The 72,089-nt window shown below is 41.1% G+C and overlaps 2 protein-coding genes across 2 annotated transcripts; one reads left to right on the top strand and one right to left on the bottom strand.

The window, feature by feature from the left end:
• Positions 1-32,802: 32,802 nt before the first annotated feature.
• On the bottom strand, positions 32,803-58,889 carry PDILT (protein disulfide isomerase like, testis expressed; the record flags this gene model as incomplete). The annotated part of the gene is made up of 11 exons (XM_082006937.1): positions 32,803-32,874; positions 34,634-34,723; positions 38,603-38,784; positions 40,170-40,290; positions 41,622-41,819; positions 42,769-42,894; positions 43,890-44,000; positions 44,741-44,878; positions 47,131-47,264; positions 50,207-50,413; positions 58,691-58,889. 11 exons carry the CDS (start codon positions 58,887-58,889, stop codon positions 32,803-32,805), a joined length of 1,578 nt encoding a protein of 525 aa, XP_081863063.1.
• Positions 58,890-63,424: 4,535 nt separating this feature from the next.
• LOC309410388 (acyl-coenzyme A synthetase ACSM3, mitochondrial-like) lies at positions 63,425-71,114 on the top strand (the record flags this gene model as incomplete). Its single annotated transcript, XM_082006770.1, is given in 10 exon segments — positions 63,425-63,482; positions 64,191-64,324; positions 64,327-64,394; positions 65,256-65,395; positions 65,820-65,892; positions 67,295-67,418; positions 68,165-68,245; positions 69,206-69,321; positions 70,222-70,291; positions 70,915-71,114. Coding segments are annotated over 10 exon segments (951 nt in total). The 3' UTR covers positions 71,002-71,114.
• Between the last annotated feature and the right edge of the window lie 975 nt (positions 71,115-72,089).

The raw sequence follows: 72,089 nt of genomic DNA, 5'->3' as shown, positions 1-72,089 counted from the left end.
GTTGCATTACAAATGCTCAGTCCTGAATGGTTCTGAGAGCCTGTAATACAAATTGATTTAATTTAGGGTTTGATTTTTATTTATTTCACAGTGGAGACTGTATCAGTGTGCTCAGCAGATGCTCAGCTTCTGTCAGGAACTGAACCCTAATTAATTCATATTCCCTTTTTTGTATGTATGTATTCTCTGAAAGTTTTTCCAGTGTGGATGAAGGTCTTGAATTTAAAAACACTTGTAAGATTGAAACATCTGAAAAATGTGCTTTTTAAAATTCAGTTACTATGTGAATCAGCACTAATCTCTGAAAATAAAACTAGGTTTTTCAAGAAAAATGGATCTATGATCATTCACCAGATTTATGTTCCTTCACAAATCCAGACAAAGGCAGACATTGGTAGACTGGGTATAACACTACCTAAATCTAGTAAGGAGTTAGATATGCAGTAAACACACATAAACTGATGGCAGAAAACAGATTCATCTTCTGTTTTGACCTCAGATTAAAAAAAATGGCTCAATTGCTTCAAACTATCAGGCAAACTTATTGGAGAAAACAAATGCAGGAAACTTTCTAGAATATCTCACTGTATTCTTGGGGCCAAATTCTATCATCCAGCATAGCTGTGTCCTAGCTGTTACTCCTCTGAGGTCAGCTTAGTATAAATGACTGTAAAGAGCGTTGTTCAAGGGCCCAGATGCCCTTACTTAATTTGAAGTCCAAACAGAACAAAAAGGCTCTCGAAGCCCACAAAGCACTCTGCAGAGTGCTTGGTGCTACATTAGTGTACTTTTGAGGTCTTCTGTTTCTGTTTTGTTAACAGAGATGATTCAAAAGAGTGAGGCTCTATTTTGGATTGATAAGTGTGGCCTGGCTAGGTGAAATACAGACTTTAATAAAATATTTAGCCATGGAAAATGTAACACTTGGCACTTCTTCCTAACTAAATGACACATGAAGTCAGATAAAAGGCAGAGGCAGAAGGGGCTTGTGCTATACATGTGAATAAAAGCAAAAGAGTAGTGGAAATGAGCTGAACTTGTGAAAGTAGACCCTCTTAAAGTCATCTAACTGTCAGAAAAAAAATCCAAGGTCTGCTGTTTTTCTGATGGACTTGATTTGCTGTCCTTTACTGGGGGGGCAGAATACAAATAAGGACAAGCTGTGGGGAAAATAGGCTGGCAAAGAGAGTAATGAATCTGCTCACTGTGATCTAATAACATTGTTTCTGTCTTATTAAAGGTAATAAGCTTCTATGAGAAATGAGCAACTGCCAGAGAAGATTTTTGTCAGGGAATGGAGTGAAGAGTCCCCAGCCTACCCTCCTGCTGCAGAGCAGGGTGAAATACTGAATGCTGCCTGCAGACTGAATTCAGAAGTCAACACATGCCTCATCTTTTTATTGAAGTGCTAAACAGATCTCCACCATTTCTTATTTGACAAAGCACATTAATACGCTGCTTCATTTCAGATGATGCAAATGGAATAATAAATGGTGGATTCAGTCAACTGGCATGCTGGTATGAGAGAGGAGAGTGGCTGTATTATTCTCCAGTGTTGTGCAGTGATTTTTCTGTGTTCCTCTAAAACAGGTCCCCTATATAATCCCCCACTAGTAATTAGTTTGTCTTCTTTCTTCCTTTTAAAAGCTGATTGAAATAGCAAGGAAAGTGTGTATTCTGGACCATATAAAAAGTCAGGCAAGAGCTTTTAAAGCCACAGTATTGGCAGTCATATTTTGAAGAGATGCTACTGTTAGCTTTGGAGCTGTTCTTTTTTACAGGACTTTTATCAGTCAACAAATGAAGCCATCTTTCTGTGACTGGTAGTAGTGAGGTCTCTAGAAATGAGTCTGACAGGTAGCTACCTACAGCTGTTACTGTTTAGGAAAGTGGAAGGGGAAATGCTATGAGGAAGATGGCAACAAAGAGGGAGCAAAGTTCCCACCTAACTTCACTCTGTATTCCAATCTTTGCTAAATATATTAGGTATCAGCCCCTATACCTGTGGAGGGGTTTGACTTTGCAACAATGAGCAGATAAGTTCCTTTGACTCTGTTGTGGTTTAGCCCCAGCTGGCAACTAAGCCCCATGCAGCTGCTCACTCACTCCCCCTCCTGCAGTGGGATGGGGGAGAGAATTAGAAAAAAAACCTTGTGGGTTGAGATAAACACAGTTTAATAGGACAGAAAGAGAAAGAAACAACAATAATAATACCAACAAAAGAATGTACAAGAACAAGTGATGCCCAATACAGCAATTGCTCACCACTCAGCAATTGACAGCCTGTTCCCGAGCAGTGATTTCTGCCCCCTGGCCAACTCCAGTTTATGGAGTAACTCCAGTACTGGGCATGACATCATATGGTAGGGAATATCTCTTTGGCCAGCCTGGGTCAGCTGTCCTGGTTGTGTCCCCTCCCAGCTTCCTGTGCACCTCCAACCTCCTTGCTAGGAGCCCAGCACAAGAAGCTGGACTGTCCTTGACTGCTCAGCAACAACCCAAAACATCAGCACATTATCAACAGTTTCTCATCCCAAATCCAAAACATAGTCTCACACTAGCTTCTGTGAAGAAAACCAGGACAGTATCCACCCCTTATTCCATACTGTTTACATCATGCTTGGGTCCTACACTTTTCAGTACATTCCAATTATTCATTATTACTCTTCCTGTCTCTTAATATATACACATGGATGTCACTTTCTTAGTCCATGGGTCATCACTTTAAAATGTCTGTGGAGTTCATTTGGTCCATGACTCTGGGCTTCATCCATCATAGCAGTCTCTCGGGGCAGGGGAGATGGTATGTGGTGTTGGATTGTCATCTGGCATGGTCCATGTTCATGATCTGCAGGTTGAAGATGTCAGTCTCGAGGGAGTTGTTGGGTGCAAGCTGCTGAAGCCAGTTCTGGTTCCATCACTGCTGCATGTTGCTTGGTTTCAGTGAAGCTCATTCTTCATCAGTCTGGTTGATTCTTACTGTAATACCATTGATATGTATATGGTAGGTAGCAACCATAGTAGTAATGTCATACTGTATTATGTAACAATTAACATAATACAATTCAAATCATTGACTATTTTCACCCAAAATCAAGTCTCCTTGAGATACACATCGGACTTCCCCATCCTTCCGCATTACCCACCAAGTGCACCCAGGTCCCTAGGCAAAGGCAATCCCATGAACGGGTTTGCCTTTGCCTGAGGCAGGAGTAACCCAGACTGTCTTCCCCATAATATTTCTCACATGCACCCTAGGGACTTTATCCTCTTCTACAGTACGTAGAAGTTTTGATTGGGCAGGGCCGGTTCTATTAGTAGATCCCTTAGATTAACTAACCAGGTGGCTTTTGCTAAATGTTTATCCCAATGTTTGAATGTTCTGTCACCCGTTGCTCTCAATGTAGTCTTTAACAGTCCGTTGTATTGGTCAATTTTTCCAGAAGCTGGTGCATGATAGAGAATGTGATATACCCACTCAATGCCGTGTTCTTTGGCCCAGGTGTCTATGAGGTTGTTTCGGAAATGAGTCCCATTGTCTGACTCAATTCTTTTGGAGGTGCCATGTTGCCATAAGACTTGCTTTTCAAGGCCCAGGATAGTGTTCCAGGCGGTGGCATGGGGCACAGGATATGTTTCCAGCCATCCGCTGGTTGCTTCCACCATGGTAAGCACATAACGCTTGCCTTGGCGAATTTGTGGAAGTGTGACATAGTCAATCTGCCAGGCCTCCCCATATTTATATTTCAACCATCGTCCTTCATACCTGAGGGGCTTTAACCGCTTGGCTTGTTTGATCGCAGCGCATGTTTCACATTCATGGATAACCTGTGCAATAGCGTCCATGGTCAAGTCCACCCCTCGATCCTGAGCCCATCTATATGTTGCATCTCTTCCCTGATGGCCTGAGGTGTCATGGGCCCACCAAGCTATAAATAATTCACCCTTGTGTTGCCAGACCAAATCCACCTCAGCCACTTCAATCTTAGCAGCCTGATCCACCTGATGGTTATTTTAATGTTCTTCAGTGGCCCGACTCTTGGGTACGTGAGCATCTTGTCCTGGTTTCAGCCAGGATAGAGCTGGTTTTCTTCACAGAAGCTAGTGTGAGACTGTGTTTTGGATTTGGGATGAGAAACTGTTGGTAATGTGCTGATGTTTTGGGTTGTTGCTGAGCAGTCAAGGACAGTCCAGCTTCTTGTGCTGGCCTGCCAGCGAGCAGGCTGGGGGTGCACGAGGAGCTGGGAGGGGACACAGCCAGGACAGCTGACCCAGACTGGCCAAAGAGATATTCCCTACCATATGATGTCATGCCCAGTACATAAACTGGAGTTGGCCGGGGGGCAGAAATCGCTGCTCGGGAACAGGCTGTCGATCACCAGGTGGTGAGCAATTGCTGTATTGGGCCTCACTTGTTCTTGTACATTCCTTTGTTGGTATTATCATTGTTGTTTCCTTCTTTCTTTCTGTCCTATTAAACTGTGTTTATCTCAACCCACGAGGTTTTTTTTCTAATTCTCTCCCCTGTCCTACTGCGGGAGGGGGAGTGAGCGAGCAGCTGTGTGGGGCTTAGTTGCCGGCTGGGGCTAAACCATGACACATCGACACGACTTACTTTTATGACTAGATTCTGTAGTCGGGCAGCAATATCTTGCTACAGTTCAGCAGCCCAGATGGACTTGCCTCTGCGTTGCCAGTTGCTCTGCTTCCATTGCTGTAGCCACCCCCATAGAGCATTTGCTACCATCCATGAGTCAGTATAAAGATAGTGTATTGGCCATTTTTCTCATTCAGCAATATCTAAAGCCAGCTGGATGGCTTTCACCTCTGCAAACTGACTTGATTCAACTTGTCTTTCAGCAGCTTCTGCGACTCGTCATATAGGGCTCTATACAGCAGCTTTCCACCTTCAACGTTTGCCTACAATACAACAGGACCCATCAGTAAACAGGGCATATTGCCTTTTGTTCTCTGGCAGTTTATTATGTGGTGGAGCCTCTTCAGCACACACCACCTCCTCTTCTGGTGATATTCCAAAATCTTTGCCTTCTGGCCAGTCCATGATCACTTCCAAGATTCCTGGGCGATTAAGGTTTCCTATTCGAGCCCGCTGTGTAATAAGCACGACCCACTTACTTCAGGTAGCATCAGTCGCATGATGTGTAGAGGGGACCCTCCCTTTGAACATCCAGCCCAGCACCGGCAGTCAGGGTGCCAGGAGGATCTGTGCTTCAGTACCAACCACTTCTGAGGCAGCTCGAACTCCTTCATATGCTGCCAATATCTCCTTTTCAGTTGGAGTATAGTGGGACTCAGATCCCCTATATCCTCGACTCCAAAACCCTAGAGGTTGACCTCGAGTCTCTCCTGGTGCCTTCTGCCAGAGACTCCAGGTAGGGCCATTTTCCCCGGCTGCCATGTAGAGCATCTTGTCCTGCCCGCACTGGCCTGAGGGCTACAGTGTGAACTATCTCCTGTTTAATTTGTTCGGAGGCTTGTCGTTGCTCAGGGCCTCATTTAAAATCATGCTTCTTCCGGGTCACTTGATAACGAGGGCTTACAATCAGACTGTAATTTGGAATATGCATTCTCCAGAAACCCACAATGCCCAAAAATGCTTGTGTTTCTTTTTTGCTAGTTGGTGAAGACATAGCTGTTATTTTGTTGATCACATCTGTTGGGATCTGATGACATCCATCTTGCCATTTTATTCCTAAAAACTCTATCTCTTGTGCAGGTCCTTTGACCTTACTTTGTTTTATAGCAAAACCAGCTTTCAGAAGGATTTGAATTATTTTCTTCCCTTTCTCAAAAACTTCTTTTGCTATGTTGCCCCATACGATCATGTCATCAATGTATTGCAGATGCTCTGGAGCTTCACCCTGTTCCAGTGCAGTCTGTATCAGCCCATGGCAAATGGTAGGGCTGTGTTTCCACCCCTGGGGAAGTCGATTCCAGGTGTATTGGACGCTCCTCCAAGTGAAAGCAAACTGTGGCCTGCACTCTGCCACCAAAGGGATTGAGAAAAACGCGTTAGCAATATCAATGATGGCGTACCACCTGGCTGCCTTCGACTCCAGTTCATATTGATGTTCTAACGTGTCCGGCATGGCAGCACTCAGTGGCGGTGTGACTTTATTCAGGCCACGATAGCCTACTGTCAGTCTCCGCTCTCCATTAGACTTTCGCACTGGCCATATGGGGCTGTTAAAGGGCGAGCGAGTCTTGCTGATCACTCCTTGGCTCTCCAGCCGACAAATCAGCTCATGGATGGGGATCAGGGAGTCTCTGTTGGTGCAATATTGCCGCCGGTGCACTGTTGTGGTAGCGATCGGCACCTGTTGTTCTTCAACCCTCAGCAACCCCACCACAGAAGGGTCCTCTGAGAGACCAGGCAAGGTGGACAGCTGTTTAATTTCTTCTGTCTCCAAGGCAGCTATACCAAAAGCCCACTGGTACCCTTTTGGGTCCTTGAAATACCCTTTCCTGAGGTAGTCTATGCCCAGGATGCACAGAGCCTCTGGGCCAGTCACAATGGGGTGCTTCTGCCACTCATTCCCAGTTAGGCTCACTTTGGCCTCCAGTACAGTCAGCTGTTGGGATCCCCCTGTCACTCCAGAAATACAGATGGGTTCTGCCCCTATATGCCTTGATGGCATCAGGGTACATTGTGCACCAGTGTCCACTAAAGCCTTATATTCCTGTGGGTCTGATGTGCCAGGCCATCTAATCCACACAGTCCAACAAACTCGGTTGTCCCTCTCCTCCGCCTGGCTGGAGGCAGGGCCCCTCTAGTCCTGGTCATAGTACTCGTTACCCACTTCTTGTAAATAGGAATCAGAAGTCCCTTCAAGAGGATCAGAGGTGAGATCAGCTCTTCTATTCTTTCTGGGAAACTGCCCACTGGAAAGTGGAGCGACGATTTTTCTGGAGGAACCTGAACCCGCCCTTTGTAATTGTTTTTCCTTGCAGCTCGCGTACTCGTGCCTCTAGGGTCAAGGTAGGTTTTCCATCCCACCTCCTCATGTCCTCTCCGTAGTCACGCAATTGAAACCACAGGGTGGCTCATGGTGTGTATCCTCTATATCTTCTCTCTTGAACAGAAGAGCGCTTACTCCTAATGGCTGAGACACCGGTTTATACGGGTGGAGGGTGGGGAATATCCTCTTTGAATTGCCAGAACTCCCGGAACAGTTTCTCTACAGCAGAGACGCAGGCCCATAGGGAGGAAGAGAGACTTTCTTCGTATTGCCGGAGTTGGCCAGCCAATTCATCCACCGTTGGTCTCTCTCCGTCTTTCCAGGCCATTACTGCTAATGAGTTGGCATATGATGATGGTGCAGTCCGTACAAATTTCCGCCACATAGGTCACGTGCAATTGACTTCATCTGGATCTTTGGATGATTGTCCATTGTTCAAGTCACCATAAATCACTTCCAGCACAGCTAGCTCCCTCAGGTACTGGATACCTTTCTCCATGGTGGTCCACTTGCCTGGGTGACATAGAACATCTTCCTTGAAGGGATACCTTTCCTTCACACCTAACAGGAGTCGTCTCCAGAGGCTGAGGACTTGTGCATCTTTTCCAATTGCTTTGTCAATGCTCCCTTCCCTAGAAAGGGATCCCAGCTGCTTGGCTTCCCTACCCTCTAATTCCAGGCTACTGGCCCCATTATCCCAGCATCGGAGCAGCCAGGTGACAATGTGCTCACCTGGACGATGACTGAAATCCTTTTGCATATCTCGCAATTCACTCAGGGATGGAGATTGAGTAGTTACTGTCTCTTTTATGAGTTCTTCCTCTTCCTCCTCTTCAAGCAATGACTCTCTCTTCCCTCTTCCGTACTTGTGATGGCCCTGCTTCAGAGCACTCTGCCTCCTCACTCTCTTCCTCTGCCTCCTTCTTAGAAGAATCTTCCTCATCCCTTACTAAACAAGCTGACTTCCGCTTCCAAGATTTCTTCTTTTTTATAGGGGCAACTGATACCGGGATGGGCTGATTCTCTGGTTCAGCTGCAACAGTCTGAGTAGCTACAGTGCCTGTTGCAGGGTTTGGAGTAGTTGCAGTGCCTGCCACGGGGGTTGGAGTAGTCACAGTCCCTGCCACATTGTCATCAGATCCAGAGAGCCTCTCCCCGCTTTGCATAGTGTTAAATAGAGCTCGCTAGGCATGGCCCAGGCCCCAGCACACTGCAATGATTTATGTCTTCTTGGAACTGCCAGGCCGACAGCATACTTCTTCCAAATATTCTGCTAGTTTGTCAGGATTCTGCACTTGTTTGGGAGTGAAGTTCCAAAACACTGGAGGTGCCCACCACCCCAGGCATTTGCCCATGCTGTTCCACACGCCCTGCCATTCATAACTATCCAGCCTTGGGGTAGATCTCTGGGTGATATTATTAAATTGCTTGCTAGCCTTAGACAAAACCGAAACAATGTTCCCCAGAAGTAGCAATAGAGGTATTTTAACTACCCAAGGCTGTTCAAAATACTGAAAAATTATTGTGATGAAGGAGGAAACATTATGATAGAGGGTAGCAAAGGTACCATTCTGCATTTCCTCCATAAAAAACCTTTCGGAGGCAGAAGTATAATTGCTAATTGTCTCCCCAAGATAGTAGCCAAAATACAGTAACGGCTTTAGTACAGAGCTCAGATGATACCACATTAAGCTCAAGGTCAGTGCTCTAAAAACAAATCTCGCAGGCAAGACATTACTAATCATCGCAGAGTGCAGCAGCCTGCAGAAACCAACACCGATCCTTAACATGTACAGCAAAGACGAGAGCATGATGCAAATCAAACGGATATTGTGACCTGCAACCGTTACTATCTCAAGCCTCTTGCCCCACGTTGGGCGCCAAAAAGGACTGTCGTGGTTTAGCCCCAGCCGGCAACTAAGCCCCATGCAGCCGCTCACTCACTTCCCCTCCCGCAGTGGGATGAGGGAGAGAATTGAAAAAAAACCTCGTGGGTTGAGATAAACACAGTTTAATAGGACAGAAAGAGAGAAAGAAGCAACAATAATAATACCAACAAAAGAATGTACAAGAACAAGTGATGCCCAATACAGCAATTGCTCACCACCTGGTGATCGACAGCCTGTTCCCGAGCAGTGATTTCTGCCCCCCGGCCAACTCCAGTTTATGTACTGGGCATGACGTCGTATGGTAGGGAATATCTCTTTGGCCAGCCTGGGTCAGCTGTCCCGGCTGTGTCCCCTCCCAGCTTCCTGTGCACCCCCAGCCTCCTTGCTAGCAGGCCAGCACAAGAAGCTGGACTGTCCTTGACTGCTCAGCAACAACCCAAAACATCAGCACATTATCAACAGTTTCTCATCCCAAATCCAAAACACAGTCTCACACTAGCTTCTGTGAAGAAAACCAGCTCTATCCTGGCTGAAACCAGGACAGACTCACAAATTCAAAGCAAAAAAATAACCTGTGAACAGCATTTGCAGTAGTGGTAAATACTAAATTGGATATGGGAGAATTACAACATCTGAGCTTCGTGTAGATCATCAAACTGACCTGTTAGCTTAGAAAGCTTACTTAACACCACAGTTTTTATACTGAAGTAATGAAAGCAGGAAATGTTTAGTATTTCATAGGAAGTCTACCTGTTTACTTACAGAGAAAGTGATTTACTCTGACTTCCTAGAGGAGAGCTTCTTACAACGTTTCAGTAAACTTAGTTTATTCACAACAGGCTAAGGACTTAAGCTGTTTCTGATACAAAATTAAAAGCCTGAGCTCACCCAGCAAAGAAAGATTTGATCAGTCAGTTGGAGAGATATTCTTAAAGTTCATAATTCAATACAGTATAAGCTGGGTTGGGGACAGGGAAGCCACTTACCATAATGACATTTACTGCACTAAGGATGAGAAGAGAGGCTTTAAAGCAGTGCAGACATTAGTGGATCATTGAAGACCAGCTGTGATCCAGAGCACATCCCAATTTATTGGTGTGGTCTGATCAGTACCAGATACTGCAGTAGTGCACGCAATGTCTTTCTTTCCCACTTAGTTTGATGTTGGCTGATGACCTGCAGGATGGCAGTTAGTATCCAATGCTGAGAAAGAAATGTAGGTTTCAATTTAGAAAAACAAGCAGTTTTTAAACTGGGCCAAATTTCCCTGAAATCAGCAGAAGTGTAGCCTTAAACTCAAGGCCTAGGTGAACTCCATAAAGGTACAAACAAGACAAAAATAATGCCCTCCCCCTTCTTCCCCGTTTCAATTTCTCCCAGTGGTGTCTGGAAGAAAGAGTGTGCGTTCTGCACCCAGAAAGCATGGAGGTGCTGGCACATGAGGAAGGTGGTGCCATGGAGCTTGCAGTGCTGGAGGTGAGGTGAGCCTCCCCTGTGCCCTGGCAGGACTGTGTGATCTTTTATGTGTTGACAGAGTCTCGACTTCACTACAGTGACTGGTGGCTTGTGTGTTGTTTCCTGGAGCCGTTCTGGGTGTGATACAAAGCTTGTTGTGGACTTGGCAGTGTGGCAAAACAGCTGTCACCTGCAGGAATCTGTCAGTCCTAAATACTAGAGGTATCTTTTGAAGTGGCGTTTGTAATTGCCCTGTTGTTGCATTGAACAGATGTGCAGATTAGAACTACTGAAAAGTCTCTTAAATAAGGTCAATAAATGCACAACCAGAGAAATGGGTTTAAAACCACTGGGACAATCTTTAAAAACATGACAAAATCAGTTTTGAGCCTAACTCTTCACTGGTGTAGAGAGGCAGCATTCTACTGATTTCAATGGAGCTGTCCCAGTTTTCACTCATACAAAACCAGAACTTAGTGTTTTAATGTAGCTTTGCTCTGAACCTTCCAGGAGCTCATCTGTGTGCGTGTTTACAATGAGTGATGCAATGGAACCATGCTGGGGAACCGTAGTTACGCTCGCAGTCCAGGCTCTGTGCATTCAAGCAGGATCAGGTCTGTGTACATTCATGGGAGAGTTGCTTATTTGAGGATTTGGGGTGGAACTTCCATTGCTCTGAATAGAGGTCTCTTATTTTTGAAGTAGGGAAGGAGGTGGTTAGTGAAGCACTTTTCTAGAAGTGAGTAAGGTTAGTTATTAGGATGATGTTCTGCCTCTACCCTGTGTGGAAATACAGTTCAGGGTAGTGGTGATGAGAATGAGTCAGCCGTGTTGCATCAGATCATCCAGTTGCTTGGAGAGAGAGAAAACATGTGAAAAGGTTTTTATGTATTGAGTTTCAGTATATGCATGCTTGCAGCGTTGTGTGTTTTATGTTTGAAGGTAGCAGAACACTATATGTAGAAGAGAAATATCTTTAGAGGATGGGAAAATTACTACACAATCTGTTATAAGACTACACATCTTTAAAGTGTCATAGTGCAATTGCTTGGCGTATAATGTGTTTTTTTGTGGTCTTTTTAACACCCTTTGCTTTCCAAAATAGACAAGTTAGCAGCTTGACAAAGAGAAGCTTTGGGGTTTTGGCTTTACAAACTCTGCTTGACACCTCATATGAAGATGTTAATTTCTTTGGTCATAAAGGAAGAACTGAGGTGCAAAAGGGCTTCTAGACAGATGTTATATATAATGAAACATTAGCTGTGTCAGGGGAGGTTTAGATTGGATATTAGGAAAAATTTCTTTACTGAAATAGTCGTCAAACACTGGAACAGGCTGCCCAGGGAAGTGGTGGAGTCACCATCACCGGAGGTGTTCAAAAAACATGTAGACGTGGCACTTCGGGACATGGTTTAGTGGGCATGGTGGTGTCGGGTTGACAGTTGGACTTGATGATCTTAAAGGTCTTTTCCAACCTTCATGATTCTATGAAATCTTAATTTTCTGAATAGTTGTTCGTTCAGTAATCAAGGCTTGAGTCTGATTCTACAGATGTGGAAATTTTCAGTGTTCCTCGTAAGACCAGTGAAAGGGAAGTTTCACATGACAGAGGGTGTGTTGGCTGTCTGCTTGCCCCATTCACAGTTTTGTTATTTTGCAAACACATTCTTTTTTCTAATTCCTGTTCCTCTGAAATCTATAGCATGAAAATACATGACCTATTGTTTTTGATGCCTGCTGTGCTCTGTAAACAATTGTGGGAGGCAGAGTGGATGTGACCTTTTCAGTCTGCTAAATAACTCTGTATGTTGCAGTATCCTGGAAACTTAAAAATTCTACTTAATGTGAAGATCACAGCTCATTCACATCTCTAGTGAGAGTAGGAGGTTTTCTGTCTTATTGTAATAGTTTTGGTCCTCAGCCTGCAAGCTGGGTTACAGAATGTAGCTGAAACAAAGGAAACAGCCTGTGAAAAAAAGCAGTGATCAGTGGTTCTCCTAATAGATCTTGGCCCGTTACGAAACCACTGCACCAAAGCTCCTTCAAGTCTCACCATGCTGTATTTGTGTTTTCTTGGGCTTCCCTTACTTTGAGTGGGCTACAGCACTGCCTTTCCTTGGAGCCTCCAGCATGTTTCTGAGCCCCATGTCAGTCTTATCTCTTCCAGGTGGAACTGGATCCTAGGATGAATGTCTCTTAGCCTGACTTTGTAGATGCTCCTTCTCTCAGCAGCTATTTTCCAATCCCATTGGGTTTACAGTTCACCTTTCAAAGAGCAGAAGATGCTCAAATTGTGCAGAGTTTTTAAGGCATTATCCTAAACCACTCTATTCTGAGCAAACTAGTGGCACCCTTCACTATCAGTGGATCAGCTGCAATCTTGTCTTCTCATGAGACTTTTATCTTGATGTGGAGACCAAAGGGGACAGCAGACAACCGAACTCCATATTGTGTCGAAGTACAAATTCTGTATTCAGAGAGTCCCCACATGTTCATAGGCTGCATGGGCAGATCCGCAGTTGGAAATCTGCCAGAAATGTACACTGAAGGCACCCTTGGATCTTTCAGTGGTCTGGTATTTGCTGTGTATCCAGCACCATAAACAGAAGACTGTAGGAGGAAAAGGGCTCAAATGAAAGTGCTTTCAGAGACCCATTGCTAGCATCTGCTGTGGGGCTGGCTCAGGCGTCAAACACTACTTTTGCTTCTACTGACCAGAAGACTTTTGACCACAGAAATTGGTCCTGTCTTGAGTTCAGAATCAGTTTCCCTTCCCTGCTCAGTCCTCCTCGCCACTTTAAATCTCACAGAAGTGCAGTGTGCTATCAGTGTCCAGACCAAGCAAAACCTGTGTGAGGAACTTTGGATTAGCAAGAGTAGTAGTCCCACGTCCATGGAGACATCTACATTTCTGGTTACCTTCCAGTGCATTTCTGCAAATGGCTGATAGTCAGCTTGAGAGCACATAAAAAATTTAAAGAATCACTAAACGCTAAGTAAAAAAATACAACGGAGTTCTCTGCACTCAGTGAAATTATTGAAGCAATAAAGAATAATGCTTTTGCAGATGAGGCTCCAGACCAAGCAGTGCAGAGCAAATCAATAATGTCATACTTCTTGCCAGAATCAAAATACTTGTGGAAATAGCTGTGGAGTGAAAGGGGAAAAGGTTTGTTTCAATCAGTCATTCTTGTTGTATAATGGAATATCACAGACCAAACGAACTCTCTTGCTAGGGACTTTAAGAGCTTGAAAAGCATTTAATATAAATGTTGAGGTATTGTTTATCCTGAAGGCTCATTATAAAGGGAGTATGTGGTGGATACAGGGGAGGTAGGCTGAACCAGCAAGTTGCATCAGGTCTGGGATACTTTCCTTGCACATCCTCATGCAAAAAGCAGGTTCCTACAGCTGTGAGCCTGGCTTCGTGTTAAGAGCATCTCACTGCATGGGCAGCCTGTGTCTGCCGGTGAAACAGTGGGTGAAATGCCCAGTCAGGGTGCACTGGCTGAGAGGAGCTTGCTTGGTATCTTAATGTTTGTAATGCAGTATTGCACTGGAGTCCAGCTGTTACAGGTACACAGTGTTAGGTGGTCCTGCTCTTGGGTAATTTACAGTTTAAACAGTTAGTGTATGCTTAGAGTAGGTGGAAGCTCTAATGAAATTAAATGACCTGCTCAGGAAACTTGTAGTGGAACTGAGAGTTGAAAACAGATCTCATGAATCCTAGTCCCCTACCTTTGTAACCAAACTGTTCTTTCTAGACAGCACCAAGCTAATGCAGGCAAACAAAGTCTGGATTAGAATTGCTCCCTGAACCTTGCTATGATTGAGAGCAGCTCAGGTGAATGTGTCTAGGGTCAGAAGACTGTTACACAGTGGTAATTCATGATACAATAAACAGAGGGAAATAACCACAGCCATCCCAATAGTATTGCCCAGGGTATGGTTCAGGAGAGACCTTGCAGCTGCACAGGAGCTCTTCAGATGTAGAGCATCAGACAGTGCTCTGAACTTAGGTCTGGCTTGCTTAAATGATACCTATTTTGAATGTGTCTATGGAACCTCAATCTACCAGGTGTGAGATAAAACTATCTTCTGTAGTTTTCCTGTTTGTTTAAAAAAATTATTCTTTTTTTTTTGAAAAAAGGAACATGATCTTTGGCTTCTACTGTACAGAGTGATGCAACAAAAATGATTGTTTCTGTAGTACACATGTTTCTGAAGGAACCTGTACTGATCAAGAGGATGTGACCATTCCCCTCTTTTGATGTCATTTCATTGATGAAAGGGCAGCAATTCCAATTTCAGCAGCTTTTCAGATTTTGAAATACATGTTAATTCTGCTGTGGAGCAATATGAACCCTTTTTATGTAAATGTGGAATTGCCATAACTTTTTTTCAGGATGAAAGTTCAGTTCTGTGTGCTCTCTTGCTCACTCTCTAACTTGCACATAGAAGTTCATGGGCTTAGCTCATTTTTCATCGCAGATACCCCTGAGTTGGTCAGAACAGGGAGTTGAACCGATGTCTCCCTTCATCCTATGATATAGGCATCTCATGCTATTTATTTTTTTAAAAAGTTCAAATTAATTCATCACCACAAAATATTTGATAAAACAGCACATTTCTACAAGATCCAATTGAACCGGAAAAGTTTTGATGACTATAGTCAGACTATCTTGCAGTTCTCTTGAAGGTCATATAAAGGCTTGAAGTACTTTGGGTTTTGGAACGAAAGCTGTCATCTTCATTCATTTTGAGTAATAGTGGAAGGAAGTAGAATTATAAATTGAGATTCAGTTCTTTGTCCTTCAGCTACTGAATCAAAAAAAAAGTTGTATAAAATGAGATCTATCTTCTGATTACTCAGAACGGGATTTTCAGCCTCTCATAAGGCAGGTCAAACAATGCCCAGAAAGTTTCCCCTCCTTTCCTTAGGCCATTAGAGAATTAAATTGATTGCATCATTTTCAGCATCATTTCACAACAGTCAATAGTCCATCTTCCAAATTGTATCAGTGCCTCGTACCATAATACCCATCTGGAAAAAAGAAGCAGCTGCCCCTTCCTGATACACAAGGCGTTTAAATTCTCCTACAGAAAATTATTCAAACAAAACAATAAAATGGCAGCAATTTACCAGCTCTCTTCTCCTGCAGATAGATTCTTCTGTAAGAATAAAATTATTTGCTGTTGTTCCTTTTTATTCCCCCATCAAGTAGCCTAAATTTGCCATTATGTAGCGAAGTTTAGATTAAAAGAGAATACACATAGTAACTGTGCTGTAATAGTCATAGGGACTAACTGAATAAAGCAAAGTCAAGAAGTCAGCTTGCAGGCTGGGAGGAATCAATACTGACAGCGTACTGCTCTGTTGCACTGTTGTCTTCTTACCTGGAGGCTTATTTAATGGTGGAAGGGGGAAGGACTGCCAGCCTGCCTGGTGTGTGCCTTGGGAATGAACAGGAAAGGTGGTAGTAACTGGAACATAGTTTCATGCTTCTGGAAGGGTTTTTACCTCCCAAGTTGTAGTGCATTTTTCATAACTGCTTCATGAAAAATACTCTGTCCCTGTCTGACTGCTTTACAGATGGTCCTCCTCCTTAACTTAATGGTGTAAAAAAGAACTACTTTCTGCCTCCTCAAGATTACCCTGTAAATGTATTCTCCATCAGTAATAGGGTGCAGCGGTGGTCCAGAGCAAATATTAACTTTAACCTTCCTGCCCTTGATTCCCAAATATGAACCAAAACAATTAATGTGTATGTTTTTGTTGTTGGATCAGCCCCTTAGGAGTAGACATGTTAATAGGCTTGCACCAAACATAGCCCCAGTCTTCCTTTCCGCTCCTACCTGAGTATTTTCCCAGTCTCCTGTTATCAGCCACTGCCTGTGGCCATAGGAAGCTGCTGATGACGCCAGTTAAAAGGGAGACATAGCATGTTGTTATGGGCAGCAACAGTTCATCCGTTACTGGCTTAGTACTACTGCCCATGGGCCAGCAAAGGTTGAACATCACCGTCTTAAATTGAATAATTTCTGCGTTTTTCCTGAGGCCTAGAGTTTCCATAATATTAGAGTGGGTTGAAAGCCATGAGATGGCACATCTCTCTGCTGGCCTGACCTTTGTGTTAACTGCACAAGCTGGAATCTGACCATAAGGGCATTTCAGTTGCTCAGCCCAAGCTTCTGTTCTGCAGCCCTGAAAGTGTTGCTGCAGCACTTGGTGCGAACAGCTCAGAGTGAGCCCCTTCTGCTGAGGCTTTTCTGCTTGCTTATGGCTTGAGAGACCCTTGAGCTGGGAATTTTCCTTTCCCAGTCAATCTACAGGATTTTCCAAAGCACTGCAAAAGCAAAACATTTGCTCACTTCTGGCTTAAGATGGAGATGATGCCTATGGTGAGGTGAAGCTGCTAGTGGTGTGTTTGTCTGCCAAGGTGTGATTGATGGTATTTTAAGACAAACTGAAAGAAAATTGCAGAAATTCACTATTTGTGGTTCTGCTTTCAGTAAAGTATTTGTTCCATGTTAAGCCCCGGAAGTCTTGAAGAGTGTATGGCAGAGTTTGGTTCTGTTTGGTTCCTTTCACTTTTCTGTTTGGGGGAAAAAAATATAACAATGCTGGTGTTTGTTTCTTTTCCTGTAGCAAGACAGGGGGTGATAGTTACATGAAAGAGCTCAGCAACTGTAGTTTATATTTTACTTTGCTGTCATGGTATCATTTGGAACAGCTAATGAGGCATTTCAGAAATCTATTCAACATCACTAATTTTGCTTGGAAATGTGACTCAGTGGTAGCCTGGAAAAGTGAGAAACAGCTCTCCTTTCTTTTTATCCCAGCTGAAGAGGTATTGAAGCACCTGGGAACTATGTTTGTTCAGGTCTGAGGTGTTCAGACCTCCAACACACCTTAGGTAATGGGTTGATCAGGTTGCTGCCTGGAGGATAGATTCTCCTGCTGCCTTGTGGTCAGTGTTCATAATTGCCATGTGGATAAAAGTTAGGAATGGAGTTCAGGTTCAAAGAGCTGGTGAACTTTTCCCCATCTCCATCCATCTGTTCCTCCTCTTTGTCCTGCAAACCAGTCTCCAGAAAGTGCTTTCTGGACCTCTTTGCTGCTCCCCTGCCCTTACCATAATTCCTCATCTAAAACTTCTGCATTCTGCTTGCATTTTGCCACTGTAACACCTGGTAGTCCCCAAGGGCTCCCTAGGAGTTTGCTGCTTGGACATTTTCCAAATTGTAAAGGTACTGCTTCCCTTTTTTTCTGTGCTGAGGACAGTTGTTTCAGGGCTTCTGTAGCACAGACATTACAATAACATCTTTGGTCCAGTGATTCTAAATGGGAAGAAAGCCATACCAGCAGTAATACTCAGTGCTGTGTCCTGGAGACATCAACTCTAAGCTGTAGGGATAAAGTCTAGCAAGTTTTAGTCCTCAGCATGATTGTGCTGCAAGGAAGCCTTTGGCAGGAACAATTCTCACATCCTGGGAAGCCTGGTGACCACTGCGGTGCTGCCAAGCAGTCTAGCTTGGAGAAGTGAGGAACTGACCCATCAGTGCTCCCCACCTTGCAAACCAGACTAACTCACAGTGGCTTGAAACATGGGGGAGTCAGAGTGGATTGTGGTGCCATGTCCGCTTGCACTGGTTTAGTTAAAATCGGCTGCAATCAGCAGGGCTGAATGATTTCGGGCCCAGCACCATGCTAATGCTGTTATTTGGCTTCTGGTTTTGATCCTTGGGTGGTGGCTACCTCTTCAGACATCTCTGCAGTGTACTTGGTTTGGGCTGTGGATGTGCCCTAAGTGTAACAGAGCTGGAGGTAAACCGATACTAATACTGCTGCTGGCCAATGCATCCTACCCAAAATGCATACATTTCGACAGCACAGTAGCATTCCTCCCGTGATTGCAATGTGTAAGTGAGGTCCTCACTCCGCAGAAACTGCTGGGCATGCTGACTGAAATCCTCCTGCCAGAGCATCTGCCTTGCAGTCACCACATTATTTTGATCCAGACCACTGTTAACATGCTGGTAACAGAAAATCCCCTTTGGGACTGAGATTTCAATAACGAAAAGTGAAATCGTGATTTAGAAAGGTCTGATAGCATATTAACATGCCAGTTTAGAAGGTACCCACCCTGCTGTGAATATAAACATGCTCTTGATGAGAGTGCAGGAACTGTCAAGGACCATTTTATAAGTGAAAACAGCTGCTTCTGCAAGTGCTATCGACTGTTAAATTGTAGGAATACCATTTAAGGTGGTACAGAAAGGGGAGAGGAGTCCCCTGCTTGTCTAAAAGTCATCATTTTGGGTATGATGGAAGTTATTTCTGATAAGCTTCCTTCTAACAGTTAAATCCATGTAATTTCAGTCTTCCTGGGAGTTAATACAGAGCCAATAAACAGCTCTCTGGGGTTTAAGTGCGAGATACAAAGCTAGTGATCATATCTGTTTGCCTACAGCTGCTCCACTTGTGCCCTCTCATTTTCCCAGAGGCACATCTAGGCTCACATAAAAGAAGTGTCTCCATATCCTCTGACTGAGACAAATCTGTCATTCCAGATTTTCCTCCACCTTAGATCAGTGAATGATGTTGTGTGCTCTCAAGAAACATCAGACTCTTCCCCCCCCCAGCCCCACACCAGCATATTTGACTGAAGCTGACAGTGGCCATTCCCCTGGCTGTATTATACATTTACCAGAAAGTGGAATATATTGAAGGCCAGGTATGAGAAATGAGGGGTTAAATGTAAATCTCTTCTTCCAGAGCCTGTAGTAGTCTGATGTGTAAGGTGCCTGGGAAAGTACCGTGTGCCTCTGATAGCAGAGCTTCTCTGAGTACCCGATGTTAATAGGGCACTTGCACCTATAGAATTTCCTCCAAAAACCTGCAGAGACTCCATCACAGGCTTTGCAGAGTTGAGAGCAGCTGGGGCAGGTGGGACAGAGGACAGGCAGGAGGGCATTTGCTGTACTTGTTTAAAGGACAGCCTGGAGGGAGCATCCTTTGCTCCTAGAAAACCTGGCGATTGCAGCTGTGATCACTGTCGATGGGTAAAGGGATCAATTCAGTCCCTTAATGCTCCTCATCCCATAAGTGCAAAGTACTACATGGCTATAGGTTTGAAGGGATTTGGTTTTTCCTGCCCTAGGTGAGTTGTGGGCCAGAGGCAGGTTGTGTTTGGATTAGAATAGCATAGCTGTATCTGTAGGCTTCTGTCTGATGTGACCAGCAGCCTGTATACCTCACTGGGCACTACTGATAGTGAGTTAATACTGTGAGCCTCCTGCTCCTAGCCTGATGTTTTAGATTTTAAAAGTGTTCTGGACTGTATTCTGTGGCCTTCTGAGGTCTGATTGTGGAGGGAGTCAGAAACAAACTGGAAAGTGCAAATGACTGCAGCTGTGACTTGATGTTCAGCAAAAACTGCTGTGACCTCAACGTAGGTCTTCATGGCTCACCTGGTGAATTTATTGCCTCCTCCAAAAAACAGTGTGAGATTATCTGTCATGCTCAGCTTCCCTAAGAAGCAGGGGGAGGGATTATATCATTTATCACTGTCAGCTGTATCATGCCCCTCGGAAGGTGAAAGATTTGCATCTTCTTGCTGTTATTATCAGCCTTTACTTTGACATTAGAACTACCATTATTTCCTCCAAAATGTATTTGTATTGACCAGCAGAGACATCTACCATCAGCAGACCTACATATTCAAATATAATCTTGCATTTTGTTCCTTTACTCCAAATGACACTTCCCTCTAATAGCACTCCCACAGACTTTTTCAGAAATTATAACTGCTGTAGACTGCATGCCCCAGGAGGTGATCTCTGTAAATTGTCAGCTTTGCCTCTCTGTAAATCTTCTGCCAACTTGCAGAGTTCATGTGGTTCATCCTTTAGGCTAACAGCTTCTTTATATATAAGCACATGCATACACTTACTCTTGCAGTGAGTTTTTCATCTTAACTCAGAAAAACATTGCAGACTTCTTGCCATTTCATTATATATGTAAATGAAAATTGGTGCTCCCTTTTATAGTATAGCCACATTAGCTGGTCAGCCACTATGTTTGATCTTTTGGTACCTTTGGTGGGGAAAATGGAGTTCTAATTTTGTCCTTCTCTGTGCTTATGCTGGGTTCTTTAGGAACAACAGTTAATGTAAATGATAGCTGTTTTGGGTAACATAATCATTGTTGTGTCTGTTACAGATAGAGAATAAGTTGTACTCAAACTATACTGTGCCATAATAGCATGTGTGTAGCTTGTCTGCACATGCCACACCCTATATTGTTCTTCTGAAAAACCTATACCAGCCAAAAGGGGCAAAGCTATTACTGTTGAAGGACCATCAATAGATGCTCTTATTAGCCACAGACCTGGTGTATTCCTTGCTTTTAATGCGATTCTTCCATGTTTATAGTCATGTATTGCTCTTACTTGGCATCAGTTTTGGCAAGAAAACGCTTACCATACAGTGCCTACATGACATATATGGCAAATGTAGCCAGTGCTTGGGAATGTGGTGTTAGACATTTTGTTTCAGAAAAGAACAGGAGTAAGGTTTTTTTCTAAGTTCTCTTGAAACATAATGGTTTTATGGATCCACTGCAAAATCCAGTAGCATGAATTTATGCTGAAGACATTGACCTGAATGCCAGTTTGAATTTCTTTGTTATTTGCCCAGCTGCTCTTTATCCTTTGCCATAATGTAATTGCACCCTGGGGCCAAATGCTGTTTTAACTCTCACACCCCACCCCAAAGTCACAAGGGCTGCTCAGAGCCCAGGGTAGGACCAAAGCTGGATGTTTTGAGTGTAATGAAAAATTTGCTTGCTTTCCCAAACCTGGAAAGCGCTCTGTCCCCCTGTTGCCATGGTAACACCTCCCATCCACATTCCTTCATCACTGCTCACTATTACCTTGCTCATCTGCTGTCTTGAAGCAATCATTGCCTTTTCCTATCGCTGCACTGAAGCAAGGAGAGAAATTACCTAGAAACTGAAGGAATGGCCATATGCACACAAGGGCAGGTTCATTCTGGGTATAAATCCACCAAAGTGATTAGCCCTGAGGACAGGCTAGTCAGAGAATGAAGAACAAATTGTTGATTGGAAAGTGCAGCTCTGGTTCTCATCAAATAATTCACTGCATAACTTTTATGGTGATGGTTGCACAAATCGTTCCCTGGCTTTGCTGCTTACACTCATGCCCCTGAAATTTGGGATTGTTTAAGAAAGCGATTGCCTGGAATTTCTCTGCTTGGGTTATGGTTGGCTGCCTGGCCAAGCTAAAGGTCATCTGGTGAAGGGTTTGTCACGGAAAGCAGGCTGGTTCAAGACTGTAGAAAGTATTGTGAAGGGGGTAAAGATGAAATGCCTGCACTGCCAGTTCCCAGAGGCTCTAATCATTGAAGTGATGCCAAATAAATTTGTTGAAATAGGACTGACCCATGTGGTTGAAGCTTCAGTTGTGTAGCTGGTGATCTTTGTAGAGTCTCTAGATTCTTCTACTAGAAAATGCTTGATGGCAACCAGCCTGGCAAACTCTCCTTGTAGATACTACTTCTGGTACCCAAATTAATACATGTGCGCTAGTTCCCTGAGTGAAGTAAGTGTTACAAGGGGTATGGCCCTCTTCATATGGGTCTGTACCTCTGCTTTTGGTATAGCGGGCTAGAGATGAAATGTTTTTGGTATGCTCTGAACCTACGTGGCTAAGCAACACAAATGAGGAAGTGTGGGCCATGTCTTATTGTGATGCAAATGTTATCTCATGTAATTACAAAGTCCTGTACGGTTACCCATCTTTAATTAGAAACACTGATAATTATCCAGTGCAAAGTGGATAATTACAGCACTTCTAACTAGAGCTCACTCATCGGCGTCTTCTAGAATGTGAATGAGGGCTGTTCTCCCACTCCTGAAATGTGTATTTTAGTTGTCATGGCTTGAGATGAAGTGAGTGCTGTCATGGTATGTCCTAATCTCTTAGCTGTATTTGATCTTTTTCTTGACATCATGGTGACTGATGTACTAGGAAAAATAACCCAACTGTTATTAATAATATATCCACAGTGCATACTGCACAATTTTAATGGAAGCCTCATGATCAGAAAGATTTCAGGGAACTGGTTTTATATGATAGGGACAGTTTGCACTTTAGGTTTAGCTGGAATGTTGTCCACTGTTTGGCACTCTTCTGGGGTTCAATAAAACTGCACTAAAAACTGTTTCCCTAAAGTAGACGCTTTGTAAATCAAACACAAATAATTCCATTGTGGAATCCAAAGGCTCTTCTTGGAAATGGGGTGGTGAGACTTGCAGTGATACTTAATGTTCTGTGTGTGAGGTGTCATAGGTATGATATGGCTGTGTGTTTAGGGCTGGGTGCAATAGTCGGCAGCAGAGCTTCTCCCCTCTTATACAACTAGTTCTTTCTTTTCAGTTCTTCATGCCTATATGTAACTCCTCTCATGATCTCTTCTTGGCCTGTCCTACTTATGGTTTTTAGGTTTTCCTTCCTTTGGGAGTCTCATATTTAGTCAGTGGCTTGCTCTCCCACTAGTCCCATGGTATCTGTTCACTTCACAAATCTCCCTCACCTTTCTTGCACCCTGCCCTTCCCTCTTTTGTGCCACTAGAAGAGCAGGAGAGGGAAGGAGGGATACAACATGATGAAGGTAAGAGATTGTGTCACTTGTTATCTGCTTGAGTATGGTGTAGTATATGTAGAAAAGTAGTACCCACAGAAGGAATAACATGCAGAGAACAAGTCTTTCATGTTGTCCTCTAAAAGATTCCTGCTAAGAACCCGTAAGATTGAAAGGATGGCAGAAATTTTAATCAAATTCATTCTCTTCTCTCTGTAAGGAAATGGATTGGTAGCATTAAGCTTTGAGAAATACTGGATTCTCTTGAACAAGATATTGATTGTGTCTTGCTCTGAAGCCTTATCCTTCTCCTAATCTTATATTGAGTCTACTAAATATAGATAATTTTTCTGATATTCAGACATGAAGAGAGGGTAATTAGTGGTGTTTATGTACGGCAAAAGCTGATCTGTGCAGGGAAAACGCAAACTCTGCCTCCCTCATTTCCATGACAGAGCGAGTATAAAACTAACATACCCTTTTTCCTCTCTTCTCTCCACAGAAAGAGGGCAAAGGAGAAGAAAACCAGCCTCTAGTCAAAAATGTACTCTGAGAAATTGGAAGAGTTGATCCAACACAGCAACTTGAGTATATTTAGTAGCTGGTCGTGTTCATGAGCAAATGAAAATTAAAATCGGGACAATATCAGTCAAATTAACTTCAAATAATGATTTGATCCTCAAAGTGTATCTTTCTTAGCACCATTAGTTGAAGAGCATGTGTCTGACCCTGTTGCTGTTGTCATCAAAGCTCTTCTACAATGGGAACGTTAAAATCAACAAATCAGTAAGATGAAAAAGAACTGGCAACAGGAACCCCTGCTGCTCCTGAAAGCTCCAAAAAGTCCAGAGATGTTTCCCATACACAGAGTAAACTGTAACTCTCACAGAAACTGAACATCAACTTTTTCCATCTGCCTATTTATCTTCGTAAGCTAACCCAGTCCCAGCACCTCCTGGTGCTCAGTGGTGCTAGATGACTATTCTGACTCTATTAAAGCAGGGAGCAGTTGGCATGGAGTTGCATATACTGGTCTGAGATGATAAGTATCCTGCTCTTCTGTAGTATGTGTAATATTTTCCCAGTTAGCAGCAGTATGAGATTCTTATGCAGTAGCACATCCATATTTGTATAACAGAGATGGCTCTGAGATGAGTAAATAATCCAGTAATGTATAGACAGCTCACAAGTCAGTGGATGAAGGTACATAAAGCTACCATGTACATATAAAAATGTCTTTCAATGTGAGGGGATTCCATGTCAGGTTTATTGACCTGTGGTAGGAAATAGCCCTCTGTTGCCTTTCATCAGATGTAGGTGTTGCAGGTATGTGCTGAGGATTGGTGTTGTGCTCAAGGGCAGACATGTTAAATGCAGCCATGAGAAGCCAGGCAGAAACTCTCATTCTTAGAGTTGCCCTAGAAATGTTAGCTACATGCAAAAAGTTGCTTATAAATAACAAAGCTTATATTGCCAGCTTGCAGAGTGCTGATGCATACCCTCCAAGTAAGAAGCATTACTTGTTTGAGCTTGACAGAAAGGTACTGCCTCTGCTTGGAGGGTCACTGAAATGGTATTTCATTGCAAATACAGACATTAGAAGGAATAGATATCATTTTGAATGCATGGCATTTCCCTTATACTTCCAGTCATTATTCATCATAGTTCATGTTTTACTATGTGATGTCATTTTTCATTTGACTGTATTTTTAGGGGATTTTGAAATTACTGCTTAAAAAAACTGTCTCCATTCCTTTTAGTTACAAAATGCAGATCTCACAAAATATACGACTGTGAAGACACTTCTCCAGGCTTTAAAATTCTCTTGGAATTGGTTTAGGAGGGGAATTCCCTGCAATGCTACAGCTGTGGTGGCCAGAAAGTAAAGTGCATGAGAAACTGTTAGTGCAAGCTAAGGAAAATGCAAACAGTGAACATACAACATACTTAATAGTGTTTACGTAAACTTGTAAAGGTTTTATTTTTAATCAGTTCAAGCAAGTGTTAACTCAAATACTTGTTGAGTTATGCTGATGGTAGAACAGCTGTGTCAGCGTCCTTGACAAATGTATAAATGCATTTGAGTGTGACGTTAAAATGACAGTGGTGGTGATGGGAAGTCCCCAATCTGACATTGAATATAGATGGTGTTTCAACCCTGTCAGTCTATCAGTTAATTGATTAGTTAGAAATTCTTACATTTTTGACCTAGCTTTGAAAAGTGTAGAGATATCAAAATCAACTGTTACTTTGCTGCTTGGACTTGATTTTTCTCCACTTACGAAGAGTTCATTTTGTACAGCAATGATCTTTGATTGCCTGCAACATACTTTACACTTGTGTCAGTACATCACTGTCTCTGAAGATCACCTTTCTGTAAGCACTAGTCCTTCAGAGAGAACAGTTTTAGCCTCAGAAAGGAGAGGATAACATCTTGAGTGATCTGTATAAATAGAGAGAATTGAGGAAACTAGAGCCAGGATGCTAAAAAAGTATTAGAGAAAATCATGGTAATGAATATATAGTAAAGAAGAACTGGGTAGATCTTGGAAGTTGTCCAAAATAGGAACATCTTGGAGGAATAAGCCAATGGGATATTAAAAAGACTGAAAATCAAGACCATGCATAATGGCTGGTTTAGTACCCTTGCTGTGAATTTATTTTGTGAGGACCATGGTTCAGTATAGATGGCTGAACTTTTCTGTAAACATCACTAACCCACTTCATTGTATTTCCAGTGATATGTTCTTTAAATTGCAGTCTAGTCTCATGATGGTAGCTCTGTTGCAGTGATGTGTTTTCACGTGAGGAGTTTAATTTGACCAATGTTAGAATCAGTTGGGATGTCCTACGTAACACATTTGGATGTGTTCAGTTTCAGCCAGTTGTTTCAAATTTGTAGACTTGGGCAAAGTATTTTGATACTCTTGAAAAAGACATTTCTGTAATTTTATGCATTGATCTACAGTGATAACTTTAACATAGTAAGGCTTTTGACAGAGGTAGAGATATTTTCATTTTAACTTTCTAGGTTGAGAGTTTTTCTTAGTTTCAGAAATTTTGTACTTTTCTTTGTTTTCGTTTTGCAAAAATGTCTGTCAGGCCAATTCCAACAGGCCAAAGTTACTCCTGAATAGCTTTATGTCAGCGTTAATTAACTGTAAGTCCCTGGTTGATTCCATTTATTCAAAAATGCACTGGCACTTAGCTGATCTTTCTAGCAGCCCTAGAGCTTGGTGAGTACATTACATACAGTACATACAGGTATGATGGATTTAGTAATCTTCCTTCAACCGTCCTCTTTCATGAGGACACGTGGATGGGTCTGTGATCCTTAGGGTCCCCATAGGCATTGACCATGAAGTCTTTCTCTCACAAAGATGATATTCTTTGGCTCTGTTGGTGCTCAGTGTTCTGTCCCCGAGGTCAGCAAGTCCCCCAAGGAGCCAACACAGAATAAGATCTTTCGATTGACCAGCAGGTGGCATTAACGGAGCAGACAGAGACGTGCTGTGGGCATTGCTAATGAAAGAATTGGCCGTACTGGCTTCCTGGAAAACTTGGCTTATTCTTATTACCTTTTTACTTGCCAGTTCATCCCCTTAGTCTGTGCATTGGTAGCTTTTCCGACACTTTCAAATCTTGTGCAGAATGATTGCCTCTAAGTTTCTGTTGTTTACCACTCAGTATGACTTTCCTAAGTCATAAGGCCTTATTTCCCATCTCTGACCATATGATTGAAATATGCTGTTGTACTAGGCTTGGATAAATTACTAGGAACAAGACTGTAGAAGAATAAACATAGTTGGAAAAGTATTTTGCGTGCTCCCAATATAAATTAGAATTTGTTCACTTCAAAAGTGCAGTGGCTGTCAGTTGGAAGAGAAGACTTTGGGTTGCAATATGATACTAATTTCAAAATGAAGGTATTTGTTTATCCAAATGGATATTCTTTTCATGTATCACAAATTATGGGTCACTTTCACCAATGACTTTTCATTCAATAGAAGGCCATTTTCCTTGTACTGTATGAAGTCCTCTGGTTGCTGAGGGAATACCTTCTTCACGTTTCCACATCAGTGTGCTCTCTGAGGAAATTGTCCAAAGAATTCTTATGCCAACCAGAATTTCGTGCAAGGGTTTCAAGTGGGAAAATACACAGATGAACTTACTGCAAAGACTGTCAATTAATTGCACACTAAAAAGCATCCAGTCTCTTCTTTCAATGAGCTTTAATAAAGGATTACATGGGATATTATTAAGGACTAGAACAAAAATAGTTTAGACTACAGGTATGTATTTAACACCAGTGCGAAAGTTGTTAAATCCCACACTTAGCTCTTATAAAGGGTGTAATTGCCACCCATAAACCAAGTATTCCTAGAGGCACCTGATGCTGTGCAGCCAGTGTAAAACAGAGATACAGATTTTTGCAACGTGCTCAGTCTTCCAAGCAAGTGTGATTTCTGGGCAAATGCCTTGGTCCATTGAATTTACTAGACTTTGGCAAACTGCTATTTAAGAAAAGCATCAGGGCATGGTGGAAGAGGGTGGATTTTTTTCCTGACTGAACAAATAGCAGTTCTTTGGAGGAAAAGTGAGGCAGGCAGAGACCCATCAGTGTCAAACTAAGTAAAGGGAAATTATACTTAACCAATATTTATGAACCCTTTCATCCATTGCTGGTCTTAAAGAACTATTTTTCTGACAAGCATAGATGACGTGACCTGGGATGTAGAGGCTGGAGGGAATGCTTTCCCAGGGTGCTGGTTTAGCTCAGAAGCAGTGTCTGAGTCTGTTAGCATGTACTGTCATGCTAAGAAATAACCAGCAACTGCTCAAAAGTGACCAGGCCAGAGAAGGGAAATTTAGGCAGAATTCCCAAATTATTTCAGTCTATTAAATACATGCTTTGAAAAGCTCAGGATTCAGCAGTGATGTTTTACATATGTGTGGTCCTTAGCCTCTGCTGGCTAATTATGATTCTACCTATGTCGTACTTGGCAAGCAGGCAGCATTTGTTCAAGGAGGCTCTTGCCAGCTGTGCTGGTGAAAGTGCTTTTCAAAAAGATTCCAATTAAATGCTTTATTAATATTTATTATTCACTGGTTGCAATTGTTGGTAACATGCATTTGCCCAGGAGAGCTTGAATGAAATGCAGCAAGGTGTTACTAGCTGGGAAGGGGGAGAAAATGATTCTTTAGTTGTTTGTGTTCACTGTATGGTGTGTAAGTGCTGGTACAGATCCAGTGTGTGAATGGTGAGGGTCCCTGTTCAGTAAATTCCCCACCCGGGACCCAGGGCAGCATAGCTGGCAGGCTGTGGTGAAAAGGCAGCCACTGCGTCTTTTCTTTCAGCAGTGAGAGGGGTGGGCAGCAGGACTAGCATGGCTTTAGTTCTGTCAATGTTTTACGTAAAACAAATATTTCCAAAGGTGATTCTCAGAAACTGGAAACTGAGAGCAGGTTGGGCAACGCGTGTTCCTCCTAGTCGAGTACTGCGCCATGAGAAACAGTGGCCTCCTCTGAGACTAATGAAAAAGCTGAATTAGGCTTGGCCTTTCAGTCACAGTAATTCCCAAATGTAGTGAATTGAGTATGAAACATGAGCAGTGAAATCCACCTGGAAGCCCTCTGAACTGGACACGTACTTCAGTGAATGACTGTCAGCTTGTGTGGGGCCCTTGATGCACAGATGCAATAACATGGTGACAAGCCCAGAGGACAGATGGGTTTAAAGCATTTTCCAAATGAAAGTTTTACATTAACACAGTCTCCTTTCCTTGTCACAGTTGAGTGTACCAAGCATGGTTTTCAAACATCTGAGCTGAGTAATTTACATCTGGATTTAGACACCTCCCTTCCCATTGTTCTTCAAGAATGTAGCATATATCTCTATCTCTCTACCGAAACCAAACTTCTTACCTGCAAGTGAGACCTTTTGATTTATACCAATTGTGCCACTTACACACATCAGGTTTTTTTGAACAGTCAATGCATTTGTTGCACATTTATATTAACCACAATACATTAAAAGTGATTATGTTTCTGTTGTTATGCTGATGCTAGCTGAGAGTAATTCCAGAGGAGTTAAGCTAGGATGACGCTGTTGGAAAGACAAGAAGAACTATTGCATTTCTCTTTAGGATTGATTAGTTTTCCTGTGCATATGAGCATTTATGAATGATTGTCAATTCTGAACCACATTTTTCTTCCCCAATATTTAAGAAAAGAACTTAATGAAATGAATTATCTGCAAGGTGCTCAAAGCTTGTATCTTAAGGCAGAATAGGCTGTCACTTAGTAAAAAAAACAAGTCAGCATTTCTTGGGGATACAAGTCAGCATTTCTTGGGGATGGTTCAGGTTTACCCCCTTTTTTGTATTAAACTTCATTATGCTTCACATTTTGTTCATGAGTTCTTTTATAAATAAGATTCCTAGCTGGGAGTGTTGCTTGCGCTGCTCCATACTGATAAGCAAACCGTCTTGACACTGCAGATTAAACTAGCTCCACGGTTGGTGTACATTGATATCTCCTTACTTAGTCCTGTCGGTATTAATTGATAGAGCTTATTTATGTGCATGAAGAGATTTTTTGTATGACTAAAACTCAGTGATATTGGTGCATTCAGAATATTGGTATTCATTTACAGGAACAAATTTGACTAATAAAATTTTAATAAATTTAAGTAACTTTTAGAATGTCTGAGCACAGTTATAATGAAATACTCTCTTAAACAAATTCACTTCATGTTTAGACTAAAATAAAAGTAGTAGTGCTGGACTTGGCAAAGCTTGATGAACTGATTCCGTTTCAGACATTTAGGGCTCAATTCTGCTTGTGACAGTTGAGGAGCCACTACAGAGTGTGTTACCAATTTTGTTTATTGAACTGACAGAAGTTGGCACGATAGGGGAAGTGAGTTGGTAGTAAGTTATCTGAAAGTTAAAGCACTTTTAAATTTTTGTTCCAGGAAAATATTCTGGGTCAGAATATTTTCAGGGTCAGAGGGAAAATGAGACAATGTGCAAGGCCATGTGCCTGGTACGGAAGACATGCCCTGCCATGGGTCGAGGGTTGGAGGAACACAGCCCAACCCAGCCAGTAACAAGGCAGACTTTCCACCACAGGAAGGCTTGCCTTCCAGGCAAGCTCTTACCAGGTGCTTTATAAAGTAGATTTGCAACTCTTGTCATGCATCAGGGCATGGTGTGTGAGTCTGCATTTGGCCCTTTGTCTTTACACAACATCTGAGAGTGCTGGAATAGAAATGAGAATGTAATTTGCCAAGATGGCACATGTTTTCATTAATATGTAATCTTGCATCTTATAATAGGATAGATAGCAGTTTCAGGATTGAACCTCATATACAGTGGGTAGACGCAGTGAAAATTTAATTTTTTTTCATTATCTGGAATGGTAAACCCATCTGCCAGATACAGAGTGGTGCTGAACGTTGCTTGCTCCATTTTTCTGTGAGGAAACTAATTAAAAGATTATAGCTTCTGTGTTTAATAGTAGTTCAAAATATATTGGTGGCACTGCTTGCCATTCAAATTTCATCATGTTGCAAGCAGCAAAGGGAAATCATGCTGACACTTCCCGCTCTTTGGGATTCAGTTAATTTCATTTGCTTCTAATCTGATCTCCCAGGATATCAAATGAGTGCTTCTGTTTGCTAATGAATGATCAGGTTTATTTAACATGGGGCACTGCTGGATATTGGGTTTCACGTTATGCAAGGCCCTTCTGGCAGTGTCCCAGAGAACTCATGTTTGAAGTCCAAAGGAGAATTTGACTTCTTCAGTTCTCTATAAGAGGAACAGTTTTGGCATACTTCAGTGGTTGAATTGACAGGTCATTGGTTTTGTGCGATATTTGTAAATAAAGTCCTCTTAAGGGTGCTGAGAGATGCTCACTGTTAACAGCATCCCATGCTGTCCAGCTGGAGTGGGAGTTTCCACCCACAGCAAACTTAGGTTGGTCTCTTTAAAACCAGCACCCTGGTATCTGGGATCCCATGTTTTCTTCTTGCTGTTAAGTGAGACTTTGATTTGATTTGCACTGTATTGCAGTTCTATCAAAAATTTGCACTGTCCCAAAAACATGAGAATTGTCATCTTCAAAAAAGAATTTTGCTTTAATAATAATGCTCAGCTGTGGTTCAGAACTACAAGTGAAGGAAGGGGCTGCATCTCTCAGATCTACCATAATGACTTTTAAGCTACAGTTTCCCTATGTAGTTTTAAGCTCCTTCTCCCCTTGTGAGTGATGTTACTGGAAGAGAGGAGGGAGCTGCAGCTGGCAGAAACCTGAATGTGTGAGCCCATCTGATCAGTGGTCTTCACCAATTTCAGATAGTCTAAGTAAACTGTTCAAGAAACTAGGTCCAAGACCTACAAAAGCCAGGCAGACTGTATTAGGAATGGTAATCTAGCACTGAACATGCTTCCACAAGAATCTTCTTCCGTAAAGAGGATTTAATTGCAGTCTCAATGAACGCTAGCCCCAGCAGATATCAAAATGTGCCTGTGAAGTATCAACAATAAACAGTTTTATTTTCTGTGTCGTCTTGTTAACTCCCCATCAGTGATGGCCAACTGATGGCCTCATGGAGTTACATGTGTGTTACACGTTGAGTGCTATCTATTTGCAGGAACTATGAAGTAGAGAAGTTAATATTTCATTTTAAATTTCTAAGTGCGGGTATTTAACTACACATTGCAGTCTGGATAGCAAACAAGCCATCTGTCATGAATTGCACTTTTTAGCAAATAATTGTAAAATGTAGGAGGTCCAATACTTTAAAATTGTCCATATCTTGTTGACTTGTGTGACAGGTGAGAGTTAGATCTCCACTGTTCTTTCAGTGCTGTGTTCTTCACTGCAGTAATTAATCCTTCTTCCATTCAAATGTGTGTTCCTACATTTTGTACGTTTTCACTTTTTTCCTCTACTTACATAGGAAAGTAACTTATTAGCATTAACAAGGTGGGAGCAAAAACTTCAGAAATCTGCTTTTGAAATGAAGTACTAATAAATTATCTTCTTTTTCTAATTGTGTAAGAAAAGGTTTCAAATTTTCAGAATTATTTCTGCTTTATCTGTCCCTTGCAGGAAGAAATGACTATTGTCCAGGAACTTCACCAGCTGCACTTTTATAACATGGGTGGGGTGGTTGGGGAACCCGGTGTAAGTAAAATGTGAATAATACCTGTGGCTTTGTGTATTAGGTATGATATGATTTCATTCCAGTAAGAAAAATATCTTTATTTCTGCATTTTCTCCTGCTTGATAATAAAAACATCATGAACTGCCCCTTTGGGCATAGCCCCTAGCTTCAGTTCCTTCTTTTGAAGATCACTATAGAAATGTTCTTTGCAATGTTAGTCCCATCCTTCTGGGAGCAGTTAATGTTGCTTGAAAACAAGAGGGCTGTCTTAGGGTAAGTTGGAGAGCAACTGGTTGCAAACCTCTTGCAGATTGTGTTCAGAAAGAATGGTTTTATATTGATCCATTTGCCATGGCACATATACCTTTCTAAATGAGAGCAGTTTTATTGATAATAAAGGCATTATTTAGGGAAAATTGTCAATATTTTAAGAACCCATGACAACTGATCCCAGTAAAACTAGAAGTTAAATTGGATTCAGAAGAGAGGTCACACATAATGAGCCACTGATACTGGATTCTTTAGTTTTATTTTTTGATCCAGCTCTCTGGTCACTTGAGACAATTCATTCTTCTGGTGAGTTCCTTCCAGAAAGGATTCCCCAGAAACCTCAGAATTTTGCTCTTTCTCTGTACTGTTAAAGTTCTTCTTTCTCTGTTATTACAATCTCTTTTTGGCTGAGATCCTCTTTGATTCCTCCCAAAGGATCCTTTTAAGAAAGGAAATGCAAGAGCAAAGCTGCTTATTAAAGATGTTCACAAAGAGAATTGCTCTAGTAATTCTTCCAAAAAATTTTTTAAGATTATATGAAATGCAGATTTTCATCTTTTCAGCCAAGGAACTTGAGAGCTTGTTAATGAGGTCAGAAGTAGTGCAGCTGTTGCTAAAATGTGTTTTGTTTTCAAACCTGTACACTGATTTATGGCAAAGCTTAGATGAGGCTTTGTGTGAAGGTTTAATAAGAACTTGGAAAACTGTGTTTAGTAAGCTGAAGGGCATTAAGACAGTCTTTCCTAGGCAATCTCAAAAGAATCTTACCTTCTTTTTTATCTTGTTTGTGTGTTTGTGAATGCCCTGAGGTGAGGATGAAGAGTTACTCCAATAGCGGACTTCACATCAAGCACTGTACTGCAAATGGTATAATACTGCGGTCTTCTGGGAAAACGTGGTGGGTGTAAGGTAGGGATGGAGAATGTGAACAGATGAGCAAATGTCAATTACCCCTTTTGCTACACAGAGTGTGTTTTTTGAATGGTGTTTCCTAAACTGACTTTTTTACTTATTGTTTAATGTGAAATAAAGCATAAAGAAGAGATGACAGAATATAAATACCTTTAACATTGTATGTAAAAGACTGTGGGTAGGACTCCACAGATCTGCTTCAAATACATCTCTGAACAAGATGCAACAAACAGGCAGAGACAAAACAGAGGCTTTGGGTGTTGGAAATCAGAATTGTTCAATGACTGTCGAGAGCTGGAGGTTTGATCTTTCATTGCACACTTCTGTGTCCCAATATTAGTTCAGTCATCTCTCTCCATCTGTAACGACCTATTTGAGCAGTGAGTTCAGGAGCAAATCAAAGCTTCTGGTGGAAGTAACTCTGAAAACTGTTTTTTTACCCACAGACAGTTTCCCTCCTAGTTGAAAAGAGCCTTATTGATAACTATTGCAGCCCTGTGGATCTACTTCACTTACAGGCAGAATGGGCCTGTGATTCTTAGAGACACTGGGTGGACAGTCTCTCCATCTATATGTCAGGTTTTTTCTGTTGCTTGGAGCTGTCTGTGTGGAACTTGATCACGTTGTTCACTTACAGTATGTCTTTTTGCAGTGAAGTGTCTGGGATTAAATAACAGTCTGATCTGGGACAGCTAATGCTCATCTCCTCTGCTTTACAGTGGAGGAGAAAGGGTTGAGGAATCGGAGAATAACCAGATTGCCAAGAGAGGGGACAGCACCTGCTCTCAATTGTGCCCTTGCTTTATGAAGAGAAGCCGCACTGAATGTAACAGGATGAGGTGAGCAACGGCTATTTGAACCACTCCAGCTATAGCTGAAACTAACTTTGCTTGGGCTTCTTTTTTCCAGCTAAAATCCCAACAAAGTTTTGCTTACACCTGTCAAGGTGCACGTTCCTTTCTGCCATGTAGTACTTATTAGCAGTGTTAATGTAGTGACTCAGTGATAACATGAGCAGTGGGAGAAGAGGTCCTTGTGTGATGAAAACAAGGATGTGAGTGGGTGTGTCTGCCAGGCAGTAGTATTTCCAGCTAGTGTGGTTGTGCCAAGCTAGTCAGCTGGAAAACAGCTGAGAGCTTGTAAGAACCGCCCAAGCATTGACATGAGCACTGGCTGAAGCCCATGTATGTGGCTATGCTATCGAAAAGTTCAGATATGCCTATACAAGGTGTGAACGTGCCTTGGATTGCACAGCAGATCAGTCAGTGTTTGGATCAAATGCCTACCTTCTTTCCTGGTTCTGCTTTTGTCTTTCTTTGCTCTTCTAAGAATTCAGAAAATGCCTCCAAGGTATGCTCCCCAGCATAGGCCACCTCCTGAAAAGAGTTTTAAGTTGTTGAACTCTGTACACAAAATGCTGGAAATAACAGCGTAATCAGCTGGAGGATTTCAGTTCTTTAAGCTGATCAATATAGACTTTTGTGCTCAGTTTAGAAAGCAAGGGCAGAGACACAGCATGTTCAAATGTCATCTGAAATGCAAATGTAAAGAATAAATAGATGTATAGCCCTAAGAAAAGAAGTATTTGTATAAAAAAAAAACCACAACCCATAACTGTTATTGCATAATACCAGTCTGGGATCCTGCCAACTACTGACATCAGTGTCTTTTTGTGTTTAACAATAAACGTTTGCAAGATATTTTGAAGAATATAGTCTTCCAAGTGTCCATATTCAAAGCTGTCCAAAGATTTTGATGGAAATCCAAATTCTGAAGAAGTTTTTAAATACACAGTCCAGAAGTACCAGCTGTTGCACATCTTAAAAGAACAGGAGGAAAATGAGCAGTGACATTAATTTTCTTATACTTCGCCTTGAGGTGGGGATTTACTGAGGATTTTCTTCTGAAAAAGTTTAATGGAAGAAGCACTTTCAGTTTAGAGCTTAAAATTCTCTGAGTAGGTCTAGGCACCATACTGTATTTTAAAGATCCCCTACCCCCCACAAATACCTTTGCTCTCTGGAAGTATAAAAGGATCTTGCACAAGTCTTTTAACAAAAAGTTGTAGAAACTCGTATGTATGACATTGGGAATTGTCTGGTGTTACCTGTTACTCCCACTGAGACCAATAATGCTGTGTTACTTTACACTAGATCCTCTTATGCCTGATTTGAGTTCAAAGGACTGTAAACAAAACACCTCCATTCTCTGCTGAATTCACTAAAAGTATACACAAGTTTGATATTTCCATTCACTACGGTATTCTTTTGTAATAAAATTGTGGGGGCCTTGAAGTTGTTTTTTTTATGTTTGCAAGCTTAAGTTTCTTGAGACATTATTTGATACCTCCAGAGGCAATTAATATTCTCAGATTAGTCTTGATTTTTATAGATTCTGATGGCTTCAGACTCTTCAGAGCCTGAAGAACTGTAAAGCCAGAGCAGCGGCTGATCCCTGCACTGGTTACTGAGGACATGTGTCAATGCTTATAACTACAGTAATAGGTGCATAAGAGTATGTAAATGTTATTTTTCACACTTAATCCATAAAAACAAATAGAATCATCTGAAATCATTCTGAAAGACTGCAAGTTTTTCTCTTAAATTTTGAGTGGATGACGCAGTGGATGAGTTGTTCATCAGCTTCACAGATGGAGCTCAGATGATGCCTGGTCATTCCCTCTTCCACATAATTCATCTGATTCACTCTTGTTCCTTCAGCTCTGGCTATAACTGTTCCCCAACACAGAAACATTTGGTGCTCTGGAAAACTGGGCACATGCTTAAATGTCCAGCTATAGATCTAGGTCTCTTAGCTCATCCCATTCCACTTAACTCCAGTTAACCTGAAGTGGCTCTTGATTTAAAAATGTTGTCATGTATCTAGTTTTGCATCCACTGAAAGTAAGAGGATAACTTGCCATTAACTTCAGGAAAAGCTGAACCTGTTCTTAAACAGACTAAAGAGTGACGGTCCGCTGGGAAGACAGTTCGTAGCCCGGAAACCTAGCAGATACTTCTGTTCAGAGGAGGGTAGTATCTAATGTGATCTCATCAGGTGAGAGTGCTTGGAAGGGACCGCATAATAATGCATTCTGCCCATGGCTTTGCCTTTAAGGAAGTGTTAAGGGTGTCTCTGGTGGCCAGAGAACATAACCCACTTCCAGAAAACAGCTTTGGGTCGTGTTATGTTAGCCACATTTCCCTTGGTTTATCCAGGAGCAGGTTGAGACTTCTTTACATGCATTTTAATGTGCTTTCTAGAGTGTCCTTTATATGCATCTTTATATGCTTTCTAGAGTCTTATGATAGTTATTTCATCTTTAGAGTTCCTACTGCTTCAGTGTCTTTTTGTGTTTAACAATAAACGTTTGCAAGATATTTTGAAGAGTATAGTCTTCCAAGTGTCCGTATTCAAAGCTGTCCAAAGATTTTGATGGAAATCCAAATTCTGAAGAAGTTTTTAAATACACAGTCCAGAAGTGTATTCAATTCATCCTTAGACCTTAAACAATGCGAAGGATCAGTAAAGGTAACTGGAAAGCTCATGTGTTAGACTCAAACGCTAGCAAAATACTGAAGGCTAGAAAAGATGTCACTGTGAAATCAAGGTTGCATCAGGTGTTGTTGGACTGTATATATTTCCTGTTCCTCTCTTTCTTCATTGTGAACGTACTAGTTTCTCTTTGGCTTCAAGACCCTTATCACACTTTTCATGGCCAGAATAAGGGAGTAGGGATCATAATTTTGGGGCAGTGCCTATACAGTGAAAAACATAGTAGACACTCTGAGCCTTGGCACGTTGTGATACTACATTTTTATCCTGTGGTCTGACTTTGGTTAACTTCTAGAAAAGGACACGTATATGTGGGAGAATTCCCAATATAACTTCTGGTTGGGTATGAAATGACTGAGAGCTCTGGCAGTGACTGTGTATTAATGGCTTGAGTGTGTATTGGATCATTTATGGTGGTCTGTAGCGAGTAAAGATGTCTGCAGCCAGCTGTTCATGTAGTGCCATGAGAAAGAAGGCCAGAACGCTTGGGTCTGCAAGACTGCAGACACCTGCAGGACACCTGCACTGGTAGTCAAGTACAAGTTAAAATCTCTGGAGTTGAGGGAACTAGTATAAAAAACATGGTGCACAACAAAGAACTTGAGATTTCAAATACTCTTTAATTTCAGGGTATTTGTAAGTATGAAATAATCCCTTAATAGTTAATGAAAGTTGTTGTATTTTAACAAACTGACATTTATTATGAGCATTTAATGGGTTTCTGCTTTTTCTGCATAAAGACTAAACATGGTGTGAGTGTGAAGGACTGCAGTTCAATTCATCAGAAGCTGTGCATGCACATCTGAGAGGAAAATCTCTCCCTAAAAGATTAAATGAGGGCATGGGCAAATGTCTTAGAATTTAATTTAAGTTTGGGATTAAGAAGAAAAATGAAAAGCTTAGTAATGTCTCAATTATAGCAGTATCTTAGAATTTAATTATTTTTTTGCTTCAGAGGAATTTTCTTTTTAATTAGATTATCTACATAGATGGAGGAATGTAACTATTTAATATTTTTCTTTGCCTCATCTTTCAGCAGCATTTTCTGATTATTGTGTAACATAGTTGATGCATTAGGTAGCACATTCTAAAGATCATTGGTCTTGACAACAAATACTTATTCCCAGCTGAGGCTGTGATACTGGAATGAAGTAAAATTACTGGCATAAGTGTATAGAAGAAAGTTTTGGGCTTTGGGTTTTGTGAAAATGTGGAGAATATAACAAAAGTAGTACCAGCATTTTAGATGCTATAGTCATAGCTGCTCCAGAAACAACTGGCACAGGGTAGTTGGGTGACTGCACATATCTTGTCATGGTTTGAAGTGAAAAGGCACTGCAGTGATTAGGTGATATCTATAAGTTCACTCTGAGTTGAGACTGTTGCTAGAACCCAACAGGCAGATTGGAGGTTGTCAAACAGCAGAACATAAGGCTGTAATCACATGTAGGTCCGAGTGATGGACCAAATGATACATGGGCCCTTGCCACAGCCTCACACATAGAGGAGAAACCCTTCTATCACCTTCTCCTAATGCAGGTTCTTAGAGCAATGAATCCAACGTTGAGTAGGTAAGGACCAAAGCTTTCTTGCTTAAAGGACTCCTTTCTCACCAACATGCATGCATGTGCACACACACACACATATTCCCCCCTCAGTATACAGCTGTGTCTCCACATTCTCCCCTGACAGCTTCTCACCTGGTAATCTGGTCCAGCAGGAAAGAGTCTGAAGAATGGATAGCGATCTAATCCAACAGACAGGATGTCATTTGCTGTGACATCTATCTTCGCAATGATTATGTCTTTGCGACTTTCATATTGCTCTCCTAGCTTGTCCCAGAGCGGCAGGAGTTTTTGGCAGTTATAGGACCAAGGGGCATCTGCAAATTTAAAAATAAAAGGAGAAGGATACAGTCTGGCAGAAGAGCATGTGCTGGTGCAATTACCGAGACCCATTTAGCCCTTAAAGTTAGCAGGGTTTTGGATTTCAGTTGTAGTAACTCTCTACTTGAAACCGTTCACCCTTCATGAATTTAATGAATTTTCGTGTAGTGGTAACTAGCTATTCACTAATGCATTTCTGATAGCAGTGCTCCTTTAGCTCTGTTCAGCCATTTATGAGTATAACAAACATAACACTTGCCATATGACTTTGGAAAGGTGTGCCAGATAACCAATGCAACCCAAGTGAGTGTTGCATCATTCCCATGGTGAAATACTTGCCAGAAGCACAAAATGCTTTCTGCATACTAAAATTAACTGTGTTCATAAGCTATGCTATAGCTGCACTAAAAGGAGGAGTTTGAGGTATAGTGGTGTTTTGACTCTGAGCACTGCACTCATGCAGGTTAGCAAAAAGGCAAACTGCTGAGAATCTAGTATCCCCTTAAATAGCATACAACACAATCACAATCCTTCAGTCATGATAACAACGCTCATACTCAGTTTAGATAGAATTAAAATTTCTGGGGCACTTTCCCGAATACACTACATCCCATTTGCCAGCCTTTAATTTCCGGAGGATTTGGCTCAGTTCCTGCTTAGATCAGTTTGTTCATGATACTGAAATGTAAAAATCACTTGTGTGAATGAAATGGCTGCAGACAACAAGGAGGATTGCAGGAACATACTACCTTTAAGAATTTCTGGAATTTAGGGCAGTACAACTGGTTGTCTATATGTTAATGCTGCATGTTTGCTCTGCTGAAGTAACTAAGGCACAAACTAATCCCTGCTGGCTGGTACAGGGATAGGGCAGTGGTTTCTTGCTGGAAAGGGTCAAACAGGAAAGCCGCTTCCCTTGCAGATAGAGGAGGAAAAAAGGAGTTACAATTTGCTAAACCACAACTCCTCTCTGGGATTTAATCCTAGAGCATTATAACCAGACAACCTCACTTAACTCTCCCTCTGTCCCTGGAAGACAGCCTGACTTGTGCTGTACAGCATGCTGTAATGTTCCATTGTACAACATGACATTCTAGTGTCTTTTTTGTATTTCAGCACTGGGATTTGATATGGCCTTGACGAATATTTACTTAAGGGATCCAGTGTTATTCAGTGCAACCCTAAGTCAGCAAAGGTATCACAATGTTTCTATAGATATGACACAAATATTTCGTCAATGTTTTCATCAGACAATAAAAATTCATTAAGCTCGGCTTCTGCAAAGTGCAAAGATTAGCTTGGTATGTAAGCGTGAGCTTTTGTTTTCACTTCCAATTGATCACGTTAAAGCAACTTAAAATCTGAATACAATAACACTTACAAAACATAACAAACACAGTCATGGTCTTATTGAAGACAATCCTGTTGAAATTCTTCCCAACAAGCACTTTGACAGGCATCTTGTCCCAGTCCTCTGGAATTTCTTCACTAGAGAGATGTAGCTAAGCAGAAACAGAAACACTGCTGTGAAAGTGCAGGGAGCACTGAGAAACTGTACTCCAGCACAAGTTAATGTGAGACTGAGATGTTTCTCTACCTAATTTGCACTGGTACTGTATGTTATTTTTTTTTAAATTTCTACATCCTAGCCAGCCTTTATGTGCTATCACCTTCTTTCCCTTCAGCAGGGAGCTGGGGTCTTGCACCCCTGTGTAGTTGGTAGTAGGAATTACTTGTCTCTCTTCTTCCATACAGACTCCATAGTAGATTGTCTGAAAATTACTCTTTGGAACATGTTTGCATTTACTGTCCTGAATTCTTGTTGCCCAATGTTCAGAAGCTAGACTACTGAAAATCTTACCTATTGTGGCATCTCAAATGTGATGTAAAACACAGAAGAAAGTGTGCATTGCTGCTTAAATCTCTGCCTTCACCACCAGTCACAGTCCCCACATGACTCCTACAGTTTACAGTATATTGGCAATTTCTCTTCGTTTTCACCACAACACAGTAGTAGAAAGGCACTCATTCCCCATGGAAGCTATTCCCTGGTGGAAGTGTGCCGCTCAAGCAGATCTTGGTGGGATCTTGATCACCTCCTCGTCTCTACCTCTTCTGTCCTTCTGCTCCACCTCCCCGCCCTGCCCCAGAAATCGGCATCTAGTACTCAACTCTCTTAAATACTGCCTGCTGTCAGACTGACTACTTCATCTTTTCTCCTTGTGATGGAAACAAAAGTAAATCACTCTGAAGAGCACTGAATAAGGAAAACATTTTAACATATTTGTCACATGAGTGTGGAGGATGATGCCTCATTATGACAACAAATACTGTATTTACCATTGGGAATGATACCCCCTGTAAAAAATTCACTCTGCTAAACTTGCTGACAACAAATACCAAATCTTACTCCACTCTGAAACTGTCAATTTCCTATTTACCAGACTTCTCTAACCTCAAAATCCATTGCAGTAATTGTTTCCATCTTTCACAACTAAGGGAATGAAATTTCTCCATTATAGTGTTGGAAAGATTGAGACCTAGGGAGTTTTTAAACCACTAAAATACATCTGCTGAAATCAAGTAAAATATTGGGCCGTTAATGATTTATCCAGTTTTTACCTAAGAGGAGAACTCTGTAGTCCACCTCAGCTGTTAAATACAGAGGAATGGTCTGTCAACAACTGTAGATGAATGCATTAGAGTGAGAGTAAATTAATAAAACTGGCGATCAGAACAGTGCACTGTTCTGATTAAAAAAAGGGATGTTTTGCAAATTAATTTGTGTTTTAGCTGGTGTAGTAGAGGGGTGTCTCACTAGTAAAGAACATACCTTCGCTTTTCCATTTAGGTAGCTCTGGCAAAATTCTTTTAAGTTCTCCACAGTCACCTCGTCTGCCGGCATTTTGTACTTTGCATTGCTTGTCAGATTTAGGATTCTCACAGCAGGAACGTCAACTTCCCTGATGCGAAAATACTCAAAAACTCGTCCATTCCTTGTTTCATTAGTATCCACCAAGACAAACATTATCTGATAAGAGAGTCATGCATCTGGTTGAGCCTTCCAGCTTTGATTTAACTGTTTTAGAGAAATGGACCACAGAGCTTGGCAGTGGCTTAGGACCTAACCTTAAATGTAGAACCATCTTTTGGTCTCAGTCCAACAACCAGCAGCTCTGTGAACTTTATCATACCTTGATACTAGTTAATAATAAATGCTGAAGCAGACAAATGGAATGGAGCTTTTTCCTCTGTCCTTTCACAGTGGTTTGCTGTCACCTATTTTATTAACACTTCTGAATTACCCCCAAAGCTCTTACTGCTCTTCCTAATAAAGCTTAACAGGACAAAAGACCTGAAACACCTGTAATCCGCATGTCTTTACCAATATTAATGTGTGATATTTTATTACAAGATGAGTTATCATTCTTCAATCTCATGTACTTGGAGTGGCAGTAGCACCACAGTGATTGACAATGGAAAACTGAAATATTTCTGTGTATGACAGCCTATCCCTGGTTATATACATGCAAACACGTGTGCTGCAAGCAAAGTTATGCAGGTGCCTTGCAATATTTCTCAGGTCTTGTGGCTGGCTCCAGCTCTTGGTTCAGACAACACCATGAAATCCTCATGGCATTTTCTGGTGGTGGCAGAAATTGTCCGAACCTTGCTAAAATTATCTTTCGTTGGAAGTTGCTCCTAGAAAGTCATATTTATAAAATTAGAAACAGGTTTATTGGGAGCAGCTGGAATTAGTAGTATTGGTTTGTTTTAAAGAATAATTTTCAAGTGAAGTTTATTTTTCATCTTGTATCAGTAATAAATTCAAAGACTAGTTACTGAAACTGTTTTTAAATGGTTTGGTAGACTTGGAAAATGGACTGACACCAGTGTACTTTTACCAGTAATGATGGTGAGAGTTTTTCCATTGATCTTTTGGCATTCATATTTGCAAAGCAGGATTCAGCATGACAAACCTTTCCTCTAAATTCCGCAGCAGCAGATTTGTAGTTCTCATAAATCGCATTGAATGTCTCAGAGTTCGTTGGGGTGAACAGCAGGATGTGATTTTCAACAGGGACATCAAAAATCTTCACAGATGTCTGGGAAACAAAAGACTCAACACCTTTTCCACTCTTTGTAGGCAGAACAGTGAATCAGAGGCTCAGTATCAGTAACATTCAGTTCTGCTATTGCAAATTTTACTATTAAGACTTAGTTCCCAATCATTTCCATAATCGTTTTGTTTTGTTTTGTTTCTTCCATAGTTTTAAAGAAGATAGTGGGAAGAATCGGCAGCTGCTGAGTGTTTTCTCTGGTTTAGGAAAAACCTCATCATTATTCATAGATTTTTTTTTTCTACAGTCAGAAGGGACTGTTACGATATTCTAGTCTGACCTCCTGTATAACACACACTGAAGAACTAATGCTAAAGATGTGCTGAAAGTAAAAGGTGGTGTTGCCCAGGAAGGCCCAACTGCAGCAGTTGCAGGAGCTAGACCTGGCTGGGGTACTTCCTTCACTCCTGGCTGGCATCAGCAGCTTACAGAGCTGCCCTTTTATTCATGCCACCCCATGATCAGAGGCAATGGGGTGTCCCCGAGGCAAGCAGGTGTTTCCATGTCTTTCCTTTCCTTCCTGTACTACCAACAGTTACTGCTGGTTTCTTTCTTCCTCATCTTGTCCCAGAGGACCCAGTTGCTTCATGGGAGTGGAAGGGTTGGAACCAGGATAGGGACTGACCTTCCAACCTCCCACCCCACCTGGTTGTTGCAGAAGCAGCCCAGGCCTTTGTGTTGGCTCCACAAGAGGGAGGCGTCGCACGTTCAAGCAAGTTCACTGTTTGGTCAGCGGTTCCCCACCTCCTCTAAGAAAAAACACCTTGACAGAGGGAAGTATCTTCTGGCCTGGATTAGATCAAGAGCTGCCTGTTTGGTTCTGCTGATGTTTCTAAATGTGTTTAGGACTGGCCTAGTCAAACAAGGAAACAATTATCAAATGCTAAGGAGCAGAATAGCTCCCTATGTCTTTTTCTGCATGGGTTACTCTTTCCTGTCTTTCTCCTATGGCTTTTGTTAATACAGCAAAATACACATACCTCAAGATTATATTCAGTGACCAAATCCAAGGTAAAGGTTTTGATTAGCCTCGTTAGATCCAGTTTGTTCTGTCTGCCATTTTCAAGCACTTCATTATGCACAGGTTTTCCCTTGGAGAAATGGTGAAGTGTTTGAGGTTGTTGACCTTATCAACTATAGGAGCAAAGAGACTGTCTTTACTCTAAAATGTTGTTCTCAGCTTTGCGGTTTTATGATCCTCAATAACTAAAATTCCATTACTTGTAAAATAAATGTCATAACTAGATTACAGAACAGGATTGTAGCTAAAATTCAAGGTACAGCTGACAGTTTTAATTTGCTCAGTAATTTTAACATACTGAAAGATATTGTCTATGTCTATACACACTATCTGTGACATACGCTCACTCAGGATGTCCTTGGTCTGACTACTTCATAGCCTAAATGTTGGTGCTACTTCTGTGTAGTTTTGTTCTTTTTGTTGCCCGCTTCTTCTGTTGTGGATTGGAAGAAAAGGTGATTCTTGGCCAAAAGCAACACAAAGGCAAAGAGGTAAACATCTGCAAAACTCACTGAACCTGGCAGCGCATGTTGATTAGAACACGGGTTGGAAAATAAAGCCATTTTATTCAGTTCCTTAAATATAATTTGGGAGCCTGAATGTAGGCAGCCAGACTGAAAACACTAGTTGTCCAGAGGTTGCTGTTTGCCTCCTGCTTGTCTCTCTTGTCTGTAAATGCAATATTTTTTGTGTTAAGCTGAATTTCAGCTAGGAAATTATTTAACCTGAAAAATTCCCAAACTACCTTTCCGTAGCGCAAAGCTGCCATGGCAGCTCACTGCAGCTTCCCTGCTAGGCTTGCACGCCTACCTTCTTAAACACAACAAGAGTGTTCTTTTGGATGCCATAGTTAGCACAGACGTCCTCGCGGGCTGTCATCCCAAAAGGCATCTCTGGCACATCTCTTGCCGTTTCACAGAAAACATCCACTCTGTAATTGTGAAGTTCCTAGTCCCAGAAAGAGTATTTATTAAGACTGTGTCCTGCATCCTGCTAGGATGTGTAGGAGTGAGAACTACAGGTGAGGCAGGCCCCTAAAGGTTTGTGAGGTAGAGAAGAGACTGTAATTGTAAAGCAGGTATAGCTTGCTATGATTATCTCTAAGGGGAGATCTTTACATTAGCGGAGATCCTAGGAGTGCTGTGACACTAGCGCGTTCATGTTTTCAGCTAGTGTCAGCTGGGCTGGGCCAATATGGATGGTGCCTGGTCCCCTATGTCCTTCCTGTGCTAACCTCATCTGCTCTGCATTCCCCTGGCATTTCCACACTCTGCTAAGACTTCTGCAGATGGGAAAGGATCATGCCAACAGCTGCTCCCCTGCTGCAGCTCGTCTGCACAGCCAGCAGGATGTGATGGATTGGAGAGGAGGGCTCTCTTCTTGCAAGAGGACCTGACTGTTGTGTTTGGTGCTTTGACTGAGTGCTCTTCAAGGCAGGGACCTTGACTCCTACATCTGTCAAATAGTCACTGTGCTGTCCACCCTCAAACTAATAGTAAATAAGCGTGATGAAAGGCAACAGCGCTTCCAGATTTGATTTAATTAGACAGTTATTTCATGATAGATGAATAGTAATTTATATGCTGAGACCTCCCAACACATCCTGGCACTCATATTTGTAAGCAATCTGTGACTAATAGAAGGCCAAATACAGCTCTTTGTTTACTTGGACACTGTTTTGTTGGCTTCCACCCATTAAATTTCTGACATGCCCTAGCTCATGCTCAGCTACTGTCATTTCAGACCCTGAGTGAAATCAGAGTCCAGTCAAATACATCTGCAGGTAATATCTGCTATCAGCCTGACTCAGGGAACTCTCCAGCATCACTGCGATAGCAAGGGCTTCTCAATATGGCCCAGCGCTGGAAAACTGCCTTCCTTCATAAACGGCTGCAAACAGATTACTGCAAAGCAAGATTCTGGGCACTCTGAGCATTTTCACAGTTTGTCCTATTATGCTGTATGCGTTCACCAGCTCTGTTACTATGGGGTATTTTGGTAATGAATCCTGTTTTCCACATCCATAAAACTTGGACTATCCACTGTAGCCAGCACATTTGGGACCTTATCAGTTCAGCTATGAGTACAGGCACTGGGCAGAGAGACATCAGAATAAAAGTCTCTAGTGAGAGAAAATCCTTGATTGACTGTTTCAGATATTAAAGATTTCAAGGACACATTGAAAAAGCAGGGAAAAAATATTCCTATTTTACTGACTTCTGACTGCATGACAGCTAAAATGTATTTTGCACTATTTGACTATCGTTCTTCATCATTCAGCCCCAAATCCTAAGAACCTTATTCTGCTCTGGAAACTAGTAGGAATTTGCTTGAGAAAGGACTACATGAGTTGGATCATATACTGTGTAATATTTTATGACTTCCTATCCATGCAGATTTCTTAGCTTGCAGGAGCTAAAAACCAGTCAGTGTGATATTCATGGAGCTGTGCTCTGCCCCCCCTGAGTTTCACTGAAGTTGTTTAAATCATCAAAAGGAAACATGACGAAAATGCACTGCAGTATATCAGACAATATTTACTGCTTTTTTTATGGACTTAAACAGGAAAGGAACATTCCTTCACCAGAACAGCCTGCAACTATTCATGTCTATGATTTTATACCGTGTTTGAATAGAAATGCAGTGATCAGGTAACCCTAGATTTTTAGATCAGTTACAACTCTGGGCAAGGCTAACAACTCTTTCCATTTGGAGACTCCAGTAGCAGTATAGCCCACATCGGCAATGGGTTAAGTCTCTCCAGAGAAAAGGATGGAGTTAAGTAAGGCTAGGTAGGTCAGTAGTTCTGCTTTCTTTCCACCAGCCACCAAATTTGGGATTGTTTGGCAGAAGTCCTTTCTCTGAGGATACAGGAAAGTCTGCTGTGACCAGGGCTGTGCAAACACTGCTGTAGCATCATGCTCTCAGAAGCTGCTCTCGGAGTGGTAGGTCTCTGTGCCTGGGTACCTATTCAGGAAAAGTGCTGTGGTGTGAGATGTTCTTACCAACCTGGACTGCTTATCTAGAAGTGTGAAAATGTAGATAGAAACAAATTTTTAAAAAATGCAGGGAAAACTGAGGGCCTGCTTTTTTCAGGAAGGTTCTAGGTCTTTTGGATGTATGGGATTTTGTGGCGATGGAAAGTGATATATCCCAAAGTCAGAACAGAAACCAACCTCTTGAGTTTTCCAGTGAATTACCTTAAAAAAGCCAATCACTGCCAAGTCATCAGCATGTATGATGGCTTCGGCCTGATCAGTAGAGTTGATTAAAACAGTGCTTGGTCCTGTTCTTCTTTTCACCCATGTAACAAAGGCTGAGGCCTGTCTGACTCCTGTGAAAGGAAGAGAGGGTTAAAATGACCATCAAAATGAATGACAGAAATTGCTGTGCAATCAAAAAAGAGGTAGTGGAGGTTTAGAAGGATGCTGAATACAAATGGACTTGGGCTCCTTAGAACTAAGCTGATTTAAAGTGGGCTTGGGACATCCAAATTCAGCCTCAGGTTCTAGTCACCATTTAAATGGTTTTGACTCTAGAAGATTGATGATGGATTGGTACTGTGTTTTCTGGGACCTCTGCAAATGGCTGTATGTCCAATTAACTGCTTAATCACAGATGGATAATAGAGATGAGGAAATTCAGACACGTAGAAAACCTGTTCTGCAAGATTTCCTGTGTCCCAAAATCACTGTAAGCTATAAAGAGCTATCGACCTGAGGTTTAATCCAAAATTGCTTCAAACCAGTTGCAGATTTTATTGAATTGTCTGTTCAATTAAATTAGGTGTCAAAATTGTTCCTTCAATGCTGCAGAAGAGATCTGATAGGCACAGAGACATGTTAAAATTCCTCTGTGGGACTGCAGCTTCACTTTTCAGTATAGACATAAGAAATAAAGCATAAGTGTCAAAGTTGGGCTTTAATTCTGGATTGTTCCATTTTTTGGGTTCTAAATTGTGGCCATGAGTTTTAGTGAGATTACAGTCAGTCTGTTTATTTGGTAAATTCTCTTCAAGCTTTCAGGAGTTTTAGGAATGTTGAGTCTCTTTAAAATTACATTTTCTAGCTATCACATTTTCAGAGGAATTAGAGCCATAAATTAAGGCTCAGGAGATAAGAATCTCAGCTGTAAAGTAGCCCTTTCATCTCTGTGGGTATGACATCCTAGTTGGACCAGAGCAAGAGTCCAGCAAAGGGTTAGTGAAAATTACATATGAAGGACAAAAAGTCTGTATGCTGTGAAATGCTGGAGTCAAGATGTACAGTACAAGTGGATTATCGAAGATGCAAGTCCTGGTACTGTGCATTTTAGCAGTATGACAAGATCAAAATTGAGTCAGACCGTTTTAGTGCCATCAAGTCATTTTGCAGCAGGCTGCACTGCATCCAGTTCAAAATACTATTTTTTTAAGGTGAAGCAGGCAGCCATCTGCTCTGGAGTATATATGCTGCAGGCCAAAGCACAGAGCAGTATCTAGTGGCCACATAGTACCTGACTTCGGCTGTCTAAATGCAGAATTGAGCTCTTGCAGCTCATGTCAGCAGTACAGCCCCTCAGCATACTTTTCATGTGGTTAATCTTTCTGTTGGATTGCTTTAAACAATCTGTGTAGCTAGTTTCTACTGGCTGAATTCTGGCCTTGGAGTTGTAAATGATGATTTTTACAAAGCCTCGGATTTGGCTTTTGTGCTATCCCTATTGCAAGGACAACCATTCAAAAATTCCCTCTTCCATAAAATATTTAGTTTCTTGATTTAGGCAGGGTCTGCAGTTTCTTTTGTGGTATGAGGTATACCAAGTTCTGTATGAGAAGTCATTGGGTGGTCGTTGCACATTTTAAGTTGCCAATTCTCGATGGTTTAAAGTCATACGTGATAGGTGAGATTTTACTAGTTGTTGTATATAAGCATTTACCTGTCAACAAAATGTAATTTAAGCCATTATGGTGGTACACATGCTCTGAACGGTTGATGCTATCTTGTGCAAATCACAGAGCAGAAGCCAGTTTCCTAACTTCTTGTGTCTTGCTAGTGAGTATGTCTTAAATAGCAGCTCTCTGCTGAAGGGTGACTGTGTGCGTGTAGTGTTGTGATACTCTGTATTCACTGGTTCCAACAAGCATACCTGTCAATAGGTTTACCACTTGAAAAGAGGTTTTCTCATCAATGCTATAGATTTGATCAGAGACTGAAGGTAGGTGCTTTTGCTCTCATGTATCAGCACCTCTAATAAAAGTTCAGTACGGCAAATCACGCTTTCAGTGGCATTTGTGCAGAAGCTGCTGTTTGCACAAGTCTAGATGATAGGAACTTGGTAGGAAATTCAATAGCGAGGAGGAGCAAGTTACTAAAAATACTGAAGATCAGCTTTCAGCAGCAGCAGCAGCCGCCACAGGAGGCTCAGCAGTTAAAGAAATCAGAGCACTTGGTTGTGTACAGGCTCAGGAGGCAAACTTTAGGTGCCTTTTTTGTGTATTGTATTAAACTTGTAACTCAACTGTATCTGCTCTGAGTACACTAACAGACACTTGGACAAGTCATACAATTTTTGTCAACTCTGTAAAAGTTCATCATTTTAGGAAAAAAAAATATTTATATTTCTTGTATATATTTTCTGTGAAAGCAAAACTCTAAGGCCTGGATTTCCCAGGATTGCTGAAGTCAGCCTTATCTCCAATATTGTTGTCTTTGCTTAATAACTTACCATTAAAAATTTCAAATTCTATGTTTTTTCTGGGCCACATATGAGCTTCCTCTCATGGCTAAATTGCAAAATTATTTTCCTTGGCTTAGGAATGACATACTTATATATTAAGGAACTTTAATGAATTCACAATTCATTGTTAGATGCTCCGGCCTACTTCTGTAGGCACTCTACCCATGGGAATTGCAGTGAACTAGAAGTGCAAATAGAGCAGGTTTGGGACCAAATTCTTGTTTGGCGTAACTAACTTATTTATGTTCATTGTAGTAAATGGGAGTAAGTCATCTTGTTAGAGTGATTCTCTGTACTTAGTGGAATTACGCCAGCAACGAATTTGGCTGTGTGAACTAAAGATAGAGAAGCATGTTCAGTTATACACTTGGAAGATGAATTCAAATCCAAGTTCTTGTATTGGTACAGGGGTAATTGTGTATTTAAAACCATGGGCAAAGTCAGCTTGCTGCCTTGCATACTCTTCATCTGAGCATCTATATTTTTCTTCTCAGCAGTATGATAGGTCAGTACATCCTGTCATTACTTATTATTTTATCACTGCATAAGACAGTTTACCTTTGCAGTCTATGGGATCTTCCCTGTTGCCATCCACAAAAAATTTCACAGCAGGAAACTCTCGAATATTAAATTCTTTTCTCAAATCATTTTGGTGTGTGACATCAACTTTGCCAAATTGGATTCTTGGAGCTTCTTTTTTAAGCTGTTTTGCAGCCTCAGCAAATTCTTCAGACAAATTCTGAGATGATTGACATGAAGAAACATCTGGAAAGGGTCAAGCAAAAGAGAATGGGTTACATAGGCCACAGTGTGAAGCTTTCTACTGGAGGTTGTTGTGTCAAATAGTAGCTGGAGGGGTTGAATAAGGTCTTTTATGATTCAGAAATAAATGAGAAATTATCTTTTTACTTGTGTTTATGCTGATTATTCACCATTCTACATGTTCTTGGAGCAGTCACAGTGAACAACTAGTAGGAGTGCAATAGTCTTCTGTTGGGAAGAAATGACGTGGAATTAAAAAGTAATTTGACTGACTGTGCTGGGTATGAGTTAAAGGGAGGTCAAGGGTAGAGTTAGTTATTACTCACATTAGGACTCTTTGATAAGATACCATTTTTGCAAGGACTTCACTGAGGCAAACCTTTGTAGTGCAGAAGCTACTTTTCTGGATAAGATACAGAGGAGGAAAGTAGAGCGTAACAGAGCATGGTCTTTTAGAGACTGGCAATGTATTTCTGCATGCCGTGCTGTGTGCCAGCCCTTCTCTAGCTCAAATGGCAGTTGCCTGTTTGGAGGAAGCTGGCCCTAGTCTGGGCCCTGGAGCTGTAAACTATATTAACACGAAAAAAGGACAAGATAAAGAAACTAGTCATACATTGGCTGCTCTGTATTCAAAGTAAAATAAGAGGTAAAGGCCTGGAGCTTTGCAGCGTGGGTTAAAAAGAAAATTAATTTTACTCCCTTTTCATGAAATTGAAATACCCTATCTTGTTACATTTGTTTTATTATAAAGAGCAAAACTTTTTTCTTTAGATTCTGCACAGAAAATTTTTAGTTTCATCAATATACTTTTCAAATAGGAACAGATGAAAAACAGCCCATTAATCTGTTTCATATGTTCATGTGTGTTCTTGTGTATATATATACACACCTTCAGATACATACTTACAGAAGCGCGCATACACATATGTGCCAAAGCATAAATCTAACACAAAATTACAAATGCATTTCTCTATAGCCTACCTGGTAAAGACATTGCCCAACATAATTATAACCAAAAAGTGAATGAACATTTCTATGAGTTCTAATAAATGAAAGATAAAACCACTAACTCAGTGCCGAGTTATGCTTCTTGCATTATTCATCATTATCCTTGCTCTGAATCCTAGCCATCAGTCATTTTCTCCCATCTAACTGCTATAGTGAGGAGTGTGAAGAGTAGCATTAAATAACGTTATTTTCTCAAAATCGGCCCTTCCAAATTCTTCCACGTATAAAACCGTCTTGGCTTAGGGTCACAGAAACCCTGGCACGGGAATAGCAGCACCAGCTGCTAACATGCCAAAGGGGATTCTTGTTAGTGGAACAAAACTTAGTGTCTATTCAGGGGGCACTCGGATACCATGGTGATGAATAGAAGGTACTTCTCTAAATAAAGTAAATGAGCCTTAAGTCATCAGTTGAAAGGAAACTGTGTTCTAATTGTCTGTAAAATCACTGTTTCATCAAATCTATTTGTATTTTACAGAGAGATTTGTCAAAGAGACTTTATCCTAGCTTCAGTTCCCTTCTTCCAAATTATAGAAATGGTCTTACAAAACTTTCCCTCAACAAGTTTGTAATGTGTTATCTCCTAGCACAAAAAAAAAAAGGGATTAGTATCTCTAATTGTATCTTGATATGCTCTAGAGGTCACTGCAGAAAATCATGATACCTACTAGAAGTTCTGACCTGTCAACATAAGAAACAGCATGTCTACCCTGTAAAAATACTGCTACTTCTAGGGACGCTGTGTGTTGAGTCTTCATGAAGTGCCTTTGCTTAAAATGGTTGCAAAGATATGTAGACTTTTAAATAACACATGGGGTACCTGCTATGCAATTTAAGAGTGCTGATACACAATGACTGCATGTGGCAGGGTTAGCCCAGAACAGTTAGACCGAGTTATTGGGCTTTCCAAGAGGAAGGGCGCATTGCTCTGGACAGAGTGCTGTTGGAATAAGGAGCAGGAAGCCACACAGCAATTAGGAATCCAGCACCTTCTGGCTGATTCCAAGGCAATGTTTTACACCAGAGGCAATTTGAATATAATGACTTTTTCCTAATAACCTAAGGGTTGCACAGCTGTTTGACCACAGCTGGGAATTTGGAAGATCAAATGTTAGTTGCACAGTGAAACAGGACTCTTTTGGAAAGGGGAAGAAGAAATTGTTGGTGAAGTCCAGACACAGAAGCAGAAGCCACTTAGAGGCTTCCCAAATATACAGGGAATAATAAGCTTTATAGACATTAGACATGTACGTATATGGTCTGTGGGGGTTTAGGATCTATTTTTCTCTGAAATACTTCCATTCCAAACAGATATTTTAAGACTGATTTCTTATCACTGAATGACCTGAAAAGGCAGAGTTGCAGGTAACTAGTAATGTAACTAACATGCTTCAATAATGAGTTGGCAGAGTTAGTAGCTCCTGACTGGAGCTGGGAAAAGTTCATGACTCCATCCTGTACAAAGTAATCACTGCATTCAGGCACCAGGAGAAATCCAAGTACCATTAACCTGAGAACCGCGAGACAGAAGTTCAGCGAGTGAACAGCCTTATTCATCAGACAGATAAAAATTGTTTCCTTGACTACCTAGAAAGCATGTGGAAACATCCATCACACACCTTTCCCCTGCTTTCCTGAGTGATTAGACTCCTCTTCAGCTTTCCATCAATTCCTTTTCATTCCACTCATTCTCTGTTTGACTCCCAGGTGCTTTATTTTTCAAGTCACTTGAGTCTTGCAGGAAGTCATCAATCCTTTTATTTGGAACCTTTGCTTGAGTTTTGTTTCACTTCCTCAGTTTTAGGTTTTTATTGACACCAATTGCTTCAGGCGTTGGGGTGAGGAAGCAGCTGCTGAGGTTAACACAGCATCACAGGTTCCAGGCTTGAGGAGAGCTGAGCACCAGCAGAGTACAAGGGCAGACACAGATGAGAGGTAAGAGAGTTGGTGGCTACGTCACCAGGGAAGACATGCCTGGGTGCTGGGACACCCAGGTAAACCAGTGTGCTGTGCCATGGGTGCCAGAAGCGAGAGGCCCTTTAAAAGCTGTCAGCTCAGGAACAACATTGTATTAACAATGGGAAAATGTCTTCATTATCAGTAATTTTAGTTGTGTTGTAAATAAAAAGGATATTTAAGGGTTTGTGGAGATTTCAAAATTTTTTTCCTGAATAGTGTTTTTAACCTGTCTTTTGGAAGCATCACTGAATTCCCTCTTGCACTGTGTCATTGCTGTTTTGTGAAGTGTCCTTGTCAAAACAGATGTGAACCTCCAAAGGAACATCTTAACAGATTGCCACAGTTTGATCATGTGTACAGAAGATCCTGAAAATAAATTATCTGGCATCAGAAAACAGCTCAAGCTCTTTGGCTCAGATATGGGAAGAATTTAAAAGGGCCACAGAACTATGAGAGTTAAAAGCATCTGTGCAGTGTCCTCTTGAGTTTCTACTTTCTTTCCTTTTTGATAACAATTGAGCTGCAACCAGTCACCTTTTTAAGTCATTTGCAGGGGGAAGACTGTAGCACCATTTCTGCAGCCACTTTGCTCAGACAGTATTGGCATGTTGTCTTTGTGAGGAGAAGGCCCCACACTGAAGAACAGCATCACATTTTTCAGCATGCTCCCTGAGGACTAAATTTCCCTTGTTGTACGAACTGCTGTAAGAATGCCTCCCTCTGCAGGTCATGTAGAGCAAATCTTACACATACCTTCATTCCCCAAAGGGTGTTGGATATGGGAGATTTGCCACATTTTCCATTTCACGAGCTATAAAAAAGTCTACGTATTTGAGGATTTAAATGCATTTTTATATTTTACCTGTCTTGAATGTCAGCAACTCAGATTTTGTAGTTTTTGTTTTCCATGGACAACTAGTGAACTAGGTTAATGTGAAATCACATGTACATTGAAACTGAAGCCTGACAAACTGAAAGGGAATACAGATTTTTAATCAGACCATCAAAAACGCTGATTTTTACAGCTCCAGACACTAAAGCAGTCTTGTTCTAGGCCATGTAAAACGTTTTGTGAGAAACCAGTCCTGCTTCTCTGGAGAACTTAGAGCATGACTGTGTAAGGATCAAGAAATAAGTTGGGTATAATCACATATCATTATCTCTGTCTTAGAGAGTCGGAAATATGTTTTGCCACACCAAATGGATATGAAAAAAGTGGGAAGAGAACCAGCAATCTTGTACTTTGAGAGACTGTTTCTCTTGAGCACGTCAATCACCTGAGTAAGCCGCTGCTTTTTTTCCATAGTGCAGCTTACTGAACTAAAATGTATTGAAATGTGGACAGAGAAAAATTTTACTGATACATAAATGTGTTTAGTGACCCTAAAGCATTCTTGAAGTGAGTATACATGAAAGCATGATGAGTTCCAATTTCATTAGCTAATTGCTGGTGGCCTCCAATTTAATTCAGCGGTCTGTATTGATGGTCTAGTGATTGCTGCAGTCATTGTGAATATGCCTGTTGTCATGCTAAACACTGTTTTCCTAGCTGTTAGTTCCTGGCATGGTCAGAAAGTCATTTTAGCAGTCCCACTTTTCATCTCCTGCGTAGGCTGCTTTTAGAGTTTCACTACAGATATGTAATTTTCTCTGTAGAAGACTCTTGAGATGAAGGATGGATTTGTGTTTAACGTATTAGAGTGGAAGGATGTTAATCTTGCTGCAGTTGCAAACTTTCTTGTGTGACCTTGAATTCTCCCATTCTCCTTTACAGCGAGATACAGCCCGTAATCTCCTGTGCTGACCTCTGTATTTTTAAACTGAGCTAGTCTGATGTTTGAAGTTTGCAGTTCACTTGAGATCTTCTGCTATGCAAACATTGAGGATTGTTCTACAGTTTGGATATTCAAAGCATTCAGTAAAATAAGTGTGTGTAAGAGACACCTATATAAAGGACCCATGGTAATCAGTAAGTCTCTGGAACAGGCAACTAGAACATAATCTAGTGACTCTTGCAGCTGTCTGGACATGTTTCCACTGTCCTGCTCATTTTTATATGCCTATTTTGCAAACGATTTAAGTGACTCTTCAAAAGATTTACTCCTAAAAGACTAACACAGGTTTCTGATGAAGCCTACAAGGAGTGAGGCAGCCACATTCCACTACCCTTCACACTGCACTAGGTTCCTATAGGAACCTTAGTTGTAAGAAACACCTGTTCTGGGTGGTTTTGAACTGTTCGTATTCACCTCCTGTGGTGAGGAGACAGCTGTATGCTGAAATCACTTCTTAGCACAGGAGTGAGCATGCTTTGGATGTTGGCTTTATAAGTGAGCTGACCACCTGATCTGTATAATTGATTTAAAATCAGTCATGCCCCTCCTGGTTTTATGAACTCTTTATATACTTAGGCAGCATTGGGTTTTTTTCAATAACATCACCTTCAGCTTTTGTGCCTTGGAAAGGACATGTTTGTCTTTGAGTAACTCCCCATCTTGCCTATTAAATGTCATTATCTCAGCATAGATTGTCAGTCACAGGCTGCAGGAATCCTACAGCTGACCCAGTGGCTCACTGGATATACAAATGTTCTGCTAGAAAAGGTAAACATCACTTTTTCATAAATGAGAGTGCACTTGGCACACAAAGCAGCAGCGCCACAAGGCCTGCACCGCTTGTGTGCTTGTTCTTAGGTTATCCACGTGTTTAAGAACTGAAAACCTTTCCTTGGAAAGGACAAGAGCAGGCATTCTCAGAGATCTGGGGAGTCAAACATTCACTGAGGTCTGGGCCTTTTTCTGAATTCTTCTGCTAGGAGGGAGAAAGTGGCATGTATCCTCTGCACCCATTTTCTGTTTCCCAAAATATGCCATTAGCCAAGTTAAAGTCTTACAGAACTAGAGCTGTAAGGGACTTGGAGAGGTGGTTGGTCTTGCCTAAGGCAAGTTAAAGCTTGAGATGAGGTGCTCCTAGCACATGCAGGACACATAACTCATCTGGACAGGCAGCAGGGCTTGCGTCCACAGGGGAGTAGGCGTATTGCTGTGTGCGGCTTGCATTGTTTTCAGACATTGTTCTCTGTGCCTTCCCAAAACCCAAAGAGAAGCTGGGACCTTGGTTCCTGTGTCCCTCCCCACCCTCTTCATGCTGCCCCTTCGGTTACCTTGTTGCACAACGCAGCTGGGACAAGGGCAGAAGAGCGCTGGATTTCTGGGTCATTAGGCTGTTGCCATGCTGGATACTTGCCCTGTGTACTTCACTCAGCTTGTGAAGGTAGCCTGACACTGCTTGGCAGAAAGTCAGCGTATGTTTTTATAGTAAACCTTGCCTGAAAGAAGGCGGACCTGGGACATGGTGAGGGTGGAACTGAAGAGCATTAGGAGGACTTGGGAGTTGCTGGGCAGAAGACATCAAAGCAGGTGTCTCCTCATAAATATTGCGGGACTAGTGAGTAGATAATGGTATGCAACAGGGAAAGCATTGGGGGTTTCTCACAATAGATAGGCCTAAGGCAGATCCTAGAGTATTGAATCAGAGTTTAGAGCTCAGATTTTCCCCATGTCTGTACAGCAACAGAATAAATTGTGCTTTCTGGGAAGCGTGGGATTCCTTCCCGTTCTCTGAGTGTGTCTCCGTACATAAAATATTACGGCTTTATGGCTTCTCTGTACAGGCACATGTGCATGTTCCGCCTTTAGTCTCTTTGTGCTGTGGCAACGCAAATGATTACAGCAAATGAACCAGTGGGTTCAGCACTGTGGACTCAGGTTTCCTACACCCCGGGGCAGTGCCTCACTGCAGGATGTTTTGTCATTGCCCCAGAGGCTGTTTAGTGGCATCTCTCCAAAGGGAGCTATTGAGATTGAGGCCAGTGATTTCCAGATAATGTGTTTGTGATTATATGTGACTTCATAATTCTCTGCAGGGACTGTAGATGCCTTCATGGTTTGTGGGGGGAATGGCAATCCATGAGTTTTCAGTAAGCCTTTCAGATAGACAATGGTGACCTTGAATCCAAACCAGAAGGCAGTGAGGATCACTGGAGCAAGGTTTGGCTGGGGAGCAGTGTTTCATCTCTGACGTTTTTGAAGATGCAGTATGGAATGGAAGAGTGTTCTTGTCCTTCCCTTTTGAAGAATACTAGTTGTGAAGGTGGTGGGATATCAGAAAGGTCCAAAACTGCTCTAAGTATGGGGAAGAAATCCTAATTTAGATCTCCCACGTCTTTTGAGGGCCCAAGTCCCTGGGCTACTGTATTCTGAACAATTCTTTCTTCATCTTTCATTTCTTTATGAAACTTTTCACATGTCTTGTTTCCATTTGGTATTAGGTTAAAATCCTGAAGCGTGTTGCAGTATCTCCTTGTTGATCAGCGTTGCCAGTACTAAGGAGGTTTGGCTGCAAACTCTTCTCTGACCTGGACATTTAGGTTCTATGCTTTGAATCAAAAGCTGAGAATAGAGCTTGACTAAGGTTTTTTCTGATAAATTATTTTTTCACCAAAATAATGCATCTTCAGAGAGATCGAAACAGTTCATAGCTGCAGACTGAATTTGGCAAATAGCTTTAGATCCTCCACAATTAAAAAATAAATTCTTGTTAAATTTCAACACTTCCAAAAGTGTTTAAAAGTCTTGATTGTTAAGTTTTAAAGAAATTTCTCGTGTGATTGTTCTGAGAGCTTTAAAAATATTTAAAGTTTCATAACATTGTTTCTGGACTAATGAAATGTTTGGTATGATCCAAACATATTTTTAGTTTCATTAATCTGTTAGTGTATTTTAGTTTTTGTTGTTGGAAGAATACAAGTGTGTTCATTTCAGATTGACCTACACCACTACTAATTATCATCATCTGGGTTTGGTAGTGAGACAAAAGAACAAATTACATGCACTTCTGCAAAGTTAGGTTATTGCCTTAATTTCAGATATCTCTTCCAAATATGAAATAGATCGGAGTTTTCTGCTTGTGCCTGTCTCTAATGCCTGTGTCCAAAGGAGTGCTAGTTTGCAAAGTGTTTGTATAATTTAAGGCTAAGTGGATGTGTGCACTGAGCTCAGTGTCTATTGCACAGTGAATCAAGTTGGCACCCACCTTACTCCCACTATCTGTCTTATGTAGCAGACTGGTATTTAGCCACCCCAAAAAGGAATAAATTACTGTAGTTATGGTCAGAAATAGATACAGGGAGAAAAACAAAGAAGGACTACTGGAGGACAAAGCAACAACAGTAAAACAAGCATCCCTGAGTGCCCCAGCATCAGTCATGCTCTGCAGAGCCATCAGGGTAAGAAAGCAGCAAATGATACTCACAGAACTCCACCAGCAGGTACTTTGTTTCCTTCAATGCTCTGTCAAAGTTGCTCTTTTTCAGCAAGAGTACATTGTTCTCCTTTTTTATTTTGGGTAGTTTGGCTTTCTTTGGCTTTGTTTCATTTGGGCTTATGCTGTCTGCTGCTGGGAAGCCTGTGAGAAACAGTAATGGTAGAAAGAAAAAATGATGTGTCTTCATTTTGCTCTGCCTTTATCCAGTTCTTGAGAAAGAAAGAAGCAAAGGAGCACTAAGCAGCAGGGTTTGCTGCTGTTGTTATCAGCCAAACTAAGAGGCTGATAAGGTTGATAATGGAGTCTACCACCAGTGGAGCCAACTGCACCTTTCCATGGGAAGATTAATGTAGTTCATTCCTTCCCCATCTTTAGCAGTGTTTGGGAAAAAGGTATCTGTGGGGAAGGTGGGTTTACTGTTTCTGTAAATAATACTTGGGGAGAGGGTGAGAGAGCACAGGAGGAAACACTTGCCCACAGAAACACCAGTTGATTCATAGTGCACGTCTCTAGACAGCCTGCTCTTGTCACCCTTACCCAGCGCAGAGCTGCAGACAAACAGTAAGAGAAGTACCTGGGAAAGTATTTGAGGCCTGCTCCTCTGCTTAATTTTTGGTTGTCTGTAGCACTTACAGACATACTTATTATGGATCTGATTCAGAGTATGCTGAAGTCAGGGAAAAACATTGCCTTGCATATGTAATTTTAATGTCTGTGTTTCTTCAGTGCCTTGCCTGTGAGGCTCCCATCTCTGCTTAAGAACCAAGTTGTAGCTTAAGTAAGATACTACTTTGTGGGTTAAACCAGAAGATTTTGCCACTGGTTTTCAGTGGTAGCACAATTTCACGTAGCTAATAGCTGTACTAAATGTACTATTTCATCCTTAGCTCACAGACACAGGTGATAGCTATCCTATGAGGCATCCCTAGCTAGTCTTTTCAGAACATGTTAAGATATATCATACAAAAATATTAAGAAGGTGCCATTTACTAAGATATGGGGTTTTCTTTCTGTAAATATCTGCCAGTCTGTAATTGTAGTAGAAACATCTTTGACCCTTAAACTGTGCTGAAATCTGTGAACTGCACACCCAAAGCTGTAGTCGGTCTAGAGGTGATCAGGTCTTTTGGTGGTTGTTTCATTGGCACAGGCAAGGACAGAGCTGACTTGAGGGCAGGTGGGTCCGAATTAGTTGAGCCAAACTAACAGTTAAAGAAATTGCCTCCAATAATGACTCTTCCTTTTAAGGAGCAGTAAGTGCTGCTTCGATCTGTCATGCCCTTACACTAAAGGATGAAAAATCTGGTATTAGGAGGGTACTGCTAACAGAAAGCAGTGTTTGTAATGGTGGTTGAAGTGGTAGCCTCCATTTTCTTGGAGGTGAAGGATCTCGGGTGGCAGATTGCTTCAATTTAGGTTGTTTTCATTCCTGGTGTGAGTGGGGCTGGGTCTCAAGTGAACTCTTTCCTATCTTTCTCAAAGGCTTTGTGTTGTAATGCACCTTGAGTCGTGTCCTGTTAGCACTCGTACAGGGTGCCTAATGAAATCAGAGGGAGCTGTGTATTTAGGCTGCTTGCAAGATAAGATCACACGTGAATACGGATGCAGCAATCGGGTACTAATGAAAAAAGAAAAAAACAGAAAGATAAGAGTCTCCTGTTTGACTTTGTGGTCTTTTTCTCTTCATAACATGTTCTTTTCCAAAGCTGTCTTTCAAGTAACATCTTGGGAGAGTAAAAAGCATCTTTCAGAAGAACAGAAACTCTAACAAGGCCTGTTTGATCTGAGCAGTCTGTGTTGTAAGCTCAGAACAGGGCCTAAGGCTTCCAGAGCACAGGTAGGATGACAAAACCATTTGCTTAGAGAGCTGGTTTTCCCCTGTGTGCCACTGAAACAAATAGCAGTCAACTCCTGCTGGAGTCAATTCCTCCTGCAAACCTCCTACCAGGGAATAGGCACCATTTTGAAATGGGCTTCTAACCTCTATGTCCTGGAAGGAAACTGGAGTAAGAGGAGGATCATACAGCAGTCAGTCCTGCCAGGACAGATTTGCAGTGAGGAAAGGAATGGGATTTAGCAGAACTGAAAGAAAATTGAAGCTGGAGTACAGTGTTTTCACCTAGGCATACCGCAGATTAGGTCACATTTCTGCCCATTTCTTCATCGGTGCTAACTAGTTCTGGCTTTTTCATTTTGTGCTTTACAGTTTGAGAGCTACGGAAAACCTGCCTTCTGCAGAAGTCACAGGCCAGTCAGCAGGGAATGTTGGATGCGGGATAAGTACAATTCTTGGGCCTTTTGCTTTGTTAGGACTCACCCTGGAAATTGTTGTGTGGTCAAGAACCATTGACAGATGCCTCACATGTGAGCACCTTCTGTTTGCATTTCTCAGTTTTACCTCACAAATACAGTGATTTTAGAGTGATGTCAGTTACTGTTATTTATTGGCATTGAACACTTTAAGCTGTCACTGCATCTACGCTTGCAATACATAATGCAAAGGTATAAATAACTGCATAGCATCCCTGTGAGATAAGTATGTACTGTTGGCTATTAAATAAGGAGAAGGTTGTGACACAGAAAGATTTAAAGGCAAAGCTGGCTCCCTTGAATTGAGGGAAGATTCCCTTAGATTTAATGTGGTGGGTAGATTCTTAAGGACTTGATTACACTCAGAACAAGTTTATCAGAAGATTCTGCATCTATGAGTAAAGATCTGGTTTTCTTGACTTCCAAGGCTGGGCTTTAAATAACTACAGTATCATCCATTCTGTCTCTTCCACATCTACCTATATGTTGTGTAGGAAAGACTAGAAGTCCTGGAATTTTCTTTGCAAGTTTGTTTTATGCATATCTTTTTCAAAGTTCTGTGCTTCAGCTGAACTGCAAAGCAAACAGAAGACTTTGGTGTTTCACCTTTGCTTGCCTAGTGTTTATTTTGTGTGTATTCCGTGCCCTTAATGAAAATAGAACTCACAAGGAAATAAATCAGAGATTCATCAGTTTTATTGGTGCGTAAGTTCAGTGTGAATCGCCATCTAGTGTGTATTTAAGACATAGCATAATTGTAGGGACCATTTTAAATCAAGGTGATAAAGTGTTCTCAAAACACCTTCTAAGTAGTGGCGTTTTATTTATGTAAGCATGCAAAGTAAAATATAAAATTTACAGGTATCAAGAGATAGATATTTAGAAAAGGACTGACAAGTAAAAGTTTAGAGGTGAGAGATGAGATTCATTCATCAGCTGACAAAGTAGAGGACAAAGATTATAATGAAAAGACAGTGCACAATCTCTTTGCCAGAAAAGAAGGAACTTATTTTAAGAATCACATAAAATAATGGGGAAAACCGAGGACATGCAAACAACCTATTTATTGAAGCTGGTTTGCATTCCTTTATCCAACATCACAGAGAGTGTCCAATATCTGTTTTTAAAGGTGTTTTCTTTCACTTTAGATGACTGATTCCTGTAGGTGTGCATCTGATTTTTTTTCCCCACTGCCTGATAAAAGATCATTTATCATGAGAACATTTATTAAATCATGGAGTCTTCGGTGTTTGCAGATTCTCAGGTCACCTTGCAGATTATTCTATGGATGCAACAGGCTTCTTACATCTGAGATTATTTCATATTATGACTTTTAAAACCAGTGTAAAAAGGAAGTGCCAGAATATTTCAACTTTGCAAGTGATGTCTTAAATGAGTGGTCACAACTGGAAAAGGTAGTATTTTTCTTTTACTTCGTAGACATTGGAACAACTCTCAGATGATACAAATCAATTTTCCTGATGGATACTGGATAATATTAACTGCAGTGTGGAATGCACTATTTTATTTTCTAGTTGCCAGGGATTATATTTGCTTGGTCTGGAGTTATTTTGGATTAAAATGAAACCTTTTAAGGTTTGTCATCTGATTTTTAATATCTTCTGTTTGCCTTTTAGGATGAAAGACAACCAGTAAATCCAGCTTTTTGGTAGGTAAATGATGAGGGAGAGGAGGTGAAGTGGAGCTTTGAAGAGTTGCGATTTCTGTCTAAGAAAGCAGCTAATATACTTTCCTGAGGCATGTGGTTTGCAGAGAGGAGATAGTTGTAGCAGTTCTGCCTCATGTTCCTGAATGAAGGCTATTGAATGTAGCCTGTATGTGAATAGGTGAGTAAACTTTCTGATCTCTTGGATGCAGAAAGAAAATAAATAGAGGATATGAAAAAACATGCTAAATTAATTTGGAAAAAAGTAAGCAGGAGTATGCTGCTGTCCCCTGTACAATTCAGCTTTTGCATAGAAGGAGAATTGGCAGCACCCATGCGGGAACCAAAGTGACATTGTACTAGGTCCTAAACAGACATAGTCTAGTTAAACAGCATCCTCAGTTGACGCTAGTGAGGATTGAATGGTTACAATCTAAGGCCATATTTGACCAGATGCATTGTCAGTGTGGACAGTTTTAATGCAGCAAGTTATATGACTAGACTGGTTAGTAATTCAGTATAATTTTTTTTTTTTGCTCTGCTCTTACAGTTTTGCAAACTCTTAGGAGAAATTTGATGCATCGCATTTTTAGGCAGCTAAACATCCATGATGGAACAATTCAGCATCAACAGGGATGTGATCAAGTACTTTTGTGCCACTTTTAAGCTCTGTGATTCTTGCAGTTTGTAAATGGGGCTAAGTCTCTAGGGAATCCAATTGTATTGTACCCAGGATTTTCTGGACTATGACGTGGAAATATCATTCAGTATCTCAGTGCCTCAGTTTCCCAACTGTAAAATTCGGTAGACACCTCTGAAGGTGCAAGAAGACTGAAATCAGTCTGTAACTCAAGTATATTGAAATCATTGGAGAAAGGAGGTATAGAACTGCACTAAATTGATTCTCTCCCTCACCCCCTGCCTCCTGAAAATGTGATTTCAGTCACATTGTACTCAGTATCCAAAGTTACGTTTCTTCACATTACAAAATGAATCCAAGCTTGAAGGATACGTTGACTGAGCAATGTATATAAACTGCCTGACCCCAGTCTATTTATCCCATATCAGAGGTATTAATTCCCTATTGAAATGAATAATGGCTTTATTCCAGATGTAAATGTAATCCAAATGCTGGCCTTATCCATATATTTAATTAAGGGGATGATAATCTCAACACTTCCTTCCTGAGTTAACAAATCATGAAGGAAGTGCTCAAAAACACTCTAAATCTAGATCTTACTCATGATCTAGATACCTTTAATATGGATGACACAAAACTCAACATCAGTGTTGCAGGATTTGGAAGTCTTTCGACGGCAAATGGTCGCTGGTCTTTCCTAGGCCACAAATTCACCCAAGCTCAGCCTTCAAACATGAGTTATACTTGACTCCAGTTTCTCAGAGAATAAGTTTTTGGCAAGTAGCTCAGCTTTTCTATGGCTGGGGTCATGTCCTGTGGACATAATAAAGAGAAATGGTCAATTTTCTAAATTGCTTATTGCCTTTTTCCAGCAATTGTCTTTATTCCAGGAACATCCCAATTAACTGCCAAAGACATCTTATACAGACTTCAGGCTTCGAAGGCCAAATGCATCGTTACCAATGATACACTGGCACCTGCAGTGGAATCATGCCTGACCACTAGTTTCTGAAAAGCAAACTGATAGTAACCAAAGGGAGCAGAGATGGGTGGCTGAACCTCAAAGAACTTGTTTTGTGAGTATCCAGCTGTTTTACCATCATCCCTGTGAGGTGAAGGAAGCTGTATCAGTCAGGTGACATTACTGAGTTTGGGGATTAATTTCTAAAATACAAATGAGTTACATGTTTGCATCCGTCTGCCAACTCACTGTAATCGCTGCACTAAGTACAAATGCTGCCAACACAATTTTTGGGAGCTGTATTCGGGTTTTTCAGCTTCTCCTTACTCAGCAGCCTGCCAGCTTTTAAAAGCTTTCTGATTCTACTGTTATCACAAGACAAGCACACAGAGTACTAATCTTGCAGTTGTTTTGTGCTTTTCTTCTAAAGCCCAGCCTAATGCCTCTTGAATTCAATGAGAAGATACCCATTGCCAGCTCTCGGTGCTCAGCTAACATGACATCAGTTATTTCTTCCCTTGACTATCTTGGTAGCCCAGACAGTCTGAATTGTTCATCAGTCTCTGGAACATAAATGGTATAATACATGTCTAAGACTGCCTTACCTGGCATTATAGCCTGAATATGTCCCCCACTGACTTCAGACTGGGAGACGGTATGTGTTGAGGCAGAAGTTGCTTTTGCATCTACCTGCTGTTCCATAACAAGCACCTTGAGTGCCCTTGCAAAATAGTTGTAGGCGAAGTCACTGGAATATGCTGTAGTTGCTCACATCTTGAAAGTTATGGCATACAGAGTGCACTTGTGAGCAAAATGTGCTTGATAACTCTTGTGTGGTATGTAATGCAAGGTTTATTTAGTGAGATCAGATAGTTTTGGGCCATTTTCCTGTTTGTCTCATAAACTTTAAAAAAGTACTGCTTCCTTTGTGAAAAACTACATGTAGTAGCTGTCATACATACTGTTTCTTCTGAAGGGTGACATCTGATGACCATAAATGTGTCAAGACAAGGAGTCAAGACCCAATGGTGATCTATTTTACTAGGGGAAGTACAGGCTCTCCAAAAATGGTGGCACAGTCCCACCGCAGTTATGGCATCAGATTTGCAACCAGTGGTATGTATACGTTGCAGTTTCTCCTAGTGTCTCAATTAAGTGACATGGTCACAATTAAATTGAAAATATGAGCATGAAAACTCCAGTAAATGTAGGCATTTCATGAGTGTAGGATCTTGCTTCTTCCTCACCTTTCCGGTTTCATGGTGAAACCCTCATTAAAAGCTTCTTGGAGACCCAGTTGAGATCATCAAACACAGTGTCCTGTTGCTCAGAGGGCTGACTGCGGAGTAGCAGTAAAAATAGTAGCGTGCTTATAGCAAAACCAGAAAAGTCAAGTGCTTTATTATGTAAACCTTCCTTGAGAACCAAAGCAACCTTGGACCATAGCATTATACCTTAGAAGCTACAGCCCAGTTTGAATCTGTGGCTTGGCACTGATTTACTTTCATTGATCATCTTTCTTTTATTTATGTTTCCCAAGGAGTGAGAAATTTGAATGAAAATCAAAGAATACATTTCCTAAGGCATTCTGAGTTGGAACTTGGTGGTACAGAGTCTGTAGAAGTAGAGAAATAAGCTGTGATTTAGCTGATGTCTCTAATCCACAAGGTGGGGAAAGCCTACTTGAAATGATCTGTTTTTTTGATCTAGATCCAGATACTGCAACTCAAGCCAAGGATGTTTTGCACTATTCAGAAAAGCAAACGCTGGAGATGTTATTAAACAGGAGGGAATGAAGGGAAGTAAGAGAATGTTTAAGACTCTCTTCAACTCTTACAGACTTTCTAAAGAGCCCCACTTGCTGGCACCGCATCTTCTAATGGAAGCCTCCTCCCCTTTCCTTTAATTATGCTATGGCCTGTGCCCGAGTCTCTCACACTATATGAAGCATTTTTTTTTTCATCTCTCTTTTATCATCAGGTATTAGAGGAACTTGACTTCTTCAGATATAATGTGGAATAGCTCTGAACTAGCTGGGTAAAGTCAGCTTGGAGCAGTGTTTTTGCACCATGGATCTGTGGATCATGTGTCTTTGTGCACAATATGCCACAGTTTAAACCAGCCATTATTGCAGAGGTAAGTGTAACATTTTATACTGTGAGTTTTATTTCCATTTTGCATAAATGAAGCAAACAAGCTGGGCTCCAGTGCATAGGTATCCACTGCTCTGTAGCAGCAGGGATAATACTTCCCACATCTCAAGCAGTCATCCCTTCCTTTGATGCCCAGTTAAGCTAAAGAAGCAAAGGTTTTCCTTCCTGGTTAGGCCATATGACATGGCTACAGTGTAGAGAAGATGTAGTGAAAGATGCAGGGTAAAAAGAACTCAGGATAACTGCTGTCTTGACCCATACTTAGCTTAAAGTTCACTTCAGGTATGGATTTCCAGCTACTTTGGGCTCAGGGTGAACATGGGCCAGTAATCAGAGTGTGGCATGGACCTTAATCAGGGCCCTGTTACCCTGAGTTTTCAATGAGTTGCCAGAATGCCTATCAGGTCTTTCATCCTGATGAAAGCCAACCCTGGTTTATCAGAGAGTTCAGGTTCTGTGCTCCTATTTAGCTTTCCATTTGCTGTAGAAAATTCTCAGTGTCTTATTTTAGCTTGGATGTGGGCACATAACTGAGCTTTCCATGAACTTCTGATGTGCTTGTTCAGATTTCTCCTTTTTTGTCATCTCTTCCAAGAAAATGCCTTTGCTCACTCTTCTTCCAGCAAAAAAACCTACTTCCAGTGACACAGAGATAAACCACATTATCCTCAGTGGTAACCCAAGCAAGCTAGGAGTCCAATCCAGGACTGTTTTAACAGGATGATTATATTGTAATTTCCAAAGTAGCTTATGAAGTTTTAGGCATACTTACTTTGAAAGTTGAGGGAGACTGCTCAGTTAAGACCATTCACTGCTCTTTTCAGAAGTTAAGAAAATTATTTCACTTGCTATTCCTCTCAAGCTACAAGTTCACAAGTTTGAAACACTGTGTATCTATAGGGGAACCACTCAATCCTGAAGTGATGGCGAAGTGGAAAATCCAAACAGGGTTGGATATCTATGACTGTTACGGCCAGACTGAAACAGTATGTTTGCATTTATTCTTGCAGTGTGTCCTTTCAAAGGTAACAATACCAGAGGCACAATGTGCTTGATAAATCAATGGAAAAGGTGAGAATCATTTAAATGAACTTTTTAAAAAGAGACTATATATAATTATGATTATATAGTTCCAAGATCAACTGGCTGCATATTTTAAAGTTTATAGGAAATACTATGACTACAGAGTTCAGCTCCCTGCAAAAACTATGCCAGAGATTAGCTCAGATCAAATAACTTGTAGTAGATCCCTTCATCATCTTTACTTAAAAGGCAAAACTAAAACTATAATTTGTTCTGGGTATCAATTTAGACTGTCCAAGGTTTTAATGAAAAATATTAAATCCGTTCACATCCCAGACTCCTCTCTAAGTGAACGTTAACGAAGCTATTAAGAGTCAGATTTCAGGCATTCTCTCCTCTTACACTTGATAGGTTCCAAATTAATTGTCCTGTTACTGAAATAAGATCTGTAATTTCACATCTGCTGTCTTGCAAATTCAAGTGTGTGCAGAAGAACCCACTGGCTCAGACTGAGCACAAGAAACCTCATTCCACTTGTCTGACCTGAAATGCCTCTTAGCACCTCTCTGATGTGCTGGAGAACCACAGTGCTTTAGTCCTGATTCAGCCCTTGTCACGACAAAGTTATGAAGAGGTGTCGTGCCTAATGCAAACAATGATTAAGTATACAAGATGTTGCGCAAATTAAAAAAAAAAATCTATTATGCAGGTGACAATATGTGCTAATATGCAAAGAATGGAAATTAAACCTGGCTCTTCAGGGAAAAGCTTTCCCCTATGTGATGTACAGGTATGTTGATATGTCTCATCTGAGCTCAGCACCCTCAAGTGTAGATGATCATATGGCTTTGTGGAAGTGGCAACGCTAATCTAACATAAGATTTGAATGGGAATGCTCTACCCACTGAAAGCAGAACAGTCTTAAAAAAACACGTCAGAAGAATGGCCATTTTGGTTCAGGTCAAAGGTCCATCTAAGCTAGTAATCAGTCTGTTGTGGTGTCGAGTTGTAGCACATACTTAAGAAAACACTAGAATCAGGAAAATAAAAAGATACTCTCCATTGCATTTGAACTATCATGTTGAATAAGCTTTAGGGAACCTATCTATGTGTTCAATCCCCTTCTGAACCACCATAATCTTTTGATATTTTAGCATCCTCAAACAACAACTTGCACAAAGTGATTGCTGATTCTGTGATAAAAAACTTCTTTTGGTTCAGTACTATTCAATTTTTCATTATGTCTTCTGTTGTCAAGGTTTTTTCCTGTATAATCTAGACCTGATAGATCAAATGTAGATAATGAAGTTTTTCCTGTAGTTCACCCCAGTTGGGTTTTGGTCTTGAAAGTTAGGGGAAAAGTTTCCGTTGACAGGAGGTTATTGTGGTAACCCCCTACAATGATAAGTCATTTCTCTAAAGAGACTGAGTTCTACATTTTAGCAATTTGCTGAATGGATGGGCATTTTGATAGAGCACACTCTTTTTTCCCTAGAGCATGAATCCATATATACACAAATGCTCTTTTCCACCTCTCACATATTTCCACCGCAAAACTGCTAATTAATGTGGCTCTGTTTTTTTTTTTTTAATTGAAGACATAAAAGAGTATTGAACATACTCATTTTGAGAACAACTTAAAAATTGTCTTGATCATTATTAGCACCACTGCAAGGTAAATGCATTACTACATTTCACTAACAATTGGATAAATTTTTTGAAATGTTTGATTTTTGTCATGATAAACCAGAGAAAACGGCTGCCTCTGTGTGTGGAAATCTTTGTCACTGGGAACAGAGGGTTTATGGATGAAGAAGGATATGACTGGTTTGTTGGAAGAGCTGATGATATAATTCATTCTTCTGGGTAAGTCAGTTGCTTTTAGATTTGCTCAGTTACCTGTTAATGATGCTCTGCTTTATCACAAAATTCAATCTGGAAAGACCAATTGAATGGCTAGCTTGCTACGGCTGTCATATCTGCATTTTCTCCTAGGTATTGTATTGGCACATTTGAAGTCCAAAGTGCATTAATACAACACTCCGCAATCTCAGAATCAGCTGTTGTCAGCAGTCCTGATCCAATTTGAGGGAAGGTAAAAAGAAAGAAAGGAAAAATATAGGAAAAAAATGCACTTTATTCTAAGGATCAGGTTCCCTATATGTACTAGGCTTCCTTGGAATTAAATATATTGCAGATTCTTAAAATTAAAATGGGTTGAAAAAATTTTAAACCCATACCTTGACCTTGGAATCTCAGAATTATTTCCCTGTTTGCAGAGTTTGATGTGGGAAAAAAGTTTGGCTTTTCAGATTTATTGTGGCATCTTTCTGTCTAAGAAATGGAATTTGGATTATTTCTCTTTTTGTCAGTAAGCACGTGGTGGCAATGATATCCAGAGTGTTTAATTTTTCTTTTTATATTTTTCAACTTCGCCATATTTCCTTGAGCCTTGGTATGAGATTTGCAGCTGTCTTTTTTTTCTGTGCTACTACTTTTTGAAAGTTTAGTAGTGTATAAAATTAAGAAGGAAAGAAAGTGGAAAAATGGCAAAAAATCCTATGCTGCAGAATATGTGCTTCATAACATTGCATTCCGTAATAAACAGCCAATGAAAAGGGAAGTTAAAAATATCAAATTTTTGCATTTCTGAATTTTGATACTGAGTTTTGGCAACAAAATGTATCCCTTTATTCCCATGTCTGGGAAGTTAATGGAGTCCCTTAACTTTTGTGGCACAGGTGGTCAAAACCTTCATTGTTTTAGTTCCTGCTTTTGTATCACAATTCAGCAACATGTCAAGATGGTGACCGCACCTTACAAGCATCCGAGGAAGGTAACTACACCACAAAAAGACAGTTCTTCTAATTGTATAAAAAATTAAACAGTTTTTGTCCTGCTTCAGCTTTTTTTCAACTGCATTCTGACAACCACTCCGACCATAGTTAACTAAAATAAGACTAAATTACAGGGTCTGTTGCAGCTGTAGCCTTGGGTTCACTGTATGTGCTAGAAAGCACCCAAAGGGGGGAAACGGTAATGTAACTTACCTTTATCAGGGTCCAGTCTTTCTTTCATGAAATGCTATGGTGTTCACAGCGACTCAAATGGACAAAGTGCTCAGCTTTTATCAATTCTTCACTTGAGCTCTGTTCAGACTCTCAGCCAAAGCAAAGGAGAAATTCCTGCTGGCATCAGAGGGCTTGGAATCCATCCCTTACAACCTGGAAAGACACCAGTTCCTCCCTGTCTTGACAGTGGACGCACTAATCTCTTCAGGATTGTGGTACTTGTCCCTTGCAAGTCAGTTTTAAGGTGTGTGGTAAGGAATTTCACCGTTCCAGCCCTAAGCTGTGCAGTTTCCCATTTTTTAAGCCAGCAATAAAAGTGTAGCTTTCCTTGCACCTGGGAGATTAATCATAATGTATTTGGCTAAAAGTGAGCATTTTTGCCTTTCAAGTGGAGTTTGTTCAGGATCTGCCAAAGACAGTTACTGGGAAAATCCAGAGAAAAGTTCTAAGGAACAAAGAGTGGGGAATAACATGATCAGGAAACTGAGGAGAGAAAATTCCCATCATCCGTTCCAGCCATAGCACATCACACTTGGGATGTGGTCATGACCCAGAGCACTAGGAGAGCATATGGAAAAACAAGCAGTGGAAAAAAAAAAAGGAGACAGCACTCATATATCTTGAGGATGTGTACTGTTAGAACTACTTTTGCCATAGACCTACAAGTTTTCAGAAGGGAGAATGTGCAAGTAATTAAGAATGTGGAATGAGAGAGAGAAGGGAGAGATCTGGGAGTTTACAAGGTTTAATTTTTTTATGGGAACTAGTGTAAACAGCTTCCTGGGGAAAAAAAAAGTGTAACTGCAACACTTTGATAATTACAAATAAATGAGAAATTAATAAAAATAATCTTTATCCTTTAGTGGGTATCAGCAGTGAAGTTATATTCTTTCTTCAAAAACTGATATTCTTTCTTCGAAAACTATCACTGTAACATTCCCAAATTCTTTCTGAATGGAAGGAGAAAGACATATTATTTAATTCTCTTCATCTTGATGAATTTGTGATCTACTTAAATGGTTAAAGTGGATGAAAAGAGAAGATACAAAGTGCTTTAGGTTAAAGTGCAAATTATGCACAATTAACAGTGGTGTAAATGATTACAAGAAAAAGGTTATTCCACAGAAAGAATTGTGCTGCCTGGACTGTTTTGTGCAATGTTCTGTTCTCATTGAAAAGAAGCAAATGATAAAGTAGAAAGGATTTCACACCAAATCCTTTTTGACAGAACGTTCAGGTTTCACGTCTCCAGATAAAGGCTAATCTTTACAGTTCTTGTTTGGAAAACACATGTCCTGAAAGCTGAATGAACCGAATGAAGAGGATCTACCCCAGCCAGCTCTCAATATATACTGTCCACAACAAACAGGTCAGGAAAATGTTGTTTGAATTCCTAGTGTTGTTGATCATTGAGAAGCAGCAGATGGTACTAAATCAGGAAAAATAATTTCTGATTCTTGCAGCAGTTCAGAGGACTTTGCCATTATTGGGTCTTTTCCCCAATTTTCTTACTTCATTTTCACCTCTAAGTTTTCAGGTAAAAAAGGTGCTAAAAAACTGTCA

The sequence above is a fragment of the Phaethon aethereus genome (assembly GCF_964289735.1).
Source record: "Phaethon aethereus genome assembly, chromosome: 15".
NCBI lineage: Eukaryota > Metazoa > Chordata > Aves > Phaethontiformes > Phaethontidae > Phaethon > Phaethon aethereus.
Note: the sequence above shows the minus strand (reverse complement) of the source record. Positions and strands in the feature narration are given on the sequence as shown.